Source organism: Mesoplodon densirostris, chromosome 16 (assembly GCF_025265405.1).
Source record: "Mesoplodon densirostris isolate mMesDen1 chromosome 16, mMesDen1 primary haplotype, whole genome shotgun sequence".
NCBI lineage: Eukaryota > Metazoa > Chordata > Mammalia > Artiodactyla > Ziphiidae > Mesoplodon > Mesoplodon densirostris.
The window spans coordinates 29,635,940-29,701,929 of record NC_082676.1 but is presented as its reverse complement, the minus strand read 5'-3'; the positions used below and the strand labels follow the sequence as shown (position 1 = coordinate 29,701,929).

Sequence of the window (65,990 nt, the reverse complement as noted above, 5' to 3'; positions counted from 1 at the left end):
CTTCGTTGCGGTGCAAGGGCTTCTCATTGCGGTGGCTTCTCTTGTCGTGGAGGACGGGTTCTAGGCATACAGGCTTCAGTAGTTGTGGCTCGCAGGCTCCAGAGCGCAGGCTCAGTAGTTGTGGCACACAGGCTTAGTTGCTCTGCGGAATGTGAGATCTTCCCGGGCCAGGGCTTGAACCCGTGTCCCCTGCATTGGCAGGAGGATTCCCTACCACTGCACCACCAGGGAAGCCCCTAAATTTTATATTTTAACTGGCTTTTTCTGACACCAGTCTACCAGGGCAAGGCGGGGTGCTGCCAGGCAGAGGTAGAAAGTCTAATTTTCTCACTTGACCTCTGTTGACACCCAGCGGGTGGTGTTCCTTTTCACTGATGGGCAGAGGTGGGAGGTCTGGCTCCAAGTGTGATCTCCACTGACACCACAGGTTGGGGGTAGCCTTGTTACCTCTGGGCCACGGTCAAAGTCCTGACCCATTAGGTTTCTTGTGACACCATCCCAGCAGGGAGAATGAGAAGCCCCTTGTTACTGCTGAGTGGGGTGGAAATGCAGGCTTTTCACATGGTTTTCACTGACATGGTGAAACACGAGTGAGGCCCCAGGGGAGGCCTCATCGCCAGCCAGCGGGGATGAAAGTCTCCGCCCTTTACTTGGTCTTCTCTGGCATCACACTGGCAGAGTGTTGGGGTACCTCCTTGCAGCCTGGACAGGATGGAAGTTTAGGCTCCCCACTGGGCCTTTGCTGGTGTGAGTGTAGGTGGGGCTACAGTCTCTTCTGGGGGATTTGGCTGGAGTATAAACTTTTTTGTCTAAAAGTTTCTGTCTTACCGGGTTGCTCCTTTCTTGGTCTCTTGACTAGAGAGACAGCAGGTTTTTGTTGGGGCCTTTTGTTGTTCTTTTCACCCATTGGCATTTCTGAGTTGCCAGCTTCTTCTATTCCAAATCTGGGGTATGTGGGGCAGAAAGAAAACCTACAGAGGGGCTTCCCTGGTGGCGCAGTGGTTAAGAATCCGACTGCCAATGCAGGCGACACAGGTTCGAGCCCTGGTCTGGGAAGATCCCACATACCACTGAGCAACTAAGCCCATGCGCCCAGGGGTATTACAGCCATCTCCTTGCCAACTGTCATGCCCTTCATGCTCCAGGGCTCCCTATGGCATCAGGTTAGGCTCCGCTGACACATTCTTACTTAGCATCCCCACCGCAGCCCTGTCCTGCCGCCCTCGGCCCTTTTCTTCAAGAGAGCACTTCCACATGCACCCCAGCCCCCATTTCAGGCTCTGCTTCCAGGGAATCCCCTTACGGCAAGTGCTGCATAAGTTGTGGGTCTAAATGTCAATGTCGCCGCTCCTCCTGGTGCAGTGTTGAGGGAAGAAGAGGCCTTGCTGCCTCTCTTTCTCCTGCTCTGGCAGCCCCGACTCCACGCGTACGCACACAGGCGCATATGCCTCCCTGCAGACCCTCCTCCCCCACCTTCTGCTACTGAGCTGCTCCCCCGAGGAAGTGGGCTTGGAGGAATTCTGTTAACCTTGAGGCTTGATTATGAGTTTTTGGTTTTCAGATGAGACCAAGAGAGGGGATGCCCCACCTCACTCAAAAAGGGACAGAGCGATGCCTGGCAGCCTTTTTTTTTTAATTAATTAATTTTTACTGGAGTATAGTTGCTTTACAACTGGCAGCCTCTTGTTACCTGCTCCCAGCCTGGCCTGACCTGACTCTGGGGACCCTGTAGGGCTCCACACTGTAGAACCGCGAGGGTACCACTGACAGGCCTGCCGGGTTCAGGCTTGCTGAGCAGCCACTCGACCACATTCCACGCGACAGCCACAGTTTGTCTTGGCGAGGTGGCCCTCTGGGCCCGGCTCCAAGAAGGGCCTGGGGAGCAGCCCAGACAAACCCGCTTTCACCACAGAAGCCAAAGCTGGCTGGGTTTGAGTCGGTGCCAGCCCAATGGCCAGACCCTCCTCCACCCACCTGAAGGTGGGCTCAGGCTCTGGGTGAGGGGTTGGATGTGTGGAAGGGGCTAGGCTCCTAGCCACTAGCTGGGGGAACCCCAAGAGAGGCAGCAGGGGCAGGGACGCAGGCCAGAGGGCTTTCCTGCCCAACCCTCCACCCTAAGGCAGGCCTTCAGGCACTGGACTCACAGGATGGTTGCCCACTATAGTGTGGCCCTTGGCCATGGTGCTAGATGGATAGCCCCTTACACCCTAGCCATGGGGAGGCACCTACATCTCCCCCTGGGAACCCTGGAAGCCCAGCTCGAGGGGCCCACTGCACAGCGAAGGGTGTCTCAGGGGCAGCGTTCGCTCCCAGGCTGGCAGGGAATGAGGAAGGAAAGGCTTTGGAGAACCAAGATGCCAGGATGTTGGGCCCCAAGGAATAACAGACCTGCTGTGGACGGTGTTTTCCTTCCCCTTTTAAACACTTCGCTCTTTTTCCCTCAAGGAATGAAATAGCCAAAGAATGTGCAGAAACAGTCTAGTTTCTGTTATTGCCCTGGTGGGAAGCCTCTTCTATATCTTTAGAATCATGAAGTCTCTTCCAGTCTGTCTCCAGTGGGAGGTGTCTATGGACTCAGAATACCCCTCCTTCCCCTTGGCAGTCCCCTCAGCTCTAATCCCAGCACCTGCCCCCGCTCACCCCCATCTCCCCGGGGGTGGCCCTCTGTGCTCCCTGCCAGGACTGAGGCAAGGAGGGGGTGGGAGTGGGGGTGGACACCTTCCCCTTTGAGAAGTGAGTGGAGGTAGGGGCTCTTGGACAGACGGTCCACGAGCACCTTTCTGGAACTCCAAAAGAGGAGACCCGGAGCTAAGAGTCCAGCTGAGGAGAGACAGGTTAGAATCGAGGTAGAATGACTTAGTGAGAGACTGATTTGCTTTCGTTCTTGTGTTTTTCCCTCCCCCTCTCCCAGAAGGCAGCAGAAGGTATCATGACAGGGTGAAGTACTGAGATGGTCTTCAGATCTCTGCATTTTGTTTCCCAGAAACCTAGCTTCTTGAAGAGAAGTGGGGAAGGTGAGGGCCAATGGGTACCTTCTGGGAGAGTAGCACAAAGAGAAAGAGATAGAGATAAAGAAAGAGAAAGAGACAGAAACAGAGAGAGAGAGAGAGAGAATGGGGATATATATTAACAAATGGTATACCCTGGGTAAAGGAGACATGGAAGTGTACCATTAAGCATACAATTAATGCAGTTAATGCAGTGGTTTAACATTAGACATATAATGAATGTAATTCAGCACGTTAACAAAATAATGGAGAAATTCACATGATTCTCTCAATGTATGCACAGAAGCATTTCATAAAATTTGGCATCTATTCATAATTAAAATTTTTAAAGAAACTCAGGAATAGAAGGATGCTATAAAACCAAACATGATACTTAATGTTAGAAGTTCACCTTTTGAGATCAGGAGCAAAATAAAATTGCCCACTAACACTACTTTTTTTTTTTTTTTTGCGGTATGTGGGCCTCTCACTGTTGTGGCCTCTCCCGTTGTGGAGCACAGACTCCGCGGCCATGGCTCACGGGCCCAGCCGCTCCACGGCAGGTGGGACCTTCCCGGACCGGGGCACGAACCCCTGTCCCCTGCATCAGCAGGCGGACTCTCAACCACTGCACCACCAGGGAAACCCTAACACTACTTCTAATTAACATTGTATTGAAGGCACCAGTGGTGTATTCTGGCAAGAAAAGGAAAGAAAAGAAATAAGGATTGGAAATGAAGAAATAAGACTGTCCTTTACAGATGACATAATTATCAACTTAAGAAAATCCAAGATGGGACTTCCCTGGTGGCACAGTGGTTAAGAATCCGCCTGCCAATGTAGGGGACACGGGTTCGATCCCTGGTCCAGGAAGATCCCACATGCCGCGGAGCAACTAAGCCCGTGCGCACAACTACTGAGCCCACGCGCCTAGAGCTCGTGCACCACAACAAAGAGTAGCCCTCGCTCTCTGCAACTAGAGAAAGCCCATGCGCTACAATGAAGACCCAACTCAGCCAAAAAAAAAAAAAAAAAAAAAAAAAATCCAAGATAATCTATGGATAAAGTATTACTATATGTGAGCTAAGCAAGGTTGCTGAATACAAGGTTATTGTACAAAAATCAACTGTATTTCTATAAACCCACAACAGATAGCTCGGAAGTGGAATTAAGAAAATGATATATATAACAGCATAAAATAATCAGATACTGAGGAAAAAATAAAAGATGTGTAAGACTTCCACACGGAGGCCTATAAAATACTATTAAGAGAAGTTTAAAAGATTTAAATAAATGGAACAATACACAATATTCATAGACTGAAATATTCAACATTTTAAAGATATCAATTGTCCATTAATTGATCTATAAATTCAATACATTCTCAGTGAAAATTCAGGAGGCTTTTAAAGAATTAATAAATTGATTATAAAATTTAAATGGAAATGCAAAGGACCAAGTGTAGCTAAGATAATCATGAAGAACTGAGTTTGACAATTTGCTGTACTGGATATCAAAACTTACTATAAATCTAAAGTAATTAAGATAGTGTGAAATTGGTATAAAGGTAGACAAAAAGACCCGTACACATGTGGAAATTTAATTTATGATAAAGGTGCCACTGACTTGCAGTGGAGAAAAGATGGTCATTTTAATAAATGGTGATGAACCAGTTGACTATCCATACAAAAAATAAATAAATAAACTTGACCCCTAGCTCACACCATATATAAAAGTCAAAATATCTTCTTGATTTGGGGGTAGGTGAAGATTTCTTAAAAGGATACAAGAAACATTAACCGTAAAGAAAAGATTGATAACTTAGACTACATTCAACTAAGAAATTCTAGTTATCAAAAAATCCCTTAATGAGAGTGAAGAGCAGGGGAGTGTGAAACAAGTGATAGGAGGGCTCTCACGTTGGGGTTGGTGAGAGAGAGCTTGTCTGGTGTGGTGTTCTTATGAACATCAGACTTCAAAGCTGGTGGCTTCCAGGTGGCTCATGCCCTTCGGTCACCCAAAGGGTGTTGTTACTGCGTACTGGAATGGCAGCAGAGGAAGGAAGCTTGTGGGTATACGTGCAAAGGTGTGGACAGGGAGGGGGAGGGTGGCCGGCCCAGGCGCAAGAGCGAGGAGCTTCTGAGAATCACTGAAGAGTCTGGCCCTTCTAGGGGACAAAGACACTGTGAAGTTTTTCCTATTTGGAGAAGTCATCCTTGGGAAGAGAAAAGAGATTTGGGGGTCCACTTGAACCACCTCAACCATGTTTAATGCTTGCCTCATTCTAAGTTGACCATATGGCGGGGGAAATAGACCTTAGAGGTTACTCTGGCAAACGACTACTAGTTTATCTTCAAGGGCATGAGGCTTTATTTTTTTTAGCTTTCACATTTAGGTCCACAATCCATCTTAACTGATTTTTGTGAATGGTATGTGGTAGAGGTCAAGTTTCATTTTGTCTTATGAATATCCAGTTGACCTAATGCCATTTATTGAAAAGACCATCCTTTCTGCACTGCACAGCAGTTTCCATTTTTCTGGGAGATTTTTCTTTTTCTTTTTTTTGGCTGCACCGTGTGGCTTGTGGGATCTTAGTTCCCCAACCAGGGATTGAACCCAGGCCTCGTCAGTGAAAGAGCTGGACCACCAGAGTTCCTTGGGAGATTTTTCTTTTTGGAAAAAAATAAGGGCCCTGCCAATAAGGGCAGGAATGGGAAGAATGAGGACGTTTTGCAAAACAGTCAGCAGTAAGTCTGGTCAGAGCTGTTGCTGGGCTTCCCTTGAGTCAGTGAGACCTGTCCACAGTGGGTCCTGTCTGAGCCAAGTACAGCCCCAGAGGCTGCTCGAGGATGCAGGGCACAGCAGCCTGGTTCTGCTGGGAAACATATGTGGGAAGGAAGCAGAGGATTTCCTGGGAGATGCTCTCTCTCTAAAGGTCAAGCAACCAAGTATTTGACCCCCATTTTACTTCCACCCCATTGGCCCTGTGGAAAGAAAGCCCGGCGGTAGGCTGCTGCTGGGAAGGGCCCCTTTGTCACCTGGCATCTTGGTACCTCAACTAGAAACAGTCTGAGCAGAATTTCTGTCACCTGGTCCCAGGAGAGGCAGGACCTACAGATGACGAAAAATTCAAACTTACTTCGACTAGGAAAAACTTCCTCTTCCACAGGCTGACTGCCCGGGGCCACCTCCAGTGCACACTGTTGTGCCCCATCCAGACCCCCTCATCTTTACCTCTTCAGTGTACACCTGTCTGACCCCATCTGCCAGCACTGCATCTCTTCCCCTGAGAGCTTTCTCTAGCTTCTGGGGCCTGTTACCACCTGCGAGGCCACCTAGAAGTTCCAGGAAGGGGGTGCTCCCCTCCCACTGCCCCCGGAAGCTTCTGACCACTGACTGACAGAAGTCGGTGTATAAGTAAGTACACAAGCCCCCTTGCCCCTCAGGTGGGAAATCTCTGAGGCGTGTGTTTTATAGTTTCCCAGAGTTCCCTGGTGGGATTAAGCTCCAGAAAACTCACAGGAGTGACTTGCTCACAAGCACACTGTATTGGGCTTCCTTAATTTCCCTGCCTCCCTCCCCACCTCCCTCACTGGTGCTTCCTGAGATTGCCTCCCAAATAAACCCTCTGAGCACAAATCTTTGTCTCAGGCTCTGCTCCTGGGGGAAGCCACACGAAGACAACCTGCATTCGGGTGCATGATGCCACCCTGACTGATATGAACATAGGCATTGGGGCAAGGTTAGAACTTCCATGACTGGCCTGGGATGTCCAGCATCTGCAGGGGTCAGTCCCCACGAACCAATCAATCCTGTCTTGTCTACAAGGCCTCAGGACTGTCACTAGGCTAGGACCTGGTGATATGCTAGCATTTAGGGGCTTCCCTGGTGGCGTAGTGGTTAAGAATCCGCCTGCCAATGCAGGGGACAAGGGTTTGAGCCCTGATCCGGGAAGATCCCACATGCCGCGGAGCAGCTAAGCCCGTGTGCCATAACTACTGAAGCCTGCGTGCCTAGAGCCTGTGCTCCGCAAAAGTGAAGCCACCACAATGAGAAGCCCACACACCCCAAAGAAGAGTAGCCCCTGCTCGCCGCAACTAGAGAAAGCCCATGCACAGCAACGAAGACCCAATGCAGCCAAAAATAAATAAATAAATATGCTAGCATTTACTGGGCAGTGAGTTCTCCATACAGATTTATGTAAGATCAAGACCAAGCTTCTGCCACTCAGTTTAATATCATCCTGACTCAGGATGGCTGGATCTATGGAGAATGGAGTCCCTTTCCACTAGAGAATGTTGGAAGTCCAGAGAGGTGTTCTGGCTGTGAGGCCCAGAAAATAATGCCCTTGTTGCTTTGCTGGAGTTGCTGCAGATCCAGATGCAGGCCCAGACTTGGTTGCAGGCTTGTCTTGTACTGACCCATGACTCATGGTCCAGTTTCACTCACTCCTCACTGATTTATTGGCTACAAAAAGACCTGGTGTGATATTTGCCAGATTTGGTTAATAGTTTTCATCTCAAGTGATGGCCCTGACTAGAGACTGTGTTAAAAATGATTTTGTGCCCTGGTGGGTCTGTGGCATAGAACTGTTGGTTCTACTTGTCCATACCCCCTCAGACTCACTGTTCCAGAATTTGCTTACAATCTTCCACAACGAAGTCTACTGGTGGCTTTTCCTCTGCAGGAGGGACAGGCAGGCCAGAAGTGTCACAGTTAATCTCCTGGGAGCAGCCCTAGGCAGTGACAGATGGGGCTGGAGGATCAATATCCCAGATCCTCTGCCCCTTGGGTGGGAAAACCCTGAGTTATGTTCTACACTGTCTTCCAGAGTTCTCCAGCAGGGAACCTGTCTCAGGTTCTGCTTCTTGGGGAACCAAAACCAAGACATGTGGGAAGAACATTGTGTTAGACAGCCTGGGCTGCCATAATAAAATACCATAGACTACTAGGCAGCTTAAACAAAGAAATTTATTTTCTCATAGTTTTAGAAGCTAGAAGTCCCAGATCAAGGTGCAAGCTGATCTGAATCCTGGTGAGGACTCTTCCTGACTTGTAGGTGGCCTCCTTCTCGCCTGTGTCCTCACATAGTGGACAGAGAGCTCTGGAGTCTCTTCCTCTTCATACAAGGACACAGTTCTATCAGATTAGGGCCCCACTCTTATGGCCTATTTAACCTTAATCACCTCCTTAAAGGCCCTGTCTCCAAATATAGCCACAAAGGCAGAGGGGTTTGGGCTCCATGTATGAATTTTGAGAGGACACAATTCAGTCCAGAGCAAACATCATAGTGATGAGCTCTGCCTGCTGTGGATGAGGGAGTGGGCAGTATTTATCTACCAATCTACCTCTCTCTCTCTCTCTAACCTGCCGCATTGTGCTGCTTGCGGGATCTTAGTTCCCTAAACCGGGACCCCTGGCAGGGGAGGTACAGAGTCCTAACCACTGGACCACCAGGGAATTCCCAGGAGTGGGCAGTGTTGACTCAGATGGTGGCTTGAGGACAGTTGTGAGATCTACGAGGACAAATATCACATCTTATTTATGCCAACCACGGCACCTGACCCATTCCAGGAACCGGTAATAACCTGCATCTGGTACAGATTAGCGCTCAGCAGGTGATCAACCTGGGAGGGCCCTGGACCGTGGAAACTGCTCGGAGCCTGAATGGAGCAGGGCATGGCTGGCAGGCTTTGGGGCTCTGCAACACAGGCTGAAGGCAGGAACTGAGGGGAGGCCAGGCGAGCACTGAGAATAAAGCAGGATTCTTAGGTAGGAGGGTATCTCATCATGGGCCCCAGTGAGATGAATCCCAGGTATTGGCAGGAACACAAGAGAAGAAAGTGGAGGCCTCTAAAGGACAGGGCCAGCCTATCTGCCTTGGCAAGTATTATTTGTCCAGAGGGCTGTAAGGCATGGGCTCATAGGTTGGGGAAGGACAGGTTTCCAGAGGCCAGAGCGAAGGACTGCTGTCGGGAGGAGAGAAAAGGAAGCTTGAGGCCTGGAGTTGGACCCTGGGATCTCTGGACAGTGCATCAAAAAAGTGGCTTCCAGTGTCAGAAAGCTAGACCTTTGGGGTCTAGGGAACATGTTTCAGGGGGACAACTGGGATTCATCCTAGAAGCTGGGTAGATGAGCCTGGGAATCTTGCCTTTCTACCACCCATCCTCCCAAACTCTGAGACAGGAGAGCTGGAAAGTGTCTAGGCCTGGGAAGGAGGGAGGAGGTTTGGGGTGTCACTTAATCAGGTAATCCTAGGAGCCAAAATTTGCCCCACCCAGTAGCCTCCAGTCAGGAAGGATTTCACTTCTGTGCCTCTGTACATCTGGGTGGTATTTAGTTGGCTCTGTTCTGGTTCCCAGCAATGTCCTGACACCCCCAACTTTGGTCCTGCTTAGACAGCTGGGGGACTGACTCCTCAGTGTCCAGAATGGGCTCCCAGCCAGAGCTCTCAGGGCTGAGCCCGTGTCCTGGGCCTTCCCACCCCTCCCCAAACCCCCCAACTCAGTACCCAAGAGCAGATATGGGGCAGGGAATACTTGCTCAGCTGAACTCTGATGCTGTTGAAAAAGTCCAAGGTATAAGAAGGCTGCCCAGGGGCATGGTTTAGAGTTGCAGAGCTGCTGAGAAAAGCAGACCCACACCAAGGAAGCAGACAAGAGAGGCTGGGTGGCCACCTGCACCTGTGTTTATTGTTTTCTCCAACCTCAGCAGAGAGAGTATGAGACCAGGGGCAGCTGGACCCGTTCCATGGTTCTATGGGGCCAGCCAGAGTCATCTGTGTGTGGGGCCAGAGTCCACGAGACATCCATTGAGGGCAAGATCCACAACCAGGGGGCCTGGCACCTCCTCTTCTGCACCCTTCATGCCCAAAGCCCCCACTGGGGTTCATGATGTGGCAAGCGTGAGTGCTCAGGACTCAAAGGGAGTGGGGCAGCCACAGAATCAAGTGGCTGTCAGAAGCTCCATGGGAGCCTAGGCAGGCCTCCTGAGGCTGCTGGGCACCACCCCTTGTCCTGGAGAGTAGCTGGGATGCCGGGATGGTTGAGATGGGTCAGACGCAAAAAAAACCTTCCCAGGCCACTCTCCCTGAGCTCCTTATACTCCCCATCCCATGCTCCTGTCACCAGATGCCCTTGGTCTGCGCAAGGTCCATCTCTTCCAGAGGAACCGACCCAGCAAGTGAGGTCAGGCATCCAGCACCTCCACGGGATGCTCTCCTAACAAGAGCATCAGCACAGTGCTGGGGCTTCCAACCAGCCTCAAGGGAGGTGAGAGAAGCCTGTGGGACTGAGGGGCCCTTGAGCACAGGGAGGAAGGCCTCTCCCTGTTCAGGCCTGTGGGTTGAAGTCTGCCTGCAGCCCTGGCCCTGTATCTGTCTGTGCTGCCATCCAGGGCATGGGTGTGAATCCTGGAGGGACCACTAGTCCGGGCTCAGTGGGGACAACACCTGTAGACCTGGTGGGGAGAGGAAAAGACGAAGGTCCTGTAGGAAGGCTGGCTGCAAGGCGACAGGAAGCCACTTCTTGCCTCTTGTTCAGCCTGGGCCACTGGGCTGGGCTATGTGGCCCTGACAGCTGTCTAGGTGGGCCCTGGAGACGGAGACATGGACCCCAACTCCCCATCCCTGTTAAAGTCTTTTGGAGAGAGCCCATCCAAGGTCAGGAAGGGAGGCAAGACTCAGCCAGAGACCTACCATAATTAGGAGTACGCCAGGCCCTGAAGCCCCCGAGCTGGAGAGTGGAACTTGTCAGAATCTTCAAAAGGCTGGTCTGTAGTAACCAAGCAGGGGAGCCATAAGCCATGTGTAGCCTGTGCCCCTCTCGACTGGGGGCAGCATGCAGGACATATGGCACTTTTTGAGGGCAGAGCTATCAAGAGCCTTGAAGGTAGTCAGCCACCCCCCAGTCCTAGCCTAGGCCCAGCACTGCAGACAGTTAGGTGAGGTATGCCCCCCAGACCTCTTAGGAGGTACAGCCCCAAGCCCTTGCCCCCCTAGTTTCTTCAATCAAGAGACATGACTCTGGGCTCTTCTTCCCAGCCTGTCTCCTTCAGAGGGCCTGTCTCAAGGTGAGGAAGCAGACGGCCATGTATCAGGAGAGCAAAGGGAAGAGGTCAGCCTCCAGGAGTACAGATACCTAATGCGGCGGTAGCAGCATGTCTTCCTCCCACACCCCCACGAAATTCATCACTTCCATCACCCTTGCCTCTTTCTAACCCCCTTCCCATGGTTTGCTGCAGGAGAAACTGGTGGCCTTCTGTCCTTCCTATTCCCTGCATTTTAAGCTCCAGACACACTTAGGTTAAGAAAAATTATCCAAAACTTGGAAACAAGGCTAAACTGTTCCACTTTGAATTATCCTAGAGCATCATCTAACAAGCCCACCCCAAGAGTCATCTTATTCTAAGGGATGCAACTCTTTTTGACTTGCTATATACACTACTGGTTAGAACCCAGGCTTTGTTAAGTTGGATGTTGACTTGGAGGAGATTGATAAATGGCAAATAACAATCATTTTACTAATGGGCTACGGGAGGGGTGACCTGGTCTCAATTCCCTATCTGTAAAATGGGGAAGGTGAAGCTGGGCTAAACCTTATCTAAGTTCAGTCCCCCTCCATCCAGCAAGTGACCTGGTCTCTCACAGTGGTGTATGCTATCCTCCAGTGGACATAGGGAGGTACAGGCCAAAGGCACGCAGCCCATGGTGGGGTTCTTCCAGCTCTGCATGTTGGGTCTTTACTCTGGGCTCAACTGGATGAGGACTTGAAGTGGTTTCCAGACCTTCTCCAACTGGTATTGTTGTCTCCTTGATGGTCCAGAGTAAGACCGTCCCAAGCTATGAGGCCCAGGGAAGTGGGGTCCAGATGGACCTCCTTGAACCCCTGCAGAGCTCCCTCCTCTGCAACCCCCAGGGAGGACTTGTCACCTGGCTTGAAGCTCTTGTGAGATGTGGATGGAGTGGGCCGCGCAGGCCCAGCTGCTCTACCAGGTTCCAGCGAGGCAGCACGGAGCACTCACCTGGAAGCCCCTCTCCGTGGGCTCTGGGGCAGGCCTGGGCTGGGGAGCTGGGTGGGCGCAGCACGGGGGCGAAAGCACTCCTCTGTTTGACAGCGGAGATCATGTTGACAGGCGAGAAGGAGAAGACGCTGGTGGTGGGGGCAGCCGCCGGGAGGGACATAGAGGAGGCAGCGGCCAGCGGGGGGCTAGAGGGCATGACTCCAGGGCGGGGAGGGGCAGGCGCAGCAGGGAAGGTGGTGGGAGACACAACAGGGAAACAGCACCAGAGTGAGCAGCTTGGTTGCTGCCCTGGCATGAGCAGTATGCCCTGTGTGGGCTGCTGACCTGGGTGCCAGGCTCAGCCCACAATGGGGGCTGTGAGGGTCCTGGGGAGACCAGTACAGGGTAGAGTCTGGAGGCAGGCTGGGAGCCTCTGGGGTTGCGGGCTAGCACTTGCCCTTTTGGGGGTTCTGGAGACCCTTTCTTAGCGTTGGAGATGATAGGGCCAGAGGAGGTTAAAAACAAACAGAAAAACAAAACCCCCAAAATGAAAGCAAAACCAGAATATCCAACAAAACCAGATACTGAGAGGTGCCTGCAAAGATGAGGGATGAGCAAGAAATGGAACAGGTTAGGATTCCTGCTGAAAACCACTGGGATTCTGAGACACTAAGAAACATTGATGGGCCCTGGGGCATCAAGGTTAGAGTCAAAGGTCAGGGTTCATAGCAGAGCTGGGGCAAGTGGTCAGGGACGAAGTTTGGGGGGTACACATAGGCTCTTGTTATAAGGCCCCTGTGTCCAGGATCACAGCTCACATAAGAACCCTTACTCCCCCCATAAATATGTTCCCCTTACCAATTACACTCCCCCCGACCCCCGACACTTTGTTCTCTTCCAGCTTAATGCAGGTCCTCATCATCTTCAGCCCTGGTCCTGGAGGCCTCCTGTATCTCCCTCTTCCAGCAGGTCAATTTTAAAGGTACAGAGATCCAAATCCTCCGATCTTCCTGTTCTCTAACCCCGTAGCCCCCATGGCTGTGGCTTGCTCTCCTGGGAATAGCCAGGGAGCCTCCTGCACACAGCCTTTGCCTGCCCCTCCTTCTTGCAGCCTCCTCTCCCGGGGGCTCCTGCCCAGGCCATCTCTGGATTCCCCTTTCTACAACCTCATCTGAACACATCTGAACACAATTCCCTGCCTCTTATTAAAGACCAATAAGACTGTGATTTGAGTGTTGTCCAGGCAGCAGGCAATGGGATGAGGGTGGGGGTTTCCTGAAAGAAACCGGCAGCCTGAGAAAGCTGCTTTTGGTATCAGAACATCCCCCACCCCCCCTCTTTGGAACAGTGATGTCTTCAACAGCTGCCCCTGTTCCAAATGTACTCAGCCCCATGGATCACTATCTCCTTTTAAGACAATGCTGACTGCTAGCTGATGAGGCCCATGGAGCTCCGTGGAGGGCTTGAAATAAATGCCAGAAAATGTACTGTATCTCTAAAGGCCCAGAGCTCACAGCCGCATTTTGTAGCTTGGGTAGTACTGGGAGTTGTGGTTCAGTCCAGGGCTGCTGGCGGCTGAAGCAGAAGACAGAGGGGAGGTCCGAGCAGACAGCCTCTGGCAGGGACAGTTCCGGAGGTCATTACAGGTACGTCCTGGCAAACTCAATGAGAATGATGCCCACTGGAGCTTCACCACAAAGCGTCGTGCACAAGGGGGAGTGGATGGGGACTGGACAGGACAATCCCACCAGATGGGACTGACCCTCAGGCCAGCCCAGGGTGTCCCCAGTTGATGCTGGAGTGAGGCTTAAGCAGCTGTAGAATTCTTGATCTCCTGGCTGAATGGGAAGACCCCAGGTGGCTTTTGCCCACTGGGGCAGTGGGTTCCTCCACTGCTGACTGCACTGTGTGTGTGGCGGAGAAGGGGGGCTGGTGTTCCAAACTCCACCAGCTTCGACCTGGGGGGCACCCTGAGAGAGGTGGTAAGAATACTGTCCAGAACTGAAGGGAAGTAGGAGCAGTGGAGCCTGGCCTGAGCAAAGGGGAGACAGGAGTCTTGGTGGGAACACCGGAGGGTCATGGTCTGTGTGGACACCAGCAACATGGGGCTTCTGGTCCCAGACATTGAGCCCAGGCCAGAGGTAGAGAGCCAGACTCAAACCCACAGCCAAGAAGAGCAGTACTCAGGATGCAGGCCATGGGAAGGAAGGCTAGGCAGGTGCCAGATATGTTGGTCTTCAGCAATAGCAAACATATGACAGGGGACAGGGGACAGGCGGAGGAATGGCAGGAAAAGCCTTCTTGGCCAGCCTTCCCCATTCCTCTGGCACAACAGCGTCTCCCAGGACTCAAGGTGCAATCTCTCTTACAACTGATGGGGGAGGCTCCTTGTAGGTGAGCAGGGGTGGAGCTATCCCCCAAGCTGGGTGCTTTAAAAACATGTCTGCTGAATAGCTAAGCTATAAGAACCTGCAGACAGGCTGTTCTGGAATTTGCTGTTGGAAGGAGCGACTTGAGGGCAGTGCATGGTAAAAGCATAAACGCCCTGTCACCCATCCACCCAGCTCTGAGCTGCCCACCCCAAGAAGCCAGACAGAAGATGGTTAATGCCCACAGCCAGTGCTGGGATGCAAATTCACACACTCTTTCTGAACTGCATCTGGGCCCTTTATGCACAGTGGCACATTCAGGTCTGAGAACAACCCTAGGCAACAGGTGGTACTGATCCGGTTTTACAGAGAGGAAACTGAAGTAACTTGCTGAATGTCAGACAGCTCCTGATTTGGACAACCAAACTGTGAATCCAGGTGTCTGACTACACAGAATTCTTGCTCTGCCCAACCAGATTGCTGGGAGCCACGTCTTCCCTCCTCAGGCCCCTGCCTCTCCTGGGGGCGTGGGGCCAGGTGGAAACCTACTTTTCTTGGGCCCTGAGTTCCCTCAGGCTTCCGGCAGGGGGCACCAGCCCTCCTCCTGAAGTCCTGGTATAAGATGGAAAGGTTGGCGGTCCACTAGGTTTAAGCAGGATGTCCCCGTGTTAAAACTCGTTTCAGTAGGAGGGGAAGGCTAGAGCCATGTGCACAACTGCTGTCAGCAAACAGAACTAAAAGTGCAAGAAGTGCCCCGGCGCCGGGGTTGAGGGCTGGGTCTCCAAAGGCAGAGAGAGAGAGGTCGAACAGAGAGGGCTGCCCTTGCCTCTGAGGGCAAGGCCAGGGTCGGTGCTCATGCGACAGGTGACAGGAGCTCCCCCCACCCCTCATAGGCTAGGATGGAGCTGGGCTGAGCCCCATTCTGCTCCCCGGGGCCTGGTCCCTCCCCCCCTCCCCAGGAGGCAGGGGACACTCACTGGCGAAGGGCGATGTGGCCGTGGAGCCATTGAGGAAGCTGGGGGACGCGGGCACACCGAGGCCGGCCACGCCCGGCGCCCCGTAGCCGCCGAGGCCAGCTCCGAGGCCGCCGCCGTAGCCACTCTGCTGCGAGCCCGGGCTGGGCGCGAACCCGCGGGGGGACGCACTGCCGCAGCTGCGCGCGTAGCCTGCGGGAGAGCGGCCGTCAGGGGCGCGCGCCGGCAGGGAAAGGGCAGTCCGAGCCGCGCCGGCGGCTGGGAGGGCGAGGGAGGCGGGACGCACCCGGCTCCGGCCCTGGCGTGGCCTCCCCGACGGCAATGGCCAGCGGGCTGCTGAAGGCGTTGATGCCCACGACGGCGGGGTGCGGGTGGCTGGGGGCCAGGGGTCCGAGCGGCGCGGGCGCGCGGGGGGCGCTGTACAGAGCCTCGGCCACGTCTGCTGCGCGCTTCAGGAGGAGCTCCTGCGAAGACAAGAGCGGGCACGGCCGGGGCAGCCGCGGGCACCGGGAAGCGGGCAGCCTCGGGCCCGGCGCGGGGAGACGGGCGGAGGAGCCATACCTGGTTGCCGCCGGGCACTCCGTACAGGGCCTCCGCCAAGTCGGCCGCCCGCTTCAGCAGCACTTCCTGGGGGCAAAGAGGAAAACAGCCGGACGGAGGGGGCGGCCCCGTGGGCGGCAGAGGGGCCGGGAGCCGCCTCTTCTCCCCTCGGCCACCGGACCCCCTTCTCCCCGCCCTGCCCCTCTGAGTACCTTGGGCAGCCTCTCGGGGTCTCCGGGGTGTCTGGGAATGACTTTCTGTAGCCTCTGGAATCCGTAGTCAATGGTGGGCTCATTCAGGGCTGGGGAGAGGGGCGGTGTTTGGAGGACGCCCCTCCCGGCACGGCGCCAGAGCAGGGCCAAGCCCGCCAGCAACCAGTCCGGGAGCCTTGCTGCAGACCTCCTCCAAGGCCAGCCCAAGCCTCTCGGAAAACTCCGGGCACTCGGGTCAGCGAGGCTCGGGAAGTTTCCTCCGTTCCTTCCTTACTCATTCATTCAACAAATGTTTACTGAGCCAGGCCCTGTGCCAGCTGCTTGGCATTAACACACATGCACTATACGATCCCATTTGTGATTAGAAAAAAGGCAACTGTATATATATTAGCTTCAGTATTCCTAGGGGCAGGACTGGAAAGTTTTGTCTGCATTTGGTGTTATCAGGAGTGAATTATTTATTATAAAAAAAGAAAAAAAAACCCAACAGTCTTCATGTATCACAGCTCTGGTGGACTCTCAGCGGTGCCTGACCGTTAGGGGTATTGCCTGTGTCCCAGGAGTGGGCTGCCCCACACCCAGGGCTCTGGGGAGGACGCTGCAGCCTCCTGACCTGGCTCCCAAAGCCCTCCTCCTCCTCCTCACCTCCTCCTGTAGCCTGGCCCCGACCTATCTTACCAGCCTCAAAGCCCTACCTACCTTCTCCACCTCCAACTCTAGATTTAGTGAATTTCCTCTAGTTTCCCCTAAAACGTAAGGCGCTCCTTCACCGGTCTTCGTACTTGCTATTCCTTCTCCGGGGATGCCTTTTCCTCCTCATCTCTACCTCCTCATTCACCCCTCTGGTTCCAGCTTAGCAGTTTAGTCTACACTCGTGCCTGGAGGTTTTCTCTGACAGCCACTAGCTCCTCCATTGTGTAACACTACCCACCCCATGCTGTGTTCCCTGTGTTCCCCCCTCATTCTTATACTGGAGCTCCCCGACAGTAAGTAGGGTCACTACTGAGTGTCCAGTGCCCCTTGAAGGGCTTGGTGAATGTCTGTTAGGTGGGGTGGGGGAATGGGGAAAAGTGCCAGACGGTGGAGGTGGAGGGGATACGGGCCAGTGGTCAGATAGACCTGGGAAGGGGGATGAAGCCACATCTTCAGGAGTAGCTTACACTCCTGTCTTATGTTAACTTCTCGCCCTGGCTTCATGCAAGGTGTGTGTGTGTGTGTGTGTGTGTGTGTGTGTGTGTGTTCGTGTGCATGCAACGTGAAGCCTGCGGTGGCTTGGGGGAACCAAGAGAACCGGAAAGATTTGGGGAGCAGCAAGCTATGTGGGGGCATCTTTTAAATAAATGTCCCTGTGGAGATGTTTTAGACACTGGGGAGTGCAGAAGGTGAAGGGGGTGGGGGGAGTTGCTCTGGAGAATACCCGAGGCAGAGAGAGTGTCCGTCTGAGGACGTGGAGGCCAGGGAAGGAAACAGAAGCACAGGGAAAGAAGGTCCGGAGAGGAGGTGCCCTGGGATGTGGGGTGAGTGCCAGCAGGGGCTTAGGGGGCCTGGCTATTCGCTGACTCCTGCACCAGGGCTGGTGTGTGCGGCGTGGGGCTCCATCCCACAACCCTGGGCCTCCCTTCACCCCCCTGACTCCTTACCTGTGTAGACAAAGCGGCCGGGGGCTCCCTTGCAAAATTGCTTGGACTTGTAGGACAGGGTCACCTCCACCACCCCAGGGATGTGCCGTGGGGGCGTCTGCACCCGTATGGCGTGGGGCGTGATGAGCTGCGAGGGGAGAGGGGAGGCCTGCGGGTTCTGACCCGGCGAGGGCAGGGTCCAGCCCCAGGCTGGGAGGGAGACCGGCGGGAGCGGCCCACCTCACTCCACACGAGCACGTTCCCAAACACGACCTGCAACCCGTCGAAGAAGTTGTCGCCGATGACAATGACGGTGGCGCCGCCCGTGGTCCAGCCCTCCCCGGGACTGATGGCCTTGATGCAGGGGGTGGCAGCTGGGAGGCAGGAGAGGAGCCAGGTCAGGGGCCCATGCCAAGGTGGGGACTGGGGCTGGCTGGGCCCGCGGCAGCCGGGGCTGGCCTGGGGGTCCTGACCTTCGGAGGGGTCCAGGCGGCGCGCCCTGCGGCCATGCTTGGAGTTGTTGTGCACAAACATGTTGTCGGACACGGCCAGCACGTGCCCATCCACGCTCACCGTTGTGGATACCACCACCTGTGGGGAGAGCCAAGGCCAGCCTGGCTGGGGCTTCCAGTAAGGGACTGCTGGGGGGCACTGGCAACGTGAGGCCGGTGGCTGGATACTGTAGTTCAGGGTCACCGGCATGGGGAAGAGCTTCAGCCCCTCTGGAGCTGAGCTGGTGGAAGGGGGACCAACCGGGTTAGGTGACACCCTCAGATGCACAATCTCTGGCTGCCCAGGGGAACTGACCTCCAGGAGCTAGAAAAATCAAAAGCCCTGAAAAAAAATCTCTGACTCCTTGGGCAGAGTGGCTACCGTTTTTGCACCCACATGTAACCACAGGCTGTATCCCTAGCGCTCCAAGGCAGGAATGGGTCTTAGGCAAGTGGGAGTGAGCGTTTTGACGGAGGGGGAACATCGGCCTGAGAGCCCATCAGCAGGAGCCCCCACTCTTGGGAGGAAATTGGGGCTACCTCCTTCTCCCCCCTACCCTTCACTGGGTGGGGTGTGCAGGTTGGGGATGTGCTAAGGGCAGCTGCTCTCTGCTTCATGCTATGCAAATTAGCTGGGTTGTTAATCATGTAAAAATGTCACAATTAGCATCTCCTTAAGTGGGGCTCTAATGAAGCCTCCCTTGGCAGCCAGCTTAAGTTGAGACAGAGCTGCCCCACCCCCAGCAAGCACCGGGCTCCAAAGCACTGGTGTGTGCCGGGGTCTGCCCCTGGGGCCTTTCTCAGGGTGGCAGGGCCACAGCCTCCCCGGCCGCCCCATCAGGAAAGGGCAGGTTTGCAGGGGAGAACTCTCTCCTCAGACCCACCTGGAAGCGGCGCATGTCTCGGGGATTCCCCGCATTCTTTAGGCAGTTCTGGTTGCATTTGAGGAAGAACTTGAGGAAGAACCTGAAACAGTGTGGTCGGTGGGCTCAAGGGTCTGGGGGTTCTAGAAACAGATGAAGATCCAACTGCTTCCTGCCACGCCCTCTCCCAGCAGGGTAACTTCCCCTCTGCCTGCTCACATGAGGCACATAACCCCATATTACCATCCTAAGCTGCATACACACAGGGTACATGTCACACATTCAGTAGACCTGTCCCAACGACAACTTCCCTAGACAGAAAATCCCCCACCTCCACAGTGTACAGATCACACAGTGCTTAATTATCTCACAAAGTATATACTCATCACATCTATACACAGTATTTCATCCTAGAGAATACATCCATTATATATACTATATATACCTAGTACTCATGAATTATTATATACACCATATGTAGCAGGTACTCCCACTTACCTGTAAACTTAACCCACACCATGTATGTTTGTCACAGTATATGCCCATCACACACACAGTGCATCCATATCACATAGTGTATCCTTCCCCTAGAGTATACCTATCAACCACAAGATGTTTACTTACAACAGTATACCCATTATACTGTACACCCAGTATACCCATTATACCCACACTGTATATGCCTTATATACTACTACTCACAAGATACAGCCATCATAATGTAGACCCACCACACTCAGGGTATACCTTCACAGAGGCATACACGATATGTACTCCACATCAGGTTGGACTCATCACACACATGTGGTATGCTAATCACACAGAGTCTATACCATCACGCACAGTGTGTGCCCATCCTACATAGTATATGCACAGAAAGAACATGTGTATATGCTTTAGTGCACCATTTTTATGTTGTATATGATTACCCAGAGTATAGTCATTGCAAATATTGTACCGTCATTACAGTAAAATATAATGTACTGTATGTAGAGGTCCCCCCTACAACAAATCCCTCTCACACACAATAGACTCCCTGCCCCGGCACATCCCCCGCAAACAGATCTCCCTCATACACATTCTATATCCCTTCTACACATAGCAAAAACCTAACCACACAGAGCGTGTAGCCATCATATACACATGGTGTACCTGTCAGACACACCGTACAGATACACGGTGAATACCTTCTTTTTCACATACAGTAATTAGAAAAAAGCACAGTAAATGCAGCGATGTGACTGCTTTTTAGACAAACACATGAGAACTTGATCCTCCAGTCCTTCCAGGCAGTTGATGCGGATGGTGAGGCCTTGGCCCTGCCACCTCCCCGTGAGGTAACCATGGATAATACTCTGGATTTGTCCTCTTCATAAACTCAGGATACTATCAGTAATCTGCCTTCACCCCAGGACTCTGTGAGCATCCGGGAAGATGCCCTTTACAAACTGTAGTGTGCTGGGCTAAAGTCTGTGGGGGTCCTGGCACATGGCACAGCTTCCTGGGCCGCTCTATGAGCTCCTCCAGCAGCTGCCTGTTTATCAGCCCCCTGGTCTTGAACTCCAGATATGTACATCCATTTAACTCATCAGAGTTGCCTCCAAACTCTACGAACATGAAATCAGATTTATTACAAGCTCTGAAAGCTTAGTCCCCAAAGAGGAGGTCCCCAAGTTCTGGGAGGGGTGGGCACCACTCCTGGACAGAGGTGTCCCAAGGGGGCCGTCCCTCATTGGGAGCTGGCAGCAGTCACTTTCCTGGAGATGCATCTCCCCTTGCACCCTGCCTGTGACCCCATCAGCCCCTGTCATATTCCCCCACACAATGGGCACCCTTCTGGGAACGCTTTTTAGTTCCCTTTCCATAGAGACATTACATCAGCACGCATTTTCATCCATAGTGGACACCACCCAAAGAATACTTTCATGTAGTGTAGACCTTCTATACATCCCTGCAGAGCATTTGGAGGTGCAGACACCTCATGTGACCCCAAAAAGTGCACACCCATGTAGACACCACACACGTGCCCTCTGTACCCAACCCCACTCCCAAACCTGCAGAACCCTGGGATGTGGCTGGAGATGAGGGCTTTCCAGGCACTGCCTCACTGTGTGGCCTGGGGTAAGTCCTTTCACATCTCTGAGATCCTTCCTTATTCATGAACCAGGAGAGTAGCAATTGATGCTTGCTGAGGTCCCTTCCGATCCTGTCTTCATCTCAGCCTCCCAAAGCCTCAGGCTGCTGTTTTCTGTAGGATCCTGGCTCCCCCTGGGGGGGCCTCCTTGTCATCCCCTCCTGCAGCCCTTGCCTGGCAGGTCTCCCACCCTCTCCCTTCCCAGTACAGGTTGCATCTGTCCTTTGGGTCCACACCAATTCTCACTTCCTGTCTGGCCAACCTCTTCTGGCCCTTCTAGGCTTTGGAGACCACCCCTCCCTGAGAACCTCAGGGCCCTACCGGTACCTCCATCTATGCAGGCCCGTCCTGGGAGATTTCAGTTTCTGAGCCTCGTTGGCATTATCTGCAGAGTGGTGTTGAGTAAAAAGCAGCCACACAAGGCCTGGGCCTTCTGTGGGGGATACTGAGGGTCAGTCCTCTTTTTCTTTCTCCCTGAGCCTCTAGCTCAGAGCTGCACACAGTCAATGCCATCAGTGGTGGGAGAAGGGTGGCTGAAATCTCACCCACCACCAGATGGTAGTCGGCGAGGCTGTGTCCAGCCGGCACCCACCCAATCAGAGGCCAAGCTGATGCTAACACTGCAGACAGCCTGCGGCCCTACCACCAGTCTCAGGGTTGTTAAGCAAAATCATCTACTACAACTTGAAAATAAGGCAAAAAGATGACAGTGAGTCTTTTCAAAGTCATTCTGGAACAGTGGTTTTCAAAGTGTGGTGTCCAGACCAGCAGCATCAGCATCACCTGGGAACTTGCTGGAAATGCAGAATCTCAGGCCCCACCGCAGACCACTGAATCAGAAACTCCTGGGATGGGACTCAGCCATCTGTGTTTTCATAAGCCCTCCAGGTAATTCTGATGCACCCTGAGGTTTGAGAACCACTGCTTTACAGCTGCACTATCCAATACGGCAGCCACCAGCCCCGAGTGGCACTGAGCACTTGAGATTTGGTTAGTCTGAATTGCTGTAAGTGTAAAATACATACTGAATTTCAAACACTTAGGAAAAAAGGAATGTAAAAATATCTCATTAGTAATTTTTTGGTGTTGATTACATGCTGAAATAATATTTTGGATATCTTGGGTTAAATAAAATGTATGATCACAATTAATTTTACCAGTTTCATCTTGTTTTTTAAAATGTGGCTACTAGAAAAATTTAAATGACAAATGTATAATGGCTTACATCATATTTATATTGGACAGTGCTGTTCCAGAGTATTACGTTGACAAAGCCACCTAAGAGTTAGCTGATTCTCCAGGAGAAAAAACGTTGACTAATATTTGCTATTAATTGGGGCCAGACTCTGTAAAGTTAGGTGCTAATTTGCAGAAAACTGATAAGGTGCAAATGATTTTTGCTGGGAGAAATAAATAACTTCTATTTGGTAGAGAAATGAGCCCTAAAGCTTACAATTTTATTGTCCCATGGACATTAACTAGCTTTGTGTCTAACTTGGCAATCTTATTCAAGTATTTTTCACATATCCTGTTTTCTCTCCCTCCCTCCCTCCTTCTCTCTCTTCTCAACTCTTTCCTCAACTGTCTATATCAGTTTCTCTTAGCCTTCTTTGAACCAGCTTTGTCATCCTGCTGGTTCCTTCATTAATAAGTTACAGAAAACCTCAACACACGCTCAGTAATAATTTGTATGAGAATTATACTTTTTGAATATATAATCATACATTTTGAATATTATGCTTTAAAAAGGGTGACTAGCACCCAAAGGGTCCTGTCTTCCAAGGTTAGTCTTGAAATTCTGCAGCACATGGCCTGGAGTTGGGGGATTTCCGTTCTGGTCTAGGAGAACCGGAAGTAGTGCCCAGACCTCTCACTCCTCCCAACAGTGCCTGGCTACCCTCAGCCTTGGAAAGGGGGCTCTGGGCCCTTCTGTCCCCACCACTGGGAGACAGACACACCATCCACGCCCCCGAAAGCTGGAAGGCCAGGGTGGGGGAATAACATGAGGACAGTCCAGGAAACTTCTCCACAGGCTGGCACCACCTAGGCGACACCCTTAGAGGGGTGGAGGAGAACCCAGAGCAGTCCGGGAAGGATGAGAATGGTGTCGGGAAGAGGAAGGAGGGACAGCAGATCTTTCAAGCCATGTCTGTGCAGAGGACAGATGTGGAGGCTGGGAAGTGGAGAGGGTCAGTTAACCCAGTGGGAAGGGGAGCTGTAGGAGGACACCCTACAGGGACCTAAGGCAGGAGGGGATGTGCACTTTGTTGAGGGCCTGCAAAATCCTGCTTTTCACCAGCGGAGCACCCCCCACCCCCCAAACCTGGATGAGCCCTAGTGCCAGTGTTTTTGAGCATCTCCCCTCCCACCACCTAGGGGCTGGAAGAGAGCCTGGGGAAGCCCCTTTTCCCTGGCTGTGATGGGCCACAGCCCACAGGATTGGCTGACCTGAGGGTGAGCATTTTAGGATGCCCCCTTGGTTGGGGCAATGACCTGTGCCCAGTGCCATCCCTATTGTGGCCTTATGGTTCTCTGGGGGCACAGACTCCTCATCTGGGCCTCATAGAAAGGTCAAGTGCTAGAAGCTGCCATTAGAATTACTAGAAGAAACCACCATAAATATAAGCATGAATTACAAATAAAATGCAAAACTATGCAAAAAAATTTTTTTAAGTGATCCAAGTCTAATCTATTGAGCACTTATCAAGTGCCTGGAACTCTGCTGAGCCTACCACTTGCATTATCTTATTTAATCCTCTCATAATCCCAAGGTGGTGTGGTGTAGGTCTGCAATCGTTCCCACTCTACTGATGAGAAAACCAAGGATCAGCAAGGATAAGCTACAAAGTCACAGTAGATGCCAAAGTCAGGATACGAACTCGGGACGTTATGAACCACTGACACTGACAAGAGTCATGGAAAAGTCCCTGTAGGTGGGGTTTTCGAGTCCAACCCTGCCCCAGCCACGAGGCTGCCGATGCAGGACAGTGCAGCAAGCCTTTCAAAATCAGCCGTGAGAGGCAGGCTGTGCAGGGACCAGATTAGCCATTTCATGGGGATTTCCTCAAGGTTACAAATTCATCAGGGGTGCAAAGGAGAGACTCAGGTCCTAGTTGGGGCCTTTGGCTATTGTGACAGCTGCTCTCAGTCTGAGAGGATTTTCAGGATTAAAGATCAGGACTTTAAGATGAGTCAAGAGTTGATCATTGCTGAAATTCAGTGAGGGAGAGATGTGGTTCATTATTCTATTCTGCCTATATGTTCAACGTTCTGTATAATAAAAAGTTCAATAAATAAAAGACCAGATGAAGAGCTGTGAACAGTGGTCATCCAGCTAATAAAGCATGTAAAAGGTGGAAGTTATGCATCACGACTCTGATGCCTAGGATATAAGTGAAAGATAAGAGCAGTTCACCCACACACCTACCTTGCCACATCCTGAACTTAGTCTAGCCTTCCTAATCATTTCTATAAATGCTTTTTATTCCTCCCTGCAAACACAACTCAGGATGAAATTAAAATGAACTTTCCTTGTCAATGGAATATTCCATACCAAAGAAGCAAATGCTGGACTGAATATGACTCAAGTGCAAACATGTGACTTGCACATAACTTCTCAGGTGTGACACCATCGCACAAGGAAAGCTCCCCTCGCACAGTGCTTTACTCAAGAGACACTCAATACATAAGGAAAATGTGGAGGTGATTGATGTGAGTCCACTGTTAAACTCTGGGTTCTCAGGGGGTGGAGAGCAGAGTGGGATGGAGCTGCTCTTCGGAAGGCTGTGTCCAGGTATCATGGTGGGTTGGTGCCTGCCTGGGTTCCCCCACTCGCAGCTCCTGTGAGTGTTGGCTATTGAAGGGCTCACAGCTGGGGAATTCCCTGGCGGTCCAGTGGTTAGCACTCTGCCCTTTCACTGGGGGAGCCCGGTTTCAATCCCTGGTCGGGGTGAACCAAGATCCTGCAAGCCGCGTGGTGTGGCTAAATAAATGAATAACTAAATAAATGGCTCACAGCTGCCCCCACTACTCGAGAATTATCCTCGGCCAGAAGCATATGCTCTTCACCAGCAGCCCACAACCAAAGAAAGACCGACATCACAAGGAGGACCAACTCTTAGTACTGTTCATACTCAAACTCCCCAAAGGATCAGGCTGAAGCTAGGCTCCAGCTGAGACTGTCTCCTTGCTAAGCTGCTTCTCCTGCCCGCTCCTGCTTCCCTCACTCCTTTTCTCCCTAGAGCTCTCCTCCAATAAATCACTTTCACAAGAATCGTCATCTCCAGTTCTGTTTCTAGGAATCTCATCCTAAAAAATCAGGGCACAGAACTTTCACCAGCTTTTCCCTCCCTACATCATTCTGAGATACTTACTTAGAGCTAAAATTATGTTTGTGTTTCCAAAGAGAAAGCTGTTAGGAACTTAAAGAGCTGGGCTGAGCCCAAGGATGCTTGCAGCTACAGGTCTGTCAGGAGCAAGGAAATGGAAATCTCAATCACAAATGTGGTCTGATAGAACTTTTCCAAAAATGATATCCACTAGCCACAGGTGGATTTTTTTTCCATTTTATTTTATTTAAAAAAATTGTTTATTTTTTAAAATTAATTTTTATTGGAGTATAGTTTCTTTACAATGTTGTGTTAGTTTCTGTTGTACAGCAAAGTGAATCAGTTATACATATACATATATCCACTCTTTTTTAGATTCCCTTCCCACTTAGGTCACCACAAGCACTGAGTAGAGTTCCCTGTGCACATGTGGCTTTTGAGCACTTGAAATGTGGCTAGTGTGACTGAGAAACTAAAATTTCAATTTTTTTTTTTTTTTTTTTGCTGTGACACACGGCTTGTGGGATCTTATTTCCTTGAGTAGGGATCGAACCCAGGCCCTCTGCAGTGGAAGCAAAGAGTCCTAACCACTAGACCACCAGGGAACTCCCTCAATTTTATTTCATTTTAATTAATTTAAACTTAAATAGTCACATGTGGTTCATAGGCACCCTATCAGACAGTATAGACCTAGAAAGAGGAAGTGGTGCAAGAGATACATGGGTTGGAGCAGGTGTTCAAAGCAAGTGTCCTATGAAGGCTTTGGGATAGAAAGCAGATTGAGAGCAAAGGGCAGAGTCAAACTAGAAATTTATTTCCAAGTGCAAAGTTGGCAAAGCAGCCTGCGATGGGGAAATGGGGAGGGGGGTCCTCCTAATTTTCACCCCAAAGGGCCTCGCCTTTGGGCTCATGAGCCTCAGAGGAAATGGAACATCTGGGACAGGGTCTGTGCTCTCCACTGTTTTCATTGTCTGCTGCTCTCTGCCCCCAGGTCAAGGACAGAGGAGGATACAGATTGCTGGACCATTCACTCACTCAACACATCCATTAAAAAAGATGTATTGGGCTTCCCTGGTGGCGCAGTGGTTGAGAGTCCGCCTGCCAATGCAGGGGACACGGGTTCATGCCCCGGTCCGGGAAGATCCCACATGCTGCGGCACGGCTTGGCCCGTGAGCCATGGCTGCTGAGCCTGTGCGTCCGGAGCCTGTGCTCCGCAACAGGAGAGGCCACAACAGTGAGACGCCAGCGTACCGCAAAAAAAAAAAAAGATGTATTAAATACCTTTTATGTGTCAGGCAGTAGAATCTAGAGGTGAAAAAGATCTTAAGGAAATGACAATCCAGCAAGAAACACAAAAACTCAAAGTACAACCAGGAAGATAGAATGGTGTGCACAGCAGGATAACTGGCCAATCTACGGCAGCCACTCTGGCTGGGAGAGGTGGAAGAAGTCCTAGAAGTCACATGTGATCTTGGGCATTTTGGGTCTTGGAGGACTCGGGGCTTTTTCCTTGAAGAGAAGTAGGATGCAGGAGCCCTCCATGCAAAAGGAATAACAGTCCTGCCAAGAGGTACGTGGTATGCATGGTGCCCAGTGGTGCCTGACAAGACTGAGGAGGGCAGCTATGGACCAGAGCTCTTGGGGGACTGGCACCAAAACATGCAGGATTTGGACCCTGTGGGTGATGGAGAGTCAGCAGGAGGTGTCTTATATTGGTTGTGTCATTTGGAAGAGTCATTTTGCTTCCAAGGAGAGCCAGGCACCAAAGGGCCTAGGTCAGGGAAAGGATGGTGAATGAGGAGGTTGGTGTGATAGTCTAAGCCCAAGTGGGGGTGGCCACAGTGGCGGTGGCACACGCTACTTCCTGGACTTGGCCTGGGGCAACAGCTAAGGCTGAGTATCCCTAGGGCCATAGACCCCTGCCAGGCTTGAACCTGGCCTCCCTACCATGATCCCCACTTGGGGCAGAGGTGGCTGCAGTGCAGATGGGCTGGGGGACTATAAATAGCTGGGGCGCATACATTAGCATGCCAATGCACCCGCACCCCATCCTCTATGCTAATGGCCCACCATGCGCCTGAACACCTTCTGTTCCCCTGCATGCATTTGCATGCACAATTAGCATAATCTTGTATAATTAATGAACAGCGTCAATTTTAGCTCCTAAGTAATTTGATTAACATGTTGATAGGGCACTTACTAGGCTCTCCAAACCTCAGGGCTGGGCATGGGCCTGAGGAGACGGGGAGAGGAGGTGGAGAGACTACTAAGGGGCCCCCAGCTGCCCATGAAGGGTGGTGGTGATTCTACTTTCCCTTAATGGGGCCCGAGGGGAGGGAAGAAGGGGTGAAGGGGCTGTTAATGGGAGGTCTCTGGGCACCCCATGTGGAGTGTCAGGGACAGGCTGGAGCAGCGGGTCACATGAGCATGAAGCCTGTTTATTCCTGTGTGGACACAGACATACACATACACCCCTTGCACATCCCCCAGCCTGGGGAATCTTCTGTGAATGCAGAATATTGGATTCCATGGGAAGAACAGAACAGGAGGAGGGACTGAGAAAAAGTAGGAGGGCTGGGCGATGGGGGATGGATGGGCAGATGGAAGCCACAGAGAAGGATGGTGTGCTTGTGAGTGATTTAGGGATGTAAAGGGGAAGGTGGGGTCCCAAGACTGAAGGGAAGAAGAAGTCGTGTGTTCCTCTGGCCTTGGGTGGGTGAGCCAGGCTCCAAAGCCAGAGACCCTGCTACTTCCTATTTGTGAATCATGTGAGGAAGAGGTGGGGGGTTGGCAAGCTTCCACAATGTGCCAAGCAACCCAGGGCACAGAGAATAGACAGAAGGTTGAATGTTGCCCCTATCCTATTAGAGAAGGACCCATTCCCAGCTCAGACCTCCCAGGGTCCCTGGCAGAGGCTCACATTCCTCTCCTGCTCATCTGTGTGGTCAGAGTCAGGAAGTACTCCTCTGGCTGTAACTAAACTTCCCTGCTGTCTAGGCTCAGTTGTACTTACCCTCAAAGAGGATCAGTTGGGGTGAGGGTGGGATGGGGGATGAAATAATATTGTGGCAGGCACTATGCTGGCACCGCATAAATACATCTTACCTAACTTTACAACATCCCTACCATCTGAGGTCCGCTTCTTTTGACAAATGAGGAGACTGAGGCTGAAGGAGGTGAGACCTTGCTCCGAGTCATATGACGAGACAGTCCAGGTTGGCACGAGTCCCCCAGCACTGACTAGCCCTTTATAGAGAGAATTTATCATTCAAATTGCAGACAGTTCACTCACTAGCCACGTCCCACTCCACCTATTACAGCCCCCAGGCCTCTTCATGCCTGCACTCCCTCTCTCTTGCAGTATCCTCTGGGGGCACTAACCACGGCTCTACTCCTGCCTCAGCACGGGGGCCACTCTGACCCCAGTTGCCCAGATGTCCTCCCATAAGTCCTTGCTCTGAATTAAGGGTGGCTTGGGGACCCTTGTCCTTGTGACTGGCATCCAGTCCACATGACTCCCAGGGTACATGGGGGAATTTCTTACTAACCCCTTCTGCATCTCCTTCCATCACATGCACCTAGCTCTGAAAAGGCTGGAGTAGAGAAGGAAGTGCAGTTCATTCTGTAGGCAAGAGGGAAAACCTCAGTCCCACTTCAGCACTGACCCAGCAGGGAGGTTATAGGACCTCAGTTTCCCCAAGGGGAATTGCCAGAATGGGCCCTAGACACAAGGCTGTGTTTGCAGCATCAGTGTGGGAGCCAAGAGACCCTACTGGAAAGCATAGAAGGAGACAGATGCTACTGTGAGCTTGTTTTGTGGCTGCAGAGAAAAAGAGTGAATGTTACATTGACCACTGGGTTAGGAGGAGGTGCTGATTCTTTCACAGCTCCCACAACCCTTCTCATCAAATTGCATTTGTCAGGTTGTACCTGACCTACGCATTGGGGTCTAAGTTTGCCCACGACGGGGCAGACTACAGTTTACCTCTGCCAAGTGGCTCAGACATGATCTGTTTCAACAGTGTCACTGTACAACATCCACTGTTCACCAGACACAAATACATGCCAGGGAGTATCCATAGCCCATGGTGCCTGTCCAACCACAGGAGTCAGAGGAGGAGAGCTGTGGTCCTCCCATGGGAGGACATCTTCCCCATTCACTCCTATACCACAGTCATCCTGGCCAATCAAGTAAAGATTTAGTCTTAGAGCTGTGACATCCAATAAGGTAGCCATATGTAGTTATTTAAGTTTGAATTAATTAAAATTAACTAAAATTTAAAATTCAATTCCTCAGTCACAGTAGCTACATTTCAAATGCCCAACAGGTACATGTGACTACTGACTACCATATTGGTCAGTGAAGCACATTTCCATCAATGCAGGAAATTCTTTTCCATAGTGTCGTCTTAAAGCCTTATATTGTTCTCTAGTTCCTCTTATCATTATGTAAAGGCTTATGTAATTAAGTTTTGTCTCTTCAACTGCTCTGTAAGCTTTCAGAGGGCAGGAATCATTGCTTAAACTTCTCTATCTTTTCCCAAGCATCTATCATAGTGCCTGCCCCACAGCAGGTACTCATTGATTCATACTTACTATGATAGGATGAATGCTGTATCAAAGCCCCCCAAATAGAACTTTGAGAATTGCAGAGCAAGGATCTTTGAAAATCTGTTCCTCCATAAAGCAACAGGAACATAGGCAAAAACTGTCAAAATCAAATTTTTCAGAACTCTGAAAATTAACAAAAGGTTTACAACAATCCAAGGGGTGTTTATTCAAGAAAAATGGCTGAATCTTAGTAAAAACAGAGAATTTTGCAGTGGTTTTTGTTTTGTTTTGTTTTGTTTTTTGGTCATGTTGCACAGCTTGTGGAATCTTACTTCCCCAGCAAGTGACTGAACCTGCTCCCCCTGCAGTGGAAGTGTGGAGTTCTAACCACTGGACCACCAGGGAATTCCCTGTAGTGTTTTAATTTGCCCTATTCCCAGCTCTGCAGTAGGCTTGCAACCATGGTAGTTGTAAAAACTAGCAGCCTAGTAGCCACTAAAAGGGACAGACTGGATTTGGAACTTCTCAACAAGTTGTATTCCCAGAAAATTGTCACTATTTGATCTGTCTGGCAGTTTCCTGACAGCCCTATTTTCAGGACTTGTTATTTGACCTGACTTAAAACTTGCTTAGTAGGAAAAACCCTACTCTCAGGGTGTTTGTTGAAAACAACCTGTAGCAATTGTTGAACACTGCTGTTGCTTGAGACAATGACACTGGTTGAGGCAAATTAGAGACTGGCTAAAAAACTTTAAAGGAAAAAGTGGGAATGAGATGTTCACAGGGGGCTCTGAAAAGCTCTTATATATTTCTGGATATCTAAAAGGCCATGTGTATGTGCAGGGAAGAGAACATGTCCAGGAAAGATCTCCAAAGGCCCTAGTCTCTCATCTCTGGCTGACCCTGAAACCCTGCACAAGCAGGAAGTAAAGGCTAAGGCAAAGTTGTAAACTGCTGGAGCATTGAAGGCATGCCCCAACACACACACAGAACATTTTGGCAAGGGTTGAAGACTTATTGGTTCAAGGCATTTAAGGAAATGCCTGTCCAATCATGAGCTGACCACTAACCTAACTGAACAGAAACCTCCGTGGCCACACATGACAGAAAATATAGACTCTAGATAATCAGTCCAGGAAAGTCACTAAACAAACAAACAGCAACAGCAACAAACACTGGGAAGGGGGATATGATATCAAGAGTTACCACATTATATTATTAAAATATTGAGTTCTCAACAAATAATCATGAAACATGCGAAGTAACAGGAAAGTATGGTCCAAATGTGAGACATAAAGCAGTCAATAGGAACTGCTCCTGAGGAAGTCCACATGTTAGACTTACTAGACAAAGACTTTAAGTCAGCTATTATAAATATGTTTAAAGAACTAAAGGAAACCATGTCTAAAGTACTGAAGAAAAGTATGAGAATAATATCTCACCAAATAGGGAACATCAATAAAGAGATACAAATTATTATAAAGAACCAAATTTAAATTCTGGAGTTGAAAAGAAAAATAATTGAAATAAAAATTTTCTAGAAGAACTCAACAGCAGAAGAAACATGAGTGGACAGAAGAAAAATGTCAGTGAACTTAAGATAAGTCAATTGAGATTATACAGTTCTGGAACAGAAAGGAAAAAGAATGAAGACTGAACAGAGCCCATGATGTTGTGAGACACCATCCAACATACCAACATATGCATAATGGGGGTCTCAGCAGAAGAGAAGAAAGGAAAAGGGGCAGAAACAATGAAGAAATAATGACCAAAAACTTCCTAAGTTTGATGAAAAACCTTATCCCACACATACAAGAAGCTTAATGAACTCAAAGTAGTATGAACTCAATAATATCCACATGTAGACAGACACATCATAATCAAACTATTGAAAGACAAAGACAAAGAAGGAATCTGGGAAGCAGTAAGGAAGAGAAGCAACTCATCATGTACAAGGGAGCCTGAATAAGATTAACAACTGACATATTACGAGAAACCATGGAGGTCAGAAGACAGTGGGATGATATAAAGTGCTGAAAGAAAATGACTGTCAACCAAAAATTCTATATCCAGCAAAACTATCCTTCAAACATGAAGGACAAATTAAACAAAATTAAATAAACATGAAAGATTAAGACATTTCTACATAAACAAAGACTGAAAAAATTCATCACCAACAGATCTTTCCTATAAGAAATAGTAATGGGAGTCCTTTAGTGTGAAATGAAAGGATACAAGACAGTAATTCAAATCCCCATGAAGAAATAAATAATATTGGTAAAAGTTACTATTCAGGTAAATATAAAAGACATTATAAATGCATTTTTGTTTGTAAATATTTTGTTTTCCTACCTAATTTAAAATACAACTGCACATGTGTGGGGGCAGGGGGTACATGGAACACTGTACTTTTTACTCACATCTTCTGTAAACCTAAAACTACTCTAAAAATAAAATCTATTAAAGAAAACATCAGAAAGCAGTAATTATAAAACTGTGTTGATGGGCTTATAATGTGTAAAGATATAATGTGATTGACAAGGATGTGACAAGGAGAGGAGGGGGAATGGAGCTATATTGGAGCTATATATGGAATCCATTATATATTATTTTATATACTTGTATACTTAATTTTGAAATTAAGTTTATATTCATCTAAAATAGATTGTCTTAGGGACTTCTCTGGTGGTCCAGTGGTAAAGAATCTGCCTTACAAGGCAGGGGATGTGGGTTCGACCCCTAGTCAGGGAACTAAGATCCTACATGCTGCAGGCCAACTAAGCCCGTGTGCCACAACTACTGAGCTCATGTGCCTCAACGAGAGAGCCTGCGTGCCACAAACCACAAAGCCCACATGCTCTGGAGCCCGCACACCACAACTACAGAGCCCATGTGCCCTGGAGCCTGAGCACCACAACTACAGAAGAGAAAAACCTGCCGCCACAACTAGAGAGAAGCCCGCACGCTGCAAAGAAGAGCCTACATGCTGCAGTGAAAGATCCCACATGCCTCAACGAAGATCCTGCGTGCTGCAACTAAGATCTGATGCAGCCAAGAATAAATAAAATAAATTTAAAAAGAAATAGATTGTCCTAAATTAAGACACCGAATGTAATTCCCAGGGCAATGACTAAGAAAAAAAGCAGTAATGGAGGAATAGAGCAACTATATATATGACACATAGAAAACATAGCAAATGGCAGACATAAATCCTACTTTATCAGTAATTACACTAAATATAAATGGATTAAACACTCCAATTAAAAGGCAAAAATTGGAAGAATGGATTAAAAAACATTATCTATATGCTGTCTATGTGAGATATAGTTTAGATTCAAAGATAGAAATAAGTTGATGATAAAAGGGTTGGAAAAGATTTGGAAAAGGGTTAAGAGAGCTCTAACCAAAAATTTCTGGAGCAGCTATATTAATATCACACAGAATAAACTTTAAGACAAAATTATTACATAAGACAAAGACAGACATTTTATAATTATAAACATGTCAATCTATCAGAAATAACAATTATAAACGTATGTGCACCTGATAATAGAGCTCCAAAATACATGAAGCAAAAAATGAGAGAACCAAAGGAAGAAATAGATAATTCAACAATAATAGTTGCAGATTTCAATGCCCTACTTTCAATAATGGATAGAATGACTAGACAGAAGATCAACAAGGAAATAGAAGACTTGAACAACACTCCTTATCGCAACTCACACAATAAATGAATTACATTTTACATAGCACCTTCAAGACTTAGCAAAATAAAGATTTCATTTCCACCTAGGGTGATCTGAATTAAACACGGTCTCCATAAAAATGACACACAATCAGAGTGGAAAGGCAACCTACAAAATGGGAGATAAGATTTGCAAATCATATATCTGATAAGGGGTTAATATCCAGAATATATAGAGAACTCCTACAACTCAACAACAACACTACAACAAATAACCCAATTAAAAATGGGCAAAGGAATTCAATAGACATTTCTCCAAAGATGACATACAAATGGCCAACAAGCATCTAAAAAGATGCTCAGCATCACTTGTCCTTAGAGAAATGCAAATCAAAACCATAATGATACATCATCTCACACCTATTAGGGGGGCCACTATAAAAATGTAAAAAAACACAGAAAATAACAAGTGTTGGTGAGGAAGTGGAGAAATTAGAAACCTATGCACTGATGGTGGGATTATAAAATGGTGCAACTGTCATGGTAAAAAGTATAGTGTTCCTCAAAGAATTTAAAAAACAAACATATGATTCAGCAATCCCACTTCTGGTTATATATATCCAAAAAAACTGAAAGCAGGGTCTCAAAGAGATATTTTCACACTCATATTCATAGTAGCCAAGAGATGGAAGCATCTGAATGTCTATCAATAGATGAATGTGGTATATATATAAAATGGAATATTATTCAGCTTTAAAAAGGAAGGAAATACACATAACATGTAGCATCCTATTAAATGCTACAACATGGATGAAACTTGAGGACACTATGCTAGTTACAAAAAGACTAATACTGCATGATTCCACTTATATGAGGTATAAGTATATAAGTATATATGTATAAAGTAGCCAAATTCATAGAAACAGAAAGTAGAATGGTGGCTATGAGGACTAGGGAAGGGGAAAATGGGGAGTTGTTGTTTAATGGGTATAGAGTTTTTGTTTTGCAAGAAGTTCCGGAGATCTGCTGCACCACAATGTGAATATACTTAATAATACTGGATTGTACATTCAAAAATAGTAAAGATGGCAAATTTTATATTATGTGGTTGTTTTTTTTTATCATAATTTAAAAAATGACATGAGGAAGTAATTCTTTGGTAACCTAGACAATCTAACTGTAAGGTTAATATGAAAAATATGATTAAGAATAGTTGGGAAAACACAGAGTAATGAAGAACGAGTACTAGATCAACCAGTTACCAAAACATTTTATAAATTTTCAGAAAGTAAAAAAGCACCATATTTCCATATGAATAAATAGATAGTAGGTAAAATAAAATAGGATGGAAAGTTCAGAAATACATGCAATTACATTTAGACTATAGCATGGGTGATATTTACAATTGGTGGGAGAAAATGGATTATTCAGTAGTTGTTGTTGGGACAACTAGCAGCTATCAGAAAAGAAAATATAGATGGACCCATATTTCCTACCTTTCACCAGGGTAAATTCCAAATGGATGATTTCCTTGTCCAGCATTATGGCAGACTACATATCTTGAAGTGCCTTCCCATTATAACTAGATCCTGTGCTTTTATCTAAAAGGTAAGGAAAATCTCCAAGGATATTAAAAATCAAAAACAAGTGAGTTGAAATCTGAGTGGAAACCATGAACTATAAGCTAACACAAATATTAGGGTTGTAGTTGGTAGCAAATGCCAATATAAACACTGGGATGGAGAACAGAGACACCTCAGAGGAGGGCCCTGGATCCTCTGAGGAACTTAGAAAGGTCCCAGGTTGGTAGCACCCTCTGTTCCTGTTAGAATCAAACACAAATCCTTCCAGAAGAAAGCATACCCCATTTTGGACCCGATTTGGTTCAACAAAATATGAGCTAAAATTATCACTACTACAACAATAATAACAAAAGCACCAAACCAAGGAACAAGCTTCATGAATGAGAGTCAGCAGAAGTAATGAACAATAGATTTAGAACCCCAAGGACTTTAGATATTGGAACTATCAAATAGAGAATGTTGTGGTACTTTGTGCTGTACTTTTCAGCAGCAACAATGGAAATATTTTCAAACTGCTAAGTAAAAAAAAAAAATACAAAAACTATCAATCTAGAATTATATTCCCAGGAAAACCATTTTTTTTCAAGAAAGAGACTGATATAAAGACATTAATAGCAAAACAAAAGTGAGCATGCTCTTTACCAACACAGACATTCACTAGAGTACAAACTTCTTAAAAGATGTACTTCAGAAAGAGAGAAAATGACCCCAGAGGAAGTTGTGAGATGCACAAAGGAAAAGAAGAGCAACAAAATTTGGTAAATCTAAAGAAAAATTGTTCATCTATAACAAAAAGAATAATAACAATGTGTGGAATTTTAAAAGAATTAAATTTCTGTGCTACATGGCTTATAAATGGGACAGGGGTAATAAAACAGTCTAAGATCAGTGGTGTGCTGGTAAATGTTTAACAACCACTTCTGGCGGGGGGAACCCCTGATTTATAATGTTTGTTGATTTCCATGGTTATAAATATATATGTTTCCCCCATGGTTGATTTCAAGCTACCAATATGATGTCATTAAATATGGAGTTGAGAAGAGATGCTAACAATTAGCTCCTATGGACCAGTATGAGCCAGCTCCAGCACACCACTGTCAAAAATCCTAGTATTAGTCAGGAAAGGAATTACAATTTTGTTAAGAGTATATAGTAAATGTCAAGGGTAATAAATAAAAGCATAGAAATGAAGTGAATAAACTTCTAAACCAGTAAATGGAAAAACTGGATAAGAAATACATACACTACATCAAATAAAATATTCAATTTATTTTTTTAAATAGCAAGGAAGGAAAACAAAGAAACATGGAAGTGGAACAAACAGAAAGCTCAAAGCAAGATGGTAGAAAAGAGTTGAAATAAATCAATAATCTCAATAAGGTAAATGGATAAACTTGCCAGTTAAAAAATAGACTAGATTAAAAAAATAAACCCAGTGATATACTGTTAAAAGAGAAATATCTGGGGCTTCCCTAGTGGCGCAGTGGTTGAGAGTCTGCCTGCTGATGCAGGGGACGTGGGTTCGTGCCCCGGTCTGGGAAGATTCCCACATGCCGTGGAGCAGCTGGGCCCGTGAGCCATGGCCTCTGAGCCTGCGCGTCCAGAGCCTGTGCTCCGCAACGGGAGAGGCCACAACAGTGAGAGGCCCGCGTACCACAAAAAAAAAAAAAAAAAAAAGAGAAAGAGAAATATCTGAAACATAAGGACACATAATGGTTGAAAATAAAAGGATAGAAAAAGGTATATGAGGCAAATATAACCAAAAGTCGAGAGATCCTTTAAATAATATCAGATAGGGAATTCCCTGGCAGTCCAGTGGTTAGGACTTGGCGCTTTCACTGCTGAGGACCTGGGTTCAATCCCTGGTCAGGGGATAAGATCCCACAAGCCTCGGGGCATGGCCAAAAATAAATAAATAAATAAATAAATAATATCAGATAAAATAGACTTTAAAGCAAAACTATTATTAGAAATAAAGGATCAATGCTGATAAAAGGTTCAATCCAGAAGGAAGCTATAAGATTTAAAAACCTGTCCACATTTAACAAAATAGTATATATATATATATTATTAATTTTATATTAATCTTCTACATGAAATTTCAGTTTATCTTTGTGGGATATAATTGATGAAACCCACAAAGGTAAGCTGAAAGTTCACGTGCAAGATTATAACCTCATCTTTCAATTTTTAATAGGTCAAGCAGACAAATATAAATAAATACAGATCTGAACAACACAATTAATAATCTTGAAAAAATGGGCATATATAAAATGGTAGACTCCTAGATCCAAAAAGATCAACGAACTCCAAGCACAAGAAACATGAAGAAAACTACAACAAAGCACATTATAATCAAGTTGCTAAAAATGAATAATAAAGAAAAAAAATTTAAAGCAGCCAAAGATAAAAGAAATATGTACACAGGAATAAAGATAATAATGGTATCAGATTTCTTATTGGGAATGCAAGAGAAAAGACAGTGGAGCAACATCTTAAAACAACAACAACTACTACTACTGCCAACTATAATTCTATAACCAGTGAAAATATCTTTCAAAAAAATTACAAGAAATATTAAAGGATGCCCTTCAGGTGTAAGAAAAATGATACAAGATGGAAGTATGAATCTATGGAAAAGAATGAAGAGCAATAGAAATAGTTACATGGGTAAATATATATTTTTCATATAATTTAAATCTCTTTAAAAATAATTGACTGTTGAAACAAACATAATATCAATGTACTGTAGATTATAGAACATATATAAAAATAAAATTTAAGACAATAGCACAAAGTGGTATAATTGAAGGTAGACTGCAATAAGTTAAAGATGTGTACTTTAAGCCCTAAATCAATTACTAAAATAACAAAATAAAGAATTTTTCTAATAAACCAACAAAGGAGATAAAGTTGAATAATAAAAAATACCTGAATAATCTAAAAGAGTAGAAAAAAAGGAAAAGAACAAAAAAGAGACCGAACACCATAGAAAGCAAATATCAAGGTGATAGACTCAAACTTAATCATATCAATAATCACATTAAATGTAAATGGTCTAAATATACCAATTAAAAGGCAGAGATTATCAGATCAGATGAAAAACTGAACGACATGCTGACTATAAGAAATGCATGTTAAGGACTCAGAGGCAAAAAAATATACAAATCAATTTTCACTGCAAAGTAAAGGAGCTGTTACAGTGGAGGATTACTGGACTGAATGTCAATATTATGACAGAAAAAATATATATATGTGTGTCATCTTGGGCATGTTACTTAACTTCTTATCTCATATGTAAAATGGGATAGTAGTAGTATTGTTGGGAAATTATGTGAGATAGTATATGTAATGTAGAGCACTTAGAATGGTATATATATATGTGTTTGCTTTCTTCATGGAATTTTATTGTGTATATGCAATATAATTAATTTAGCTAGTTTCCCATTGGTCAATGTATAGCATTTTCAATTCCTCTGCTATTCCAATGTTGTTGTCAATATCCTTACATATCCATTACCACTGGCCAAAAACAAAAAGATAGTCTCCTTATTTTTCTCCTAAAAGACTAGCTTTTCATATTTAGATTTTCATTATTCTTATGGTTGTTTGATTTTTGTATTTGGTTTGTATTAGAAATCTATGACTATTCCCACTGCCACCCTTAAGTAAAATAAATCACCCTTAAATAAAATAAAATAAATCTCAAAAGTAAGTTAGCTATGGTGTTAGAAGTTAGGACAGTGGTCATCTTTAAGGAAGAAAGAAAGGTATAATTATATTTACTGACCAGGGTGGTAGGTGTGTTCACTTTGCTGATATACAATGATCTATAAACTAACGATTTGTACATTTTTCTGTATACATGTTGTAGTGGTGTGCTAAAGCTGGTTCACCCTAGTTCAAGAGGGCCAATTGTTAAACAGGAATTTGTAAGTCAAGTGTCAAACTGTTGGTAGCTTAAAATTAACCATTAAGAGAGTATTTACATCATTAATTTAACAAAAATTACAAATGAGCAATTTTTCTTTTCCCAAACTGCATGTATTTCTGTTATATTGCAATAAAAAAAGTTAAAAAAAGAAATGCATGTTAAATATAAAGACACAAATAGATTAAAAGTAAAAGGATGGAAAAGATTTATCATGCTAATACTAGTCAAAAGAAAGCTTGAATGGCTATATTACTATATCAAAGTAGATTTTATGGATTCATAATAAAGGGATCAATTAAACAAGAGGACATAAAATAACCCTATATATCTATGTACCTAATAACAGTTTTTCAAATTATATGAAGCAAGACTGATAGAACCTCAAGGAAAAATAGATAAATCCACAATAATAGTTGGTCATTCCAATACCCTTCTCTCAATAACAGAAAAAAAAAATAGGCAAAAAGTCAGTCAGGATATAGTAGACTCAAACAACACTTATCAACTAATGTGACCTATTTGATATTTATAGGACACTCCATCCAACAACAACAGAATACACATTCTTCCCAAGTGCACACAAAACATTTATTAAGGCAGGCTATATTCCGGGCCATAAAATGTGTCTCAAAAGATTCAAAAGGATTCAAGTTATACAAAGTATATATTCCTTGACAATTGGATTAAATTAGAAACCAGTAACGGAAATATCCTAAGAGAATCCCCAAACTTTTTGAAACTAAATAACGCATGGGTTAAAACAAAACTCAAAAGGGAAATCAGAAAGTACTTTTTTTTTTTTTTTTTTTTTTTGTGGTACACGGGCCTCTCACTGTCGTGGCCTCTCCTGTTGCGGAGCACAGGCTCCAGACGCGCAGGCTCAGCAGCCATGGCTCACGGGCCCAGCCGCTCCGCGGCATGTGGGATCTTCCCAGACCGGGGCACGAACCCACGTCCCCTGCATTGGCAGGCGGACTCTCAACCACTGCGCCACCAGGGAAGCCCAGAAAGTACTTTTAATTAAATGGAAATGAAAACATAACATATCATGATTTGTGGTATGACCCTAAGGCAATACTTAGGGAGAAATGCATAGCACTAAAAGTCTGTTTTAGACAGAAGGAAAGGTCTTAAATAAATGACCTCAGCTTCTCCTCTAGGAGACCAGAAAAAGGAGAGGAAATTAAGGCCAAAATAAGTAGAAGAAAGGAACTAATAAATATCAAAATAGGAAATAGATAAACAATGGGGAAAATCAATGAAACCAAAAGGTTCTTTTAGAAGGTCAATAAAATGGATAAATCTGTAGCCTGACTGATCAGGAAAAAAGAAGACACAATTTGCCAGTATCAGAAATGGGAGTACTGACATCACTGCAGATTCTAGAGATATTGGATAGGGAATATTATAAACAATTTTGTGACAACAAATTCAACAACTTATAAGAAATGGACAAATTCCTTGAAAGATACAAATTACCAAAGTTCATTCTAGAAAAAGTAGATAGCCTATTCTATTAGAGACATTGAAATTATAGTTAAAATACTTGCCACAGGGCTTCCCTGGTGGCGCAGTGGTTGAGAGTCCGCCTGCCGATGCAGGGGACACGGGTTTGTGCCCCGGTCCGGGAAGATCCCACATGCTGCGGAGTGGTTGGGCCCGTGAGCCATGGCCGCTGGGCCTGCGCGTCCGGAGCCCGTGCTCCGCGACAGGAGAGGCCACAACAGTGAGAGGCCTGAGTACCGCAAAAAAAAAAAAAAAAAAAAAAAAAAAAATACTTGCCACAAAGAAAAGTCCAGGCTCAGATGGCTTCACTGGTGAATTCTACCAAGCACTTAAGGAAGAAGTAATACCAATTCTACACAAACTGTTCCAAAACACTGAAGAGCTGGATATACCTCCCAACTAAATCTATAGGTCAGTATATCAGCACACCTGATACCAAAACCAGACAAAAAAGTTATAACAAAATTAAAGACAAATATTCATCATGACCATGCAAAAACTCTAAACAAAATTTTATTAAATTGAATCCAACAATATATTAAAAAGATAATACACCATGACCAAGTGCAGCTCATCTGGGAAATGCAGGGTTGGTTTAACATCGGAAAACTAACTGATGTCATTCATCATATTAAACTAAAAAAAAAATAATAATCTTAATAGATGCAGAAAAAGCCCTTGACAAAAATCTAATACCGATTTCTGATAAAAACTCCCAGTAACAAAAAATAGTAGAGAATTTCCTCAACCTGATAAAGGCATCTATGAAAAACCTATAGCTACACACACACACACACACACACACACACACATACATAAAAAACATACATAATGGTGAAAGACTGAGTAATTTCCACCTAAGATCAGGAACAAGATAAGTGTCCATCCTCACCACTGCTACTATCAACATCGTACTGGAAGGTCTAGCCAGTACAATCAGGCAAGAAAGATAAATAAAAGTCATCCAGATTGGAAAGGAATAAATAAAAGTGTCTTTATTTGCAGATGACATGATTGTCTATAAAGATAATCTGTTGGACTCTTTGAAAAGTTACTAGAACTAATAAGTGACTTTAGCAAGGCTGCAGGCTACAGAATCAGTTATACAAAAATTCATATTTATATATACCATAAATAAACCATTGGAAATTGAAATTTAAAACAGCATTTACAATAGCATCAAAATAAAGAAATACTAAAGGATAAATCTGAACAAGCGATGTGAAAGATCTGCATTCTAAAAACTACAAAATATTGATGAGAGAGATTGAGGAAAATCTAAATAAATGGAGAGATATGCCTTGTTCATAGGTTGGAAGGCTCAATATTGTTAAGATATCATTTTTCCCTAATTAGTCTAGAGATTCAGAGTCCCAATTAATATTTCAATGGAATTTTTTGTAGAAATTGACAAGTTGATGCCCAGATTTATATGGAAATGCAAAGAAAAAAGTTGCAATGAAGAAACAAAGTTGGAGGACCTGTATTATCTGATTTCAAGAATTATTATAAAGCAACAGTAATCAAAACAGTGTGGTATTGGCAGAAAAGCTAGACTAAGGAATCAATGGAACAGAATAGAGGCCAGAAATAACCCCACACATATATAAACAATTGATTTTTCACAAAGTTTAAAAGAAATGGTGCTGGAACATATATATATTGCAAATATATATATATGTATATTGCAAAACAAAACGTCTTGAATCTATACCTCTCATATCTACAAAAATTAACTCAAAATGGTTCCTACTCCTAAACGTAAAACTAGAACTACAAAACTTATAGAGGAAAGGGGAAATTTTCTGTGACCTTGGGTTAGGTAAAGATTTTTTAGCTATGACAACAAAAACACAATACACAAAAGAAAAAATTTATAATTTGGACTTTATCAAAATTAAAAACTCATGCTCTTCAAAAACACTGTTAAGAGAATGAAAAGACAAGCCATGGACTGGGAAAAATTTTCTGCAAAATATTTATCTGATTTTTATCCATAGTATATAAAGAACTCCCACAACTCAGTAATTAAAAAAAAACCCTATGAAAAGGGAGGGGGTGAACAAACACTTCCCCCCCAAAAAAATATGGATGGCAAATAAGCACATGAAAAGTTGTTCAACATCATTAGTCATTAGGGACATGCAAATTAAAACCATAATGAGATATCACTACACATCTATTAGAATGGCTAACATTAAAAACAGAGATAATTCTCATGCTGATGAGAATGTAGAGGAATTACAACTCTCACACTCTGCTGGTGGGAAACATAAAATGGTACAACCACTTTGGAAAATAGGCGACTACTTATGAAGTTAAACATATACTTACCATACACATACCCATATACATATACAACCTTTCTACTCCTACTTATTTTAGCCAAGAGAAATGAAAGCACTTGTCCATATAAGGACTTGTACATAAATGTTTATAAAGCTTTATTTATAATAGACAAAAACTGGAAAGAACCCAAATGTCTATCAAGAGATGAAGGCACATTTTGCTATATTCATACAATGGAATACGACTCAGCAATAAAAAGAAATGAACTATTAATACATGTAACAAAATGGATAACAAAAAAATTATGCTGAGCAAAAGATGCTAGACAAAAGAAAAAGCACATACTGTATCATCCCATTTATACAAAACTCTAGAAAATGCAAACAAATCTATGATGACATAAAGCAGATCAACTGTTGCCTGAGGATGGAGGTAAGGGGAGAGAGGGAGAGATTCCAGGGGGTACATGAGAAAACTTTTGGGAATGAAGGATATGTTCACTATCTCAACTGTGGTGATAGTTTCATCAGTGTATACATATGTCAAAACTTTTCAAATTGTATGCCTTATGCCTGTTTTATTGAATATCAATTATACCTCATAAAGTTAATTTAAAAATAAAGAATAAGGAAACATATTTCTAAATAGCCCATGTATTAAAAGAGAAATCATAACAAATTTAACAATCCTTGGAACTGATAATGAAAATATGAGATATAATAATGTGACATAGGGACTTGCCTGATGGTCCAGTGGTAAAGAATCCACTTCCAATGCAGGGGATGAGGGTTTGATCCCTGGTCGGTGAACTAAGATCCCATATGCCACGGGGCAACTAAGCCCCTGCGACACAACTACTGAGTTCATGCACCTCAAGGAGAGAGCCCACGTGCCACAAACTACAGAGCCCCTGTGCCCTGGAGCCCACGTGCCACAACTAGAGAGAGAAAACCCGCATGCCACAACTTGAGAGAAGCCCGTGCGCTGCAACGAAGAGCCCACACGCTTCAACAAAAAGATTCTGCATGCCTCAACGAAGATCCTGCATGCTGCAACTAAGACTCAAAGCAGCCAAAAAAATAAATAAAAATAAATAAAAATAAAAAACAATGTGACATAGAGGAAACATAGTATTTTAAGGAAATGTCATAGCTTTAAATGATTATATTAGTAAAGAAGGTCAACAATTAATGAGCTAAACATCCAACTTAAGAAATTAAAAAAGAACAAAATAAATCCAAAGAACTAAGAAGGGAGATGATAAAGATAAATGCAAAATTAATGTAATGCGAAACAAACATTAGAAAAAGATTGATAAAGCTGTCAGTTTTTAGAAGACACAAATAAAAGTAAAAATTGCTAGCAAAACTCATCAAGGAGAAAGATATGATACAAACAATTAATATCAGAAATGGAAAAGGTTTACAGCTAAAGATACAGCAGAGGGACTTCCTTGGTGATCTAGTGGTTAAGAATCCACCTTCCAATGCAGGGGATGCAGGTTCAAACCCTGGTTGGGGAACTAAGATTCCATCTGCCTCAGGGAAACTAAGCCCACGCACTGCAACTACTGAGTCCACGTGCCCTGGAGCCTGCACACCACAACTAAAGAGCCCACATGCCGCAACTACTGAGCCCACGTGTTCTGGAGCCCACGCAACACAACTAGAGAGCCCGCGCACCGCAACTACTGAGCCTGCACGGCACAACTAGAGAGAAGCCAGCAAGCCACAATGAAGAGCACATGTGCTGCAACTAAGACCCGATGCAGCCAAATAAATAAATATTTTTTAAAAGATACAGCAGAGATAAAAAAGATAAGAGAACATTATGAACGACTTTACGGAAACAAATTTGAAAACTTAGGCACATTGTACAAATTCCTTTAAAAATGTAACTCATGAAAATAGAGTAAAAAAGAAATAAAAGGCCTAAATAGTCCTATGACCATTAAAATATGAATAAATGACTTAAAAATTCTCTCCTCCTCAACCCCACAAACTAAAACCAAATTGTAACAAATTTTCAAGGAACAAATCATTACAAACTAATACAAATTCATTCAGCAAATAGTAAAAGAAAGAACATGCCCCGTCTAATTATTTAAGGGTCTTATACCATGGACTGTCAAAATCATACTAGGACATTGTAAGAAAAGAAAATTACAAGCCAATCGTGTTGAACGTAAATGCAAAAATCCTAAATACTATTAACAAAGCAAATCCTGTAGCATTTAAAGAAGATAGTAAATCATCATCAAGTTAGGTTTATACCAGGAGTAGTTCAGTATCAGAAAATCCATTAATAAAATTCAGTACATTAACAGTTTAAAGGAGAAAAGCCATATGATCAATTCAATACATGTAGAGAAAAACAACACGTGAAATTCAACATCTGTTCATGAAAAAAAACCAAAAACCAAAAATTAAAAAACTCTCATACCAACCATTTTTAACTTGATGAAGTATAGCTACCAAATAGCTACAATTAGCAACATTTTAAATGGTGAAACACTGGAAGCATTTTCTTTAAAATAAAAAACAAGCCAAGACTACCTATTATCACTCCTTATTTTCTCAAGGTTGTACTTGAGGTTCTAGTCAGTGCAGTAATGTAAGAAAAATAAATAAAATGCAAAAGGATTGGATAGGAAAAACAAGTCATTTTTTACATGTCTGTCTCTATAGAAAAAACAAAAGAAATCTAAAGACAAATATCTACATGCAAATATCAATCGTATTTCTTTATACTATCAACAAAAACTTAGAAAACATAGCAAAAGATATAATTTACAACAACAACAAAATATAAATTGTACCTAGAAATATGCTACCCATACAACTGAATGGTTCATTCCCTCACCTCTTCAAGTCCTTCCTCAAACTCCATCTTCTTAATTTGGCCTACTGGGACCACTCCATTTAAAACCACACCTCCCCCACCCCCAAATTCCTGATCAGTTTTATTTTCCTCTATTTTTTCCTACCTATCACCTTCTAACATACTTATAATTACTGTTTATTGCCCATCTTCCCAATGTCTTCTCTGTCCATGAACAGGGATATTTTTGTCTGCTTTGTTTACTGTGGTATTCCTAGAACCTAGAACAGTGCCTGGTACATAGTAGATGTTCAATAAATATTTACTGAATGAGTGAATGAAAACAATAAGTGTATGTAGACTTTACTGAGAAAATTAATTGAGAAAATTACAAACCTTTATTGAAAGGCTTTAAAGAAGATCTATATAAATGGAGAGATAAACCATATTCATGGATAGGAAGACTCAGTAGCATAAAGATGCGAATTCTCCTCCAAATTGATGTATAAGCTAACTGTACAAAACCCCCAAAGATGTGTGTGTGTGTGTGTGTGTGTGTGTGCATGTGTGTGTTGGTGTGGAACTTTCTACATGGATTCTAAAATTTATATGGAAGCACAAAAGGCCAAAATAGTCAGTTCTTCCCTGAAGAACAAGAGAAGATGGGAACCTTACCCTACACGCTTGTCTGTATTATTTTTATATAGATAGAGTGATTCAAACAATGCCATGTTAGCACAGAGATTATCAAATAGATCAAGAGAATAAAACACAGACTCTAGAATCGGACACACAAATAGAAGGAAACTTGATTTAGGACATAGGTGGTACTGAAGCTCAGTAAGAAAGGATGAGTTATTTAATAAATGATACTAGAATAATTAGTGATTCATAAATAAAAATAATTACATTGATACCTTAATTCACAGCATGCCTCCAAATTAGCTCCACATGGATTACTAACCTAAATGTACAAGGAAAAACTGTGAAATCCTTAGAAGAAAATATAGGAGAATATCTTTATGACTCAGCATAGAGAAAGGTTTCCTAAACAAAATGCAGAATGAAATCCATAAGGAAAATATCGATAAATTCAACTACATTGAGTTACTTGATATACACTTCCCTGACAAAGGATCAGTATCTAGGATCTATAAAGAATCATTAAAATCAATCATAATTCCTGGTGATTTCAGTATCAATGTAAATAGATAATTCTTCCAACACATTCTTCTCTCCATTCCTTGAGTATCGCTCCTCCAATGACCTTCTCTCTACCCTCCCTTGGCCATTACCAATAAACAGAATTTCCAAATAATCCTACCTACAGACAACCCACTCCCTAACCACCAGCTCCAACCCCTTCTAGTACCTCAACTCTAGTAATTCTTGGCCCCATCAAAACCTATGTTCCATTCATCCTGCCTTCTCTTCACTCTCCCATAGTCCTCTCCTTTCTGAGCTTAAATTCCTTGTTCCATTTTTGTAAACACCCCTTGCTTACACTTTTCACTCTCTTGCCCTCTCATGTTTCATCGTATTCACATAGCAAACCCCAACTCTGGCTATATGCAACCACTCACCTGTTCTGCACCTGCACTGGTGCAGCTCAGCAGGACTAGGGAAGTTGCTCACTTTTAATTTATGACCACAGGTAATTCCCTGATGGTCCAGTGGTTAGGACTCAGTGCTTTCACTGCCATGGCCCCAGGTTCAATCTCTGGTTGGGGAACTAAGATCCCGCGAGCCGTGTGGTGTGGCCCCAAATACATAAATTTTAAAAATAAATAAATTTATGACCCCAGATCTTAGGTGGGCCCTTAGTGCCACTTGGCAATCACAGAACATTTCCATGGTCCACTCACTCTCTTGGACAACTGTTTCATGCCCTAGTGTCTCCCTCTCCATCCTCATCCTCAACTGTTGACCCTGCTTCCTATTTCACTGAGAAAACAAAGCAATCCGAAAAGCACATCCGTAAGCTCCTATATTGGATATTCCCATTTACCCACGTCCAGCTTCTCTATCTTCCCTGCTGCCTCCATGGATAACGTCTGTGCTCTCAGCTAAAGCCAGTCCTCCACGTGTACAGGAGAAACCCCGCCCTTCGCTGATTAGAGGACATTGCTTCAGCCATCCTCCCTTCTAACTCTTGCATCATAATTTTCCATTTCCTACTGGGTTTTTGTCGTCAGCACCTGAACAAGCTATATCTTTTTCTTGGCCTTACACTGTGCTCCTATCACCACCCTGTTCCATCCTGTTTCTTTGATCCCTTTAGGGTGAAAGTCCAGAGTTCCTTTAGTCACTGTCTCTAATCTCTCTTCTCCCATTCTCTCTTAGACATACTCCTATCAGAATTCTGCCCCTTTTGCCACTGAAATGGCTCCTGTTGAGGTCACCAATGTCCCCCACATTGCTAAATCTAATGATTAACCCTTAGTCCTTTTATCATATCCATGAGCAGCATTTGATGCAGTTGACTATTGCCTCCTTTTGGGATAATTTTTCTATCTAGGCTTCTGGGACTCCACTCCCCTGATTTTCCTTCTACTTTACTGGCAGCTGCTTCTCATTCTCCTTTGCTGGTTACACATCTCCATGACCTCTCAACATTGGACACCTCGGAATGCAGTTCTCGGACCTCTCATGTTTTCTTTCAACACTCGTTCCCCCAATGATTTCATTGATTCAAATCTACATCTGTAGCCTGGACCCTCCCCTTGAGAGCCACACTCATGTGTTCAGCTCTTTTTCAAAATCTCCACCTGGAGGTTTAGCAAGAATCTTAAATGTCATACGTCCAAAACCAAACTCCTGGACTTCTCCTCCCAAGCCTGCTTCTCCTGAAATCTCCACCTTCTCAGTAAATAGGAGCTCCATCCCTTAAAGTTGCTCAGGTCAGAAACCTTGGATCCGTCTTTGACTTCTCTCACCCTGTCACCTTGTCTCTCCTTCCATAACAAATCCTGTCAGTTCTGCCTATGAAGTGTATCCAGAATCCAACCACTTCTTACAAACTTCTCTATAACATCCCCTCTGTTGCAGTCTCCATCATCTCTCCTGGATAATTGTTATGGTTTCCTAACTCATCTCCCTGTCTCCACCCTTGCTTCCTGCGGGTCATCTTCAACACAGGAGCTAGAGTTAAAAACTTGTCAAAATATAAATTAGGTCATATCATTCTTCTCAAACACCCCCACTGGCTTCCATGTCATTCAGAATAAAAGTCAAAGTCCTTACAATGGTTTACAAGAATGGCCTACATGCAACCTACAAGGCCCTGCATGGTCTGGCCTTCCTCCTGCCCCACCCATTGTATCTCTGACATCTTAATCTCCTACTGTCCCCATCATTCCAGTCACCTGGGCCTCCTTGCTGTTCCTAAAACACGACAAGTACTCTCTTGCTAAGAACATTCTTCTCCCAGATTCATACTTGGCTCGCTCCTTTACTTCCTTCAGGTCTTGGCTCAAATGTCATAGTTTCAGTGAGGCCTTCCTTAAATACTCTAAAATTGCAATAGCCCCTTCCTGGGCACTCTCTGATCTTTCCTGATGGCTTTCTTTTTCTCCTTAGCTGTTATCACTATCTAACACGCTGTACATTTTATTCAGTTAGTTTATGTCTATCTCTCCTATTAGATTGTAAGCCCATCGACACAAGGCTTTTTGTCTGTGTTGGTCACTGCTTAATCCACAGCATATAGAAGAGACCCTGGCACAGGGTCCATTTTAACAGTAGATGTTAACATTTAACAATAGATGTTAAAAAATTATTTGTTGAATGAATAAACAACATACTAATCGGCCAGAATACGGTAATAGGCATTCTCAATATCAATTGGTATAATCTCTACAGAGGACAAATTGGCAATAAGTATCAAAAGTACAAATGCACATCTCCTTTGACCCAGAAATTCTGCTTCTAGTAATATCCTTTATATAAATTCACACATATGCTAAGTGACACATGGACAAAGTAATTCACTACAGCATATTTTATCCCTGAAAAAGAATGAAAACAGCCAAAATGTCCAGCAATAGAGACTAAAGAAATTATAGTCCATCCATACAATGGAATATTTTGCAGTAGAAAAAAGAATAAGGAGACTGCTTGTGTCTGCATTTTCTTGCACAGACTATCTCAGGAAGGATACCCATGAAACTGGTAATAATGCTTGCTTATTTGGAGGGCAATGGATGAGTCAGCAGCAGAGGTGGGAGACTTTGCTGTCAACCCTCCTAAACTTGAATTTTAGTACATTGTGAATGGTTTAATCTACTAAAAGGAGAACAAGGCAGGGTTTAGGTTCCAATATGGAATGAGTTCTAAGATATATTGTTACAAATAAAAAGGTAAGTACAAAAGACTGTGTACAGTATGCTATACATCGGGGTGGGGCAGACATACTTTTCATTATTTACTCTTTTATACTTTTCAAATTTTGTACCTTATATATGCATTTCCTATTCAAAAAGAAATAAAATAATTTAAAAAAATCATGGTGGGAGAATGCATTTTCATATGCATCACCTTGACAATCTTATGATTGAAGCTTGCTAAGTATTTCCCTATTTTTTAAACAAAGGAAACGGACGATCAGAGAAGTCAAGTCAAACAGCACAGAGGCACCAGGCACCAGGACTAGAGCCCGCTTCCCTGCCAGGCCCTCCCAGCCTCTCTAGCCCAGCAGCCTCTACCACCCTCCACCCCTGCCCTCTCCAGCTCCTTCCCTCAGAACATACAACTCTTATGCCCAGCCCCAGAAGGTCTGCCACCAGGGGCTTCAGTCAGGGGACAGTTTCTTTCTGCTCAGAGCCACCAACAGGGTGGTGGGTGCCACCGTGCTCTGTGGCTGATCCCAGCCTGCCCTGGCCTTGCAGCTGCCAGGCCCTCTTCCCCCGGTCTGTACCTGTCAATGATGACGGGGTCTGAGGGTGTCTCATTCCGGTTGCCACAGCTCTTCCGGTCACAGCACCGGCTGAAGGAAAGATGAGAAGAGAGGGAAGGAGGAAGGGGGTGAAGGAGAGGGAGATTACAGCGTGTGTGTGTGTGTGTGTGTGTGTCTGTCTGTCTGTCTGTGTGTGTGTGTCTGTGTGTGTGCGCCTCCGGGGTGAGGATGCTGATGTCCTGTCTCTGAGTATGGAATCCCTGGGCCAGAGGGGCTCACTCTCAGGGGCCTGGGGGAGACAGGCGGTGAGGGTCCTACACAGGGACCTGGAGAGCCCTTATCCCTGGGGATAAGGTTGGCCAAGAAACCCTTGTCCCAAAGGCATGCTGCTCCTGGAGGATCCAGGAAAGGGCAGGCTGCTGACCACCTACTCTCTCTGTACACGTTTTATACATATAGAAAAGAGCTCCAATGTAAGCATGCACCTCATGAATTATCACAAAGTGAGCCCACCCATGTAACCAGCACCCATACCAAGAAACACCATGTGACTAGCGCCCCAGAAGCCCCCTCATGCCCCCTCCTGGTCACTGCCCTTCCCAAGGGTAGCCACTGTCCCAACCAGATTTTTTTTTTTTTTTTTTTTTTTTTTGCGGTACGCGGGCCTCTCACTGTTGTGGCCTCTCCCGTTGCGGAGCACAGGCTCCGGACGCGCAGGCTCAGCGGCCATGGCTCACGGACACAGCCGCTCTGCGGCATGTGGGATCTTCCCGGACAGGGGCACGAACCCGTGTCCCCTGCATCAGCAGGCGGACTCTCAACCACGGCGCCACCAGGGAAGCCCCCAACCAGATTTTTGAACACTATTTTCTTTTCCATGTATGAAGAGCTGCCTCGGAGGACCCTTCCTGGCTGACATCTCCTGGGGAGCCCTTGCCTAGAAATGCCAAGCTCTGGGGTAATGGGGAAGGGGAGTCTAGCACTGTGTTCCCTCTTCCCCATCCTGCCTGCCCAGGGGTGCCCTGAAGTTCACAGAAGAGGCAGCAAAGTTTCCTCCTCCAGCTTCTGAGCTAATCCAGGAGGCCCAGGCCCTGCCCCCATCTCCCAGCGAGCCCTCCCCAGAGCTTTATTAGTTAAGCTTCCCAGTGGCAGCAGGAGGCCTCTCTTACAAAAACACTCGGAGAAGCCACATAAACAGGCCAGGCTAATGGGTCCTCAAGGACCCCCTCCTCAGCCAGCACTGTGCCCAGGGGCCTCACTCTTCCCTCATCACCCCCACCCCCAGGCTTCCCTGGGGATCAGTGGGGAAGGGGTTGGTGGCAGTGGTAGGGGTCGGGCCAAGAGGCCAGGGGCAGGTGACCTAGCCCTTCTCACCTGCACATGATCTCGTGGGTGAGTAGCACGCGGCACATTTCGGGGTTCTTGTCCTGCCCCTCGTAGATGATGGCCTGGGGAAGGGGAAGTGCGCAGGCTGGAGGGGAAGGAGGCTCCTCTCAAGGCCAGGTGGAGGGGCAGCTGGGCCCTGCTCCTGGGGAAGAGCACGCCCTCCAACTCTCTCTGGGAGCCCAGGAATGCAAAGAGGGAGCTGGGAACCTAGCTTCCCAAACCAGGACCACTATCAGAATGGGCAAGAGTGGCATGAGGTCTACAGATTCTGTCTGTCCACAGGCAGCCCTTTCCGGAGCCAGCTCTGCTCAGGGGCAGGGAGGTCCCGAGATCACCATGACCAAGGTCAGGCTGCTGGGAGGGCAGACACACTCCAACCTCCACAGTTCTCACAAGCATTGTCCCTCCAGGCTGCCCTGCCGGCTCCTTGGCCCCTCTCCCCACCCCTATCACCTCCGCAGGCCAGGCCAGTGGCTCCTTCTTGGACTGCTGGATCAGCCACCACCCCCCACCCCCCCACCCCCAGCCAGTCCCCCAGCTTCTCCTCCGCCCTGAAGCAAGGAGTGAGCTTCCCAAAGCACACATTTGGCTTCCACCTTATAACCTCTGTGCCTCGCAGCCATCCCTTATTTGTGGGTCCCTCTCTCTCTGGACATTCTCCAACCCCTTCCACACTTGTTGACCATGCAATCCCACTTTGCCACTGCCTGGTCTGCCTCCCATACCATGGCGACCACAGGCTTCCTAGAAACATACCACTTCTTCCTCTGCCCTGGGATTGGGTGAGGGCTGCTGGAAGACTGTCTGTGTGGGAAAGCCCAAGTCTCCACCTCAAGTTGCAGGCCACTGATTTTCACATCTGAGACTCAGCCCTGCTCTTTTACCAGGGCACACAACCCCTCTGAAAAGCCTGGGGCTTGGGGCCCTGTGGCTACACAGTCCGTCAGGGCTGACTCAGGTTTCAGTTGCCCCGAGCTCCTCATGCTGGTCCCTGAGCCTCCTTCTCTTGTCTTTTCAAGTCAGCAAGGTACTGAGGGCCTGCAGTGGAAGCTCTGGGGCCCCACTCAGTTCCCTCTCCTGGACCAGTACACCCAGCCCCCAGCTGTGGGTAGCATTAGCTGCTAAGGGCTTTCTCTTGAGAACTGCTCTCAGCAGACAGGAGCTGCTTCCCCTGAAAATATCTGGAAGGTTACACTCTCCCCTTGGCAGTGGTCCCCAGCCAGTAACTGACCAATACAGGGGACAGAATCCTGGCCTCCCTGCCTCAAGGGGGAACAGCTCTGGTGCCATTCCTTCTCCAGGGCTCCTCGTGGATCAGGCTGAGGCTAGACTCCAGCTGCGACCACATCCTTGCTGAGCATCCCCGGCCCTGTCCTGCTTCTCCTCCCTCCCCGTCTGAGAGCTTCTCCCCTCCTCCCCAATAAACCACGTGTACCTGAATCCCCATCTAGGCTGAACTTCTAGATAACAGGACCTAAGACAAAGTCGTTGAACAAATATTGTCTTTTTCTTGTCTAGAGGGCAAAAGCTACACATCCTCCTCCTGTGGACAGTGGTGAGAACTGTGGACAGCTAGACAGGTGAGGATGAAGGGCATGGGGGAGGTGGGGGCAGGGACAAGGATGCTTGCTCAGACCACGGGGAGATAGGGGTCAGAGAAGGGGCTGGACAGGCCTGAGCATCCCCTGGGCTGGCTCACCTGCTTGGACATGGAGTCGATGAGACGCACATAGAGGTCCTGTTCTGTCCGAAGTCCTAAGGGTGGAAAGGCGGAGAGGGCTTGCTATTTGGGGAGCCCCTGAGGCTTCTGATGACTGAACACACTCCACGCCCTCCCCCGCTGAAGCCAGGCCCCCTCCACCCTGACAGTGGGGCACCAAGTGTCACATGGTGCTGCGGTACCCAGTGGGCAGTGGGCCTCACTCACCGTTGTTATATACCAGCCGGAGGCGATAATGGATCCCGTTGTTTGTCTTTTCAGCCCCAGGCTCCTGCAGGGACAAGATAGGGAGGATGCTTGGTGCTCTCAGGGATCCTCCAGCCACCCCCCTCCCCCCAACTCCCTTCCCACCCAACCTTCCTCCCTCCCCCCACCTCCCATCCATTCACCACGCCCTTCTCCACTCCTCCACCACCTATCCATCATCTGCTCCAGTGGGAGGGGGTTCCCTGAAACCCTCCCCACCCCCCCACCCTGTTCCTTCCCAGCGAGCCCATGAGCCTCTCACTCGGTCCTTCTCCACAAAGTCGATGAAAGCTGTACGCTCCACCTCCACCGGCTGCCCCTGCCGGTCATACATGGCCAGCACGAAGTGGAAGAAGTTGGATTTCCTGAGGTTGGAGGGGGGCTGCTTCTCAAAATGTGCTCGTGCCAGGCCCACGCCACTGTGGGGAGGAAAGTTGCTGGGAAACCACTGCAAGTGCCCTCCAGAGAGAAAGACCCCATCACCTCTGACCAGGTAGGTGGGCTGGCCAAGACTTGGCTCTGATGTGTCAAGAGTTTGGGCAAGAAATTGGATGGGCCCATTCCACCCTTGCCAGGGCCATCTCAGTTCTAGAAGAGGCCTCCCAGCCCTGAGGTCACCCCAGCCTGCTCCCATGGGAATAAGCAGCACAACAGGTGACAACAGAGGCATCCCTGGCAGACTCCTTCCCGGACTTTTCCCTGGGCGTCACATTTTGGAAGGCTGATCTCTAAAACCAAATGAACAAGCAACCCATCTTACTGACCACAGGCTCCTGTGACTGCCCTTTGGGGCCTCAAGGGGGAAGTTGGGAGGTTTTGGAATGAATGTCCCACTGTACCCCAGCTCCTGGCTATGTGCATGAGCCTACGGTATTGCCTGGGAGATGATGAAGTCCATCAGAATCTCAAGAGACATTGAACTGGCTCAGGGCCACTAGTCTGGCCAGCCTGGACCCTGGGCTATGGCTGAAGGTGGGAATGTCCTCCCCAGGTATAGGGGGACCTGCCTCCATGCTTGGAGGAAGACACCACTGGCTCCCCTGGGCAGAAGGATCTTCTGGTCTGGCCTTGCTTTCTCCTGGCTCATCAGAAACCAGTCCAGAAGCAAAGCCAGGGTGAGAGCAGGAGGAGGAGAAGAACCAAGGCCCTATTCACCAAATATTTCCTGAACCCCAATGATGTTCCAAGCGCTGGCCACATGGCACCACGTGGGGCCAGAGTGAAACACCTGGAAGGGGAGGGAAGACAGATACAGAGAGCTGCAACACAAGACAGAGTGGTGGGTACCCCTTAAGAGATGTCACTATATAAAAAACGGTAAAAGCAAAGGAAAAAAGATTAATTCTTTCTGTGCATGATGAAGGGAAGATGTCATGGTGATGGTGGCCTGCCCCCTGGTCTTTGAGGAATGAATAGGAGGTCAACAGGGGCAGGAGGCAAAAGGGCAGAACTAACAGCATAAGAAATGGCTGTAGGTGTAAGGGTTAGTGTCACTGGACCACTTCAAAGAGTGAAGTGAGGAGAGAAAATGTTTTATTGGAAGTGCCAGACTATCCATGCATACAAAAACCAGGCCATGGAGTTTAGACTTTCTTCTCTGGGCCAAGGTCTTCCGAAGTGTGTTCTTTAGCTCTCCCATGGCTCCAGATCCTCATTCTATAAAAGAGTGTTATACCCACAACTGCTGCGAATTGCATACACAAGTGTATGTGGGGGGCCCTGGGACACCCTCCAGGAATGGGCCCTCCTTGACCCGCTCAGGCCGGTGCTCCCCATGTGTTAGCGAGCCTCCAAGATGGTTCCCCATGATCCCTGCCTCCTGGTAGTCAGGTCCTTAAATAGTCTCCTCCCATACTGTATCAGGATTGGTCTGTGTGGCCAATAGAATATGGCACAAGCAATAGCATCCAATTTCTAAGGTCAGGCCATACAAGACACGTGGCTTCTGCCTTGTTCACTCTCTTGGATTAGTCACTCAGGGGGAAGCTGGCTGCTGTGTTGTGACGATACTCAAGCAGCCCTATGGAAGGTCCACGTGGAGAAGAACTGAACCCTCCTGCCAACTGCCGGCACTAACTGATCGGCTGTGTGAGGCCTACCAGCCCCAGTCAAGCCTTCAGATCACTGAAGCCTCCTAAGAAACCCTGAGCCAGAACTACCCAGCTACACTGCTCCCTGATTTCTAACTTTAAGAAACTGTGTGAGATAATGAATGTTGTTTTACGTTGCTGAGTTTGGGGGTGATTTTTTTTTATGTGGCAACAGGTAACTAACACGCCATGCTTACTTGACTACAGAGCATTTTGGTGGAGGGATGTGGTTTGGGAAGTATGACTAAAGGCCACCAGAAGGCTCTGAAGTCAGGCAGGGCTTAGAAGATGCTGTAAGCAAGGAGGGCACAGTGTGGTAGAAAAGTGAGAGGCTGCTGCAGGGATGCAGAGGCGAGGATGAGAATGGTGGAACTGTCTTGAGAGCCATTTAGACCAGAGTCCCATCATGGACATGCCACTGTGACAACATCTGCCATACTCATCACTACTTAATACTTTTCTTCGTATAATTTTAGATCAACTTACTCTTACTTGGCTTCTTGCAAAGCCATAATATCTGAAATGTCATGGGTTTCAAAAGTTTGTTGTGTTTTTACTCATACAGATTACAGTAAATACATAAACAATAAAATGAAAACCGTTCCTCCTCTTGAAAGCCTGCTTGGGAGCCTCAGTCGTCCATGTAAAATGCTAATTTTGGAGGCAGAAGTGACGGGTCTTGCTTGTCTCTGATCAAGATGAGGAGGGGGCCACCAACACCTTCTCTTCCCCACCACAGGTTATTTCTACACGTTCCTTGCTCCAGCATCCTCCTCCTCCCTCCTTCCTCGGTGTCCCTCACTTCTCCTCAGCCTCAGGCTTACAGGCCTTTCACATCCAGGCCTTGACCCTCCCGCTTCCCACTTGCCAAGAGGCAGGGAAGCCTAAAGACAGCTTTGATCACAGCAGGTCCCTGATTACTGTTGATGAATATGCTAATGAGGCAGCAACCTTGACTCCTCCCTCCAGCCCCCAGGACCAGCTTAGGGGCAGTGAGGCTCCCCAGGGACAGGACCACCTGGGGGTAGATAAGGTCAGAAGGAGATGGGCTGTGGGGCCATCCCAGATCACTCTGCCCTTTACTCGGTCATCTAGCCCAGGAAAGGTGCCTGGAAGGCTCTCAGACAGTGGGGAGAGAGCGTATAAAGAAAGAAAGAAGCCTTAACAGAGGAGGGGTGGAGGCTGAGCAAGAACACAATCCCCTGGACCCCTCAACATACCCTATCTACACAGACACTCCTGTACTTCCCAGGCCAAGAGTCCATCAATAATGGTGAGCTTCCTCTCCCATCCATCCCTCTTGGCAAATACCAGTCAGTCCTGGGTCCTGGCTGCCTGGAGTTCCTACCAGGCTCCTAAGGACCAGACCTGGGAAGTCTGCCCTAAGCCCCAAGCCAAGCTCCCTTCACAGGGCCTTCCCTCTCAGCAGGAGGGGATTCCTAGGGAGAGTGGTTGGGGGGACCAGGGGAGGGGAAAGGGAGCAGGTATCCCTGCCTGGGGTCTGTGGACCAGTAGCCAGTGCTGCCAGCTGCAGGGCATCAAGGGGCTGCACTGTCCTACTCCACAGTGGGATCAGCCTCCACTCTCCACCTTGCTTAGTGGGTCTGAGGCACAATCACACACATCCACGCAAAGCAATGGGACAGAGGCGGCTAGTTTATAGCTCTGGGACAGGGATCACTATCATGTAGGACAGCAGAACAATATGACCCCAAGCAGACCAGGAGAGGATGGCAGAATAGGCAAGACCCCTGCTGGGCATGCCCAGGACTGCTCCTGGTCTGCGAATGTCTCCAGTTTACCCTGTTCATACCCCTGTGAGACAAGTGAGAAGACCAAGCTGAAATGGAAAAGGTTTTGGTTTAAAGAAATCCTCGTATTTCCTATGAACACAGAGAAGGACATGAGGATTAGAACAGCAGCTAGAGTGCCAGATGCAGGTCTGTCTGGACTTCTCCTGGTTCCCCCAGGCACCTCCACCACCTACCTGCCCGTGCAGTGGGTGACCAATCAGCATCCCTGAGCAGAGCTGCAAGCTGCAAAGGGAGAGGGTGCGGAGGGGGAGGGGGAGACTTCTGCTCTTCTCCCCTTGGGAGGAGCTGATGCTCTTGTAATGAGGAAGCAAACCAAGATTAAAGAACAGAAAGAGACACAGAAATATGCTCAAACAGCTCAGAAGATAGACCCGGGCCGTGGAGAGGTCTGAGAGGCCTGCTGGGGCACCCTGGGAGAAGACATGTGCTCCCACAGTACCTTAGAGGCAGAGATGTGGATGAAGGCCAAGGTCTCTCATTCTGTGGTCTCCAAAGTGGGGTGGCCCAAGACACCCACTGGGGTGTGGAGAGAAACTGCAAGGATGTTTATTGATAGGAATCCTTTATCTGGAAGAAGGGAGAGAGGCAGGAGGAGAGCCCCAGAAGTCTGGAGAGGTAAGTGTTTTATCTGGGTTTCCCCAGAAGCAGACGCTGAGACAAGGATTCATATGTGAACACTTTATGTGGGAGGTGATTCCAGGAAACCCTGGCGGGTGTGGGGAGTGAGAGAGAGAAGGAAAGGCAGTCCCTAACAGGTGCATTATCCACGAGTAACCACTGTGGGCAGCTGCAGCTCAGCCCCCAGGGAGCTCTGGAAACAAGTCTAGAACATGTGCTTCAGCTAGTCAGAGGGCTGAGCAAGGGAGCTGGGGTCTTCATTGTCCAACTCCAGTCACTGACTGAGGACTTCTGGGGCGTCATCTCTCAGGTGCTTCTGGCCTGTTGTGCAGGTGGGTGGAGCAGGCTCTGGCCATCTAAGAGTCTTAGGAGGCAGTTGCTGGCAGAGGAAGCAGACCCTTCCCAAGGGTCCCCAGGGACGTGGGTGGGGTAGCAACTCCCAGCCATCCAGAGACCTGCGGTGTGATGGAAGCCAGCAAAGCTACAGCCCAAGGGCCTGCGTACAGCCTGGCAATATGCACGAGAACTGCCTCACCTGGCGCGTATATTGCTGGAGGCTATAATTCAGAAACGTCTCATTCACTTAGCGTGATTAGTGCACAAAGCGTGCCACATACGCGCCTCTTCCAGGTAAATGCAGCTGAGTGATGAAAACAGCCACATTAACCACTTTTGTAAGACTCCCAAACGATTTACACATCTCCTTGCTTTCTTAAAAAGATTGTTTTCAACAAAATGTTCAAAACACTTTCCTATCAACTCCAGAGTGTGCCGAGGCGGTGGGGCATGTGCTGCTGTAAAGAGCACGGATGTGGGAGGAGAAAGTGCTCATCTTCATATTTCCACCAGGGCCCACTCACCCCCTTCCCATCTTCTGAAATAGCCCCCAAATTAAAGGAGACTGGGACAGAAAAGCTTCGGTGTGCACAGCTATTTTTTTGGTTGGAGGACATCCGAGCATGGGTGTGTGGGGGCTTCCTGAGTACTGAGCTGGGAATCCAGGTTAAAGGTGTCACCAAGGGCAACCTGACCTTCACAGCCTGAGTCATTCAGGTAACTGTGCTTCAGAGTACAGGGGGATGCATCTGGGGGCATCTGGGGGCTGTAGAGTTGTCTGGCTGCTATTGCTTGGCCATCCAGGAGTCCCTGGAGATGTTCCTCTTCGAGGCTGAGCAGGATGCCCCAGAAACCTTCCTGCAGCAGCTGGACCTCGCCACAGCTGTCTAGGACAGACGACGCCTCCCTCACAGTCAGTCTCTGCTCTCGGGTCAGAAGGCCATTCATAAGTCTTTACATCCTTGATTAGGTACTTATTATAAGTGCTAGCAATTTAAAACAAGCATCTCAAATCCCACAGAGGAGGATGGCCGGGACCGGAGCTTTGGCCTTCCCCAAGAGGCACCTTCAGGCCTTTGTCTCCCCTGCACCCCTCTGCCCTCTACTAAATGCTAACTCTTGCTTGCCCTGGCAGCCCAAGGTTCCGAGCAGTGCCTTGGCTTGGGCCTGATCCATCTTGGAATCTGGGATGCTGGGGAAATGGGGAGGAGCCCTGCTGTTATCAGCAGTTGGGGGAGGCTCCTTTTTTTTTTTTTTTTCTTTTTTTCTTTTTGCGGTATGCGGGCCTCTCACTGTTGTGGCCTCTCCCGTTGCAGAGCACAGGCTCCGGATGCGCAGGCCCAGCGGCCATGGCTCACGGGCCCAGCCGCTCCGCGGCATATGGGATCCTCCCAGACCGGGGCACGAACCCGTATCCCCTGCATCGGCAGGCGGACTCTCAACCACTGCGCCACCAGGGAGGCCCGGGGGAGGCTCCTTTTTGATCCCCCCTCCACCCTGGAGGTGGAAGGAGTAGAAGTGTGTATTTCCTGAAGCTCAGCCTTTGTCTCAGATTTCCCTACTGTCTCTGCTAAATCTAGATCTCCTTTTCCCCATCCTAGCATGGCTGCGTAAGTCCCACCTTCCTCTCCTCTGCATCCTCTCTTCCTCCAAGCATCCCACTGGCCGTGGCTCTCCCTGCAGGCATCGTTTGGGTCCCTGGGACTGCTGATAATCATCAAGCTGGGCCTGGCATTCCTGACTCCAGCCAAGATCTACTGGCCTAGCCCAGAGCCTGGGAAGATAAAAGCAGAGGCTCACTGGGGTGAACCCACCCCAACAATGCGACAGTGCAGGCAGGAGGACCTGGTGCCTAGAGGCAGCTGCCCAGAACCTGGGTCTAGAAGGGCCTGCCGGAGATGAGGCTTTGGGGCTGCTTCATATCCCTTGCTCCCACTGCCCCAGCAGGGGCTCTGCTCACTTGCCCCAGGAAATTATCTCAGCCACCAGATCCCTGGATGATGGGGGAGGGGAGGATCTCACTAGCCAGCTCTCCCATGTTTCCTCTTGCTCTCAATTCTACCCAAAGACTGTCCACCCTGCTTCTCTGTGCCCACCCCCTTCGCCACCCACCCACAGGCCTGCCTGCCAGGTCCCAGGCTGAGGAAGAGCTATTAATTATTAAAGCAAACAAAAGCATTTCCTAGCAGGGATGCTAGCCTGCTGCTGCTTACAGGAAACGCAGCCCCAGCTGGCTTCCCTCTCAGGGCCCGGCTAGTGTTCTGGGACCAGCTCAAGGGGGAGGGCTAGCGTGGGTGCTCCAGGAGTCTCCCCAGGCTGGCAGTCACATCAGAAGGAGAGAAGAACTGCTTCTGTGCTGAGAGATAAAGTCCTGTTGGCCCAGGGTAGGCCAGGGATCCTTGTGCAGAGTTCCCCACCAGGAAGACCCTGCCGGCCTTCCCTCTTACCTCCAGTGTATGGTATGCAGCCTCTCTTTTCTCTCTACCCCTCTTTCGCTCAGAACTTTCCTTCCTATTGGCAGGCCCTCCTTCACTGATCTTAGCAGGCTCTGGGCTTTCTCCTCCTTCTCCACCTTCTGAAAAACCCTGGCGCTGTAAAACTGGGCAGCAGCAGCTGCTCCAGTACCTGGTTCCTGGGGTCAGGTAGATCACCAATGTGGACAGCGGAGCCCAACAAAAATGGACTTAGTAACCTTCAAACATGCACTCCTGCTTCCTGCAGCAGATACTCATTACCCCCTATTGACTGCTCGAGCCTGGTGCTGTGGACACGAGGATGAATGAGCCACCATCCATGCCCTGAAAGAAGATGTAGGCTGGCAGGGCAAGGAAGCCCAGGACAGGCAGGGCACAGCTGACTCTGGCCTGTGATAAGCATCCTTAGACAGCACTAAGAACTGCTCCCCTGGGCCGGATGGGAGGGCACAGAGAGAGAAGGTGCTGGGGGGGGAGGGTCCCAGAGGTTGTAAGATTTTATTCGGTGGGTGTGTGGGTGCTGGGAGCAGGGGAACTGTTTCAAGAGACATCGTTGGATTCCAAGAGTCATACAGAGGCTGAGAGGAAGCTTGGGATCAGACTGTGATGGGCCCTGAATGCTGAGTATCTGGGAGGAAGTGTGTGTGTGGGGGTCACTGAAGTTTTTAATTGGGGAGGGACACAATCACAGAAGAGTTCTTTGGAAATGTTTCTTTGGCCCCTGGTGCATGGCAGACGGTTTTGGTGGGGGGCGAGGTGGGAGGCTGGGACAGTGGGCTAGCAGGCTGAGGTGATACACTGGGGTTAACCTTCAAGCCAGAGTGGAAAGTCATGGAGGGCAAGAGTGTGTGTCATGGTTACGAGCTGGCCGTGGGCACTGTGATTAGGAATAGGACCCAGAGGCACCGTCCAGAAGCCTTGACAAGCTGGCGGCTGTGGGGTGAAGGCAAAGAGCGCATCAAAGAGAGCTGTCAGACCCCAAGCAGCCTTGCAGGGAGCGTTCCAGGGCAAGTTCCTCGGAGACAGAGGGAGAGGAGCCTTCGGAGGTGGAAGAGGGGGGTGGGGCAGGGAAAGGAATTCCTGCCATTGTTGTTCTAGGATGAAAAGACCCGAACAGAGGACTGATGGAGGATCAAGAACCAACGGATGAGATGATGGCATCTCAGGAAGAATGAGAAAGAAGTACCTCCCACCTGCTCCCATCGGCAGGAGGTGCCCAGAGGCAACCAAACGTGTGGGGGCTCCCAATCTGTGTCCTGAGACAGAGAAGCCTCTGGACTTGGAGATGAGCAGCCCAGGCCTGAAGAAATTCCTCTCCTCAAACTGGGGAGGCCTTCTGAGTCCTGGTGATGCGGCCCTGGGGACTCAGACTGGACACCTCAACCCCACTCAAGACCTCTTCCCCATGTGCAGACAACACTGCTGAAGCCCAATCTCATGGGAAGAGCCTCATCGCCACACTTCCTGCACCCACACAGGCTACAAGGGCACTGCCTCTTTCCCATCGGCTTCCTGCTCATCAAACCTGCTGACAGGGACAGAGGGGAGCATCAGAGAGATATAGGAACCTTAAACCGTGAGGCCCCACTGGAACACTTCTTCCTCTCTTACAAGGAGCTCTCACCACAAAGGCGGTGGTGGAGAAAAAGACAAAGAAATTGACCATCTCAAATTAAGTGAAAAACCAGAACCAAAAGAAAAACAAACAGGATACAGAATTGTATGTATAACACAGGAAAAAAATATGTTAATGCGAAGATGGGAAGGAAATACACTAAATTATTGACAGTAGCTATTTAGAGAGATGAGGTTTCTCCCCCGTCGCGGAGCACAGGCTCCGGACGCGCAGGCTCAGCGGCCATGGCTCACGGGCCCAGCCGCTCCGCGGCATATGGGATCCTCCCAGACCGGGGCACGAACCCGTATCCCCTGCATCGGCAGGCGGACTCTCAACCACTTGCGCCACCAGGGAGGCCCTATTTTCCTTTTTTTTCTAGAAAAGTTATATCATGAGTAAAAATATGGATATTAATTCGCAGGCAAGACCCTTTCTCTTCCTAAAAAGGTGAGCTCCAGAGAGAGGCCCCGGTGCTCCCTCTGGACAGTCATGAAAGCACAGGAATGCAGGAACACCATTCAGTTTGAACATGAAACAAGGTGTGTGTCTGTTAAGGGGTGAGGTTGGGGTTGGTGGTGGGGTGGTACCCCTGAACAGGATTGGGGATGTGAATGTGTGGCTGGCATCCAGGTCTGGTCTGCCCTGGAAACCCCCCAGCAGAATCCCTTCCAGCTGCTGGACAAGCAGCTGCTCAGACCTCTGGGAAGCCCAGCTCCCAAGTGTCCCATGTGTCTGCAGAGGCAGCACCTCCCTAGTCCCAGGCACTGAGAACTCCAGGTAGGATGTCTAACCTCCCCTCCCCTTGCTCACAACTGGGGATACAAAAAGCCCAGGTGCTGTGGGGGGCTGGTCAAGGAACCATTATGCTTCCTTTCCAAATCCAGTAGTCCATCCCCCACCCAGGCTCCCTGCCCAGACTCCTGCAAAGGAGTCAGAGGAGATGGGTATGGGTGTTGGGTTCCCAGGGACCCCCTGCCTCGGGTAGGACCCACCAGAAAAACACCTGGAGGGACCTGAGCGGCCCTGACCCATCCTCAGCTCCAATCATTCCACCAAGCCGACTGCCCACCTCATCTCTTCCCCACCAGCCGCTTCTCCAGCTCCACACGTCCCCATCCTCCAACTCTGAGGGATGTGAGAAAGCAGAAAGGGGGCTGGGTTTCGTGCCTTTCCTGTCCGAGATCTATGGAACTCGACAAGGAGGGGCACTTAACTGCCTGAGAAGGAGGGGTCAGCAGTTCCTTAACAGCTGGTGGCTGTGGGACTGCAGGCAGCCGGGAGACCTCCTCCTCTAGAGCCGTGGACGGCTGGGCCAGCGAGCGGTAGTCAGAAATCAGAGCCGGGACATCCAGGAGTGGAGGCAGAAGCCCCGCCCCGGCCCGCCCCACATTCTCAGGAAGAAGCAGAGGCGCTCAGGGCGAGGTGGGCACAAGAGCTTGCCGGGACAGTGCAGAGTTGCGGCTCCCTCCAACCCCGCGCCCCAGCAGCTCAGCAAGCTGAGAGAAGGCGGCGCGGAGTCATCCAACCCGAGCGCGCCCTGTCGCGTCCGAGCGCTTACCTCTGCGCCGCGGTGCTGGCGTCCAGGATGCCCGCGCCCTGCATCCAGGAGCGCACCGAGCCCAGGCTGGCGGGCAGCAGCGGCTCCTCCTTCAGGTTCAGCCCGCCGCGGGGCAGAGCGTCCTGCGCAGGAAACATAAGGGCGCGCAGTCGGTGGGCGCTCCCACAGCCGGGGATCCGGTCCCGCCGAGGCTGCGGGGCGTCTCTGCTCCGCCCGCCCGACGGCACCCGGCGCCTGCAGGAGCGCAGCGCAGCGCCAGTCCCGGCCGCTCAGTGCGCGCCAGCCTCCTGGGCGCTCCCTCGGAGAAAGCGGGTCCGCGAGCGCCGGCGCCGTCCCCTCCCCTCCCGGGGCGCGGGGCGGGGAGATGGAGGGATTTCCCCGCGGCCTGAGCGCCGGCGGGCTGACTGAGCGCGGGGCGGTGAGGGAGGGGAGCGGAGACGGCACCCGGTCCGCGCAGAGGCGCCCTAGAGGCGCGCTCTGGCGGCTGCCCAGGGCCGCGGTCGTCGGAGGGGGGGCCCGAGCGCCCCTTGAACTGCCTCAGGCGAGGCGGGGGCGCGGGGCTGCCCGCCCTTTCCCCCTCGCCGCCCCCACCTCCCGCCCACCCGCCGGCGGCGCCGGCGCGGGACGCTGATTACCATCCAGGAGGAGGAGGCTGCGGGCGCGGAGCTTGGCGGCGGCGGCGGCGACTGCGGCGGTAGCGGCGGCAGAAGCAGCAGCAGCCGTGCGTCCCGAGGAAAGGCAGGGGCAGCGCCAGGCCAGCAGACGCCTCCGCCGCCGGCGCCCCGCGTGCTCCGGCGCCCCGGCCCTGCCGCAGCCCCGGGCGGCAGCACCTGGAGCAGCAGTAGCAGCAGCCCGGCCGACTCCCCCCTGGGCCCGGTTCCCGCGCCGCCCCGCCGCGGCCGCCGCCGCCCGCCGCTCCCCGGGCCCTGGCCGCGGGCCCGGGCCATCCCGCCGCCGCCGCCGCCGCTCCCGGGGGAGCGGGAGCCGAAGGCAGGGAGAGCGGGCGGGAGGAGGGATGGCGGGAGCTGGCGGGCCCAGGGGACTGGGGGCCGGGGGAGGCGGGGGCGGGGCGGCGCGGCCGGCCGAGGGGCGGCCAGGGACGTGACATCATCGGGGGAGGAGCGGCCGGGCCCGGGCCGCCGCGGCGGGGCGGACCCTGGCGAGTCGGTCGCCGGGGCTGGGGGCTGCGGCCTGCCCGAGGCCGCGGGAAGGGACGGGAGGGACCAGCGTGGGCCCGGGAGGCCCGGGCAAGGAGCTGACTGGGCTGCGTGGCGGGGGAGCCCGGGCGAAGCCGGAGGAGCGAGCAGGGCCGCACTCAGAAACCTCCGCCGCCTCCGGGTCGCCACTGCA

The 65,990-nt window shown here is 48.2% G+C and overlaps 1 protein-coding gene across 1 annotated transcript; it reads right to left on the bottom strand.

Annotated features, from left to right (window-relative positions):
• Positions 1–10,361: 10,361 nt before the first annotated feature.
• On the bottom strand, positions 10,362–65,587 carry EBF4 (EBF family member 4). Its single transcript, XM_060120169.1, has 18 exons — positions 65,276–65,587; positions 64,641–64,762; positions 54,395–54,551; positions 54,094–54,157; positions 53,866–53,921; positions 52,155–52,228; positions 50,802–50,870; positions 19,077–19,158; positions 18,175–18,292; positions 17,942–18,075; positions 17,723–17,849; positions 16,083–16,171; positions 15,892–15,957; positions 15,617–15,794; positions 15,334–15,522; positions 12,009–12,206; positions 10,684–10,759; positions 10,362–10,445 (listed from the first exon to the last, which is right to left on the bottom strand). Exons 1-17 carry the CDS (start codon positions 65,585–65,587, stop codon positions 10,689–10,691), a joined length of 2,106 nt encoding a protein of 701 aa, XP_059976152.1. The 3' UTR covers positions 10,362–10,445; positions 10,684–10,688.
• Positions 65,588–65,990: the final 403 nt, after the last annotated feature.

Excerpts from the sequence above, each read along its gene's own strand:
- EBF4 (XM_060120169.1), bottom strand. The coding sequence starts at position 65,587 with ATGGCCCGGGCCCGCGGCCAGGGCCCGGGGAGCGGCGGGCGGCGGCGG. Across the intron at positions 18,076-18,174 it reads CCGCCTGGACCCCTCCGAAG|CTGCCACCCCCTGCATCAAG; the intron begins GTCAGGACCCCC and ends CCTGCCTCCCAG. Across the intron at positions 15,523-15,616 it reads CACGCCAGGGCCGGAGCCGG|GCTACGCGCGCAGCTGCGGC; the intron begins GTGCGTCCCGCC and ends GCTCTCCCGCAG.